We start from the raw sequence: 69,316 nt of genomic DNA on the forward strand, positions 1-69,316 counted from the left end.
CGCCTCGGCCTCCCAAAGTGCTGGGATTACAGGCTTGAGCCACAGCTTGACCATCTTCGCTTGATTCTGGGGGATGAATCAAGCTGATATGAAAAATGTTAACATTTGTTAATCTTGGATTGTGGGTGTAAGTTAGGAGGCTCTGATCTGTTCTGCATTTAACATTTGTTTTTATTTTGTTGAAGAAGAAAACAGAAGCTCCTCCTGTCTGCATGGATGGTAGGTGAGCTGGGGATGTTTTCCTGTTTTCTCAGACCTCTCAACTGGACTTAACTGGGTTTGACAGTCTCTTCTATTTATTTATTTACTTTTGAGATGGAGTCTTGCTCTGTAGCCCAGCCTAGAGCGTGATGGCACGCTTTCGGCTCGCTGCAACCTCTGCCCCCCAGGTTCAAGCAATTCTCCTGCCTCAGCCTCTCGAGTAGCTGAGATTACAGGTGCCTGCCACCATGCCTGGTTAATTTTTATATTTTTAGTAGAGACAGGACACATTGGCCAGGCTGGTCTCGAACTCCTGACCTCAAGTTATCTACCCGCCTCAGCCTCCCAAAGTGGTGGGATTACAGGCGTGAGCCATCGTGCCCAGCCTGACAGTCTCTTCTATTACTCAATACAGACAATCCATGATACTCCAAAATTGCCTTCACCTGCTTTGCTGGGGCATTTTTTTTCTCTCCTTAGGGACTGGTTTTCCCCAGGTTTCCAAGTTGCCTGACCTTGGTCTCTCTCTCCACCTTTGCACGGTGCATTCCAACAGTGGGAGATGGCCTGGGCTTGGATCCCTGCCAGCTGTGTGACCTTGGGCCTCAGATTAATGTGCTCTGAGCTTTACTTCACACACCTGACCACGAATATGCTAATGCCCTCATGTCATCCGCTTCACTTAAGGATTAAATCTGTTTTTAATTTTAATATTATTTTATTTTATTTTATTTTTATTTTTATTTTTTGAGATGGAGTCTCGCTCTGTCCCCCAGGCTGGAGTGCAGTGGTGTGATCTCGGCTCACTGCAAGCTCTGCCTCCCGGGTTCACACCATTCTCCTGCCTCAGCCTCCTGAGTAGCTGGGACTACAGGCGCCCGCCACCTGCCCGGCTGATTTTTTGTACTTTTAGTAGAGACGGAGTTTCACCGTGGTCTTGATCTCCTGACCTTGTGATCCGCCCGCCTCGGCCTCCCAAAGTGCTGGGATTACAGGCGTGAGCCACCGCACCCGGCCTATTATTTTATTTTTGTATGTGTGAGACAGAGTCTCCTTCTGTTGCCCAGGCTGCAGTGCAGTGGCACAATCACAGCTCACTGTGGTCTTGAGCTCCTGGGCTCAAATAATCCATCCACCTCACCCTCCACCTCACCCTACTGAGTAGCTGGAACTACAGGTGTGCAACACCACACCTAGTTAATTTTTTCTTTTTCTTTTCTTTTTATTATTACTATTTTTTGAGACGGAGTTTTGCTCTTGTTGCCCAGGCTGGAGTGCAATGGCATGATCTCAGCTCACCTCAACCTCCACCTCCCGGGTTCAAGCGATTCTCCTGCCTCAGCCTCCTCCTGAGTAGCTGGGATTACAGGCATGCGCCACCATGCCCAACTAATTTTGTATTTTTAGTAGGGGTTTCTCCATGTTGATCAGATTGGTCTTGAACTCCCGACCTCAGGTGATCCACCTGCCTCGGCCTCCCAAGGTGCTGGGATTACAGGCACGAGTCACTGTGCCTGGCTTTTCATCTTTGAAACTGAGTCTCACTCTGTCGCCCAGGGTGGAATGCAGTGGCGTGATCTTGGCTCACTGCAACCTCCACCTCCCAGGTTCAAGCGATTTTCCTGGCCCAGCTTCCAGAGTAGCTGGGATTACAGGCATGTGCCACCATGCCTGGCTAATTTTTTTTTTTTTTTGAGATGGGGTCTCACTCTGTTGCTTAGGCTGGAGTGCAAGGGTGCGATCTCGGCTCAGGGTAACCTCCGCCTACTGGGTTCAAGTGATTATCCTGCGTCAGCCTCCCGAGTAGCTGGGATTACAGGTGCCCGCAACCATGCCCAGCTAATTTTTTGTAGTTTTAGTAGAGACGGGGTTTCACTACATTGGCCATGCTGGTCTCTAACTCCTGACCTCAGGTGATCTGCCCACCTCGGCCTCTCAAAGTGCTGGGATTACAGGCATAAGTCACCGCGCTGGCCTTTGGTAGGAAAATTGAAGAGGGTGGCAAAAACTTAAGATACACAAAATGTTTGTACAATTTTTTTATCTTTTTATTTTTTATTTTTTGAGATAGGGTCTTGCTATGTTGCCCAAGGTGGTCTGGAATTCCTGGTCTCAAGCGATCTTTCTGCTTCAGCTTCCTGAGTAGCCCCAAATAGCCAATAGTTATTGTTGTTTTTTGTTTTGAGACGGAGTCTTGGCTCTGTCACCCAGGCAGGAGTGCAATGGCACAATCTCGGCTCACTGCAACCTCCACCTCCCGGGTTCAAGCATTTCTCCTGCCTCAGCCTCCCAAGTAGCTGGGATTACAGGTATGTGCCACCACGCCCAGCTACTTTTGCATTTTTAGTACAGACAGGGTTTCTCCATGTTGGTTAGGCTGGTCTCAAACTCCTGATCTCAAGTGAACCGCCCTCCTTGGTCTCCCAAAGTCCTGGGATTATAGGCGGGAGCCATAGTACCTGGCTGATCCTTTCTTTACTTGGCATTTCTTTTTTTTTTTTTTTTGAGACAGAGTGTTGCTCTGTCACCCAGGCTGGAGTGCAGTGGCGCGATCTCGGCTCACTGCAAGCTCCGCCTCCCAGGTTCATGCCATTCTCCTGCCTCAGCTTCCCAAGTAGCTGGGACTACAGGCGCCCGCCACCACGCCCGGCTAATTTTTGTGTTTTTAGTAGAGATGGGGTTTCACCATGTTGGCCAGGGTGGTCTTAAACTCCTGACCTCAGGTAATCCATCCACTTTGGCCCCACAAAGTGCTGCAATTACAGGTGTCAGCCACCACGCTCGGCCTGCAAAACCCTACCTTCACAAAGTTTTTAAAAATTAGCTGGGCATGATAGGTAACAAGAGTCACACCCTGAAGAAGGAAAGAAGAAAGTGGAGGGAGAGAGGGAGGAAGATAGGAAAATAAATCTGCCAGGGTCTAATGAAGCTCAGTGACGATGCCACCATGCTACTCCTAGGATCTAATGAAGCTCAGTGACGATGCCACCATGCTACTCCTAGGTATTTAAAAGAAATGAAAATTTATCTTCCCCAAAATACTCTTACAGTACAAGTTTATTAACAGTGGCCAAAGACCAGAAACAATCAATTAGCCAAGAACAGGTGGGTGAAACTATATTGGCTACATTACAGTATAGCCACACAATGAAATACCACTCAGCAATGAAAACGAGCTGTTGATATCCCCAGAACACAGACAACTCTCAAAAACACTTTGTTGGGCCCAGGCATAATGGCTGATGTAATCCTAGCACTTTGGGAGGCTGAGATGGGCAGATCACATGAGGCCAGGAGTTCGAGACCAGCCTGGCCAACATGGCGAAACCCCGTCTCTACTAAAAATATGAAAATTAGGTGGCGGGCGCCTGCAGTCCCAGCTACTCAGGAGGCTGAGGCAGGAGAATTGCTTGAACCCGAGAGGCGGAGGTTGCGGTGAGCACAGATCGCGCCACTGCACTCCAGCCTGGGTGACAGCCAGACTCCGTCTCAAAAAAAAAAAAAAAAGTTTTGTTGAGCAAAAGTCAGACACAAAAGACAACCTATTGCATGCTTCTACTTATGTTAAATTCAAGGAGACAAAACTATCATGGAGTGATAGAAATCCAAATACTGCAAAATGTTCTCTCCACTCGAATCATTCCAAGATCCCTATTCTTTTTCAGAGCCTCCACTGTGGAGGACCCCAGGCCGCAGATTGATGGCAACTGGGATAGTTCCGGTTTCAGCGCCCAGCGCAGAAGCCACGCTTCGAAAGGGTGGGGCACACGCCAAGGGGCAACCATCTGGTCTTCAGTTATCAGTACTAAACATGGCGGCTCCCACCGAGCACCACACCCAGATCACGAGACCACGCGCTGCCGGCCCCAGTCTGTCGGCTCACTGGGGCGCGCCTACTTTTAGATTGACCAATGAACGCGAGGCGTAAGGCACGCCCTCTTTCTTCCCGTCTCCGCCAATAATCTCCCGCTCCCTTCCACAGGACCCAATCACTGCTTCAGCCTCTCTTGAATGAAAAGGCAGCGGTCCATTGAGCAGCGCAGCAGCCCGACGCAAGAGGCAGGAAGCGCGGCAGCTCGTGTCTGAGCGCCCGGCGGAAAACCGAAGTCAGAAGGCTCTCTTAGCAGCACGCGGAGAAGAACGGGGAGCTCGGTGAGCCGCGGATCCCGGGCGCGGGGCAGCGGTGTGGGGACGTCTGACCTGAGAGCGAGAGGACTAGGGGAGACGTTGGGAGCTAAGGGGAGGAGGAGAAAGGGTCGCGAGACGAGGGGGGGCAGGGCGGTTGGTGTGGTAGAGCGCTGTGTGTTGGCCGTTGCGGACCGGGGCGCATGCGCTAGGGGTGGGCCGGCCGTTGGCGCGCGGGGCTCGGGGCCGGCTTCTGGGAGGGGCTGTCATGGCCGACGGCGCTCCGAGTCCCACTTGGAGTCCGTCAGTCCGTCCGAATAGACCCCACGGCGGCCTGGGGCCATTTGGAGAGGGACGAGGGGGTGACGCCGGGGTCTGGGGCCTGGGTGGGAGAAGTCGGAGCTTCCAGTTTTCAGGGGTTTTGGGTCCGAGGGACTTGACCCTTTTCCCAGTTTACTTTCTTCTTGGTCTACTTTTTACGGGATTCGGGGTTCTGAGATTTGGGGCACATAAGACTTTCTTTTGGAAGGCCGGGCGCGGTGGCTCTTGTAATCTCAGCACTTTGGGAGAGACCAAGGAGGGCAGATCCCTTGAGGTCAGGAGTTCGAGGCGAGCCTGGCCAACATGGTGAAACTCCGTCTCTACTAAAAAAAAAAAAAAAAAAGCCGAGCGTGGTGGCGGGCGCCTGTAGTCCTAGCTACGCGGGAGGCTGAGGCACGAGAATCGCTTGAACCCGGGAGGCAGAGGTTACAGTGAGCCGAGATGGCGACACTGCACTCCAGCCTGGGTGACAGAGCGAGATTCTGCCTCAAAAAAAGAAAAAAAGACTTTGTTTTGGAAATAGGAGTCCCCAGGTGGGAATAAACTCCGGGGTGGAAAGCCTGCCTGGGGACACTTGAGGGTAAATGGGTGTACGTGGCGTGTCTGGGTTGTGAGTTCCCTGCTGTCACCTTTCAAGTTCATCCGCTTCTGGCGCCTCGGCGGTCGTGGCCACCCACTTTGGGCGGGGAAAACCCCGCCGGATCCTGTTTTGAGTTTTCGATGCTGCCCAGCCCGGTTTCTCGAAAGTTTTGTGTGTTAACGGATTCAGGTTGCCCCCATTTATGTTTCTCTGTCTCTCTCTCTTTTTTTTTTTTTTTGAGACAGTCTCGCTCTGTCGCCCAGGCTGGAGTGCAGTGGCACTATCTCCGCTCACTGCAACCTCCCGGGTTCAAGCAAGCACATCCGGCTAATTTTTGTATTTGTAGTAGAGACGGGGTTTCACCATATTGGCCAGGCTTGTCTCTTAATTCCTGACCTCAAGTGATACGCCCGCTTCGCCTCCCAAAGTGCTGGGATTACAAGTGTGAGCCACCACGCCCGGCCCCAATTTCTTTTTTTACGATTATTTTTCTTGAGAAAGGGTCTCCCTCTGTCTCCCAGGCTGGAATGCCGTGGCGCCATCACTGGCAGCCTCGATCTCCTGGCTCAAGCGATCCTCCCCGGCACAGCCTTCCAAGTAGCTGGGACTACAGGCCCATGCCACCAGACCCAGCTAATTTTTTTAAAAAAATTGTTTTTGTATAGACGAGGTCTCAACTTATTGTCCAGGTTGGTCTCGAACTCCTGGGCTTAAGCCATCCGCCCACCCTGGCTTCTCAAAGTGCTGGGATTACAGAAGTGAGCACCATGCCCGGCCTGCCGCAAATTTCTTTCCCCACCAGCAAAACAACTTTGCTTTATTTCCTTAAAATACAGCATCTCTTGGCCACCTAGATGTGGAGCCCGGAATAGACTGTGGCTCTTCTCTACCCATGGATTGCTCAGGGGATGTTCCTGTCTTGTGGCATGTCCCACCCTTTCTTTCCTTACCTCATGCCCCTACCCTGGTTACTTCTCTTTCATTTGGTGACTGGTTTTCCCTGCTGCTGGTCTTAACCTCCCCCTTCATCTGTGGAGTAAATTACAGTACTCTTGGGCAGATCCTGATTGAGTGACTCAGCTCCAACCTAATTAGCAATTCCCTATTGCTTAGCAAGTACACATGCCCAGGCTGGGCTTGGTGGGTGGCTCATGCCTGTAATCCCAGCACTTTGGGAGGCAGAGGCAGGAGGTTTGCTTGAGTCCAGGAGTTCACGACCAGCCTGGGAAACATGGTGAAACCCTGTCTCTACTAAAAATACAAAAATTAGCCACGCGTGGTGGCATGCACCTGTAGTCCCAGCTACACAGGAAGCTGAGGTGGGAGACTCACTGGGTCTGGGAGGTGGAAGCTCCAGTGAGCTATGATTGCACCACTGCACTCCACCCTGGGTGACAGAGCGAGACCCTGTCTCCAAAAAAAAAAGGAAAAAAAAAAAAACATGCCCTGTGGCCGACCAGCTCTTCCAGCTTTCTCTTCTGCCCCGACGCCAGCCAGCTAGTCCTACTCTCCATACCCCAAAAGGCTCTGGTGGCTTTTGGACTGACCTTTCTTGGCTCATGTTTTCCCTGCTGCCTGGGAAGTGACCCCTTCAGATTGCCTGTTTGAAGGGTCAGATAAAGAAACCTGCTCAGCTCTGCCTGAACACCTTTATTCCAGTTCCATTTATTCAGCCTATGCTATGGAGTGCTCATTAGCTATTCTCACAGGGCAGGGCTGACTGGAAGCGGTGCTGTTTTATTTGGGGCTGTAAGGAAATGCCTTTCTGGAGCAAAGGAGGCCCGAAAGAAGTGGGGGATTTGTGACCCAGACAGCAGGAACAGCAAGTGCAAAGGTGCTGAGGTGTGTTTGAGACACAGTAGCAAGGCCGGTGAGTGAGGGGCAATGGGGGAGATGAGGTCTGAGTATAGAGGAGTCAGATCAGGAGGGGCCTGGTAGGCTGGCTATGTGGAAACTTGAGTTTTCTGAGCAGAGCAGTGATGTACTCAGGCTTTTTTTTTTTTTTTTAAATTTTTTTTTAAATTTTTTGAGATAGTCTTGCTCTGTCGCCCAGGCCGGAGGGCAGTGGTGTGATCTTGGCTCACTGCAACCTCTACCTCCTAGGTTCAAGTGATTCTCCTGCCTCAGCCTCCCAGGTAGCTGGAATTACAGGTGCCCGCCACCACACCTGGCAAATTTTTGGTATTTTTAGTAGAGACGGGGTTTCACCATGTTGGTCAGGCTGGTCCTGGACTCCTGACCTTAGGTGATCCGCCCGCCTCGGCCTCCCAAAGTGCTGGGATTACAAGCGTGAGCCACTGGGCCTGGCCGTGACTTAGTTTGATAGGATCTTTCTGGCTGCTCTGGGGAGGGGCTGGGGGATGGCAACAGGGAAACCAGGGAGGAGGCTGTTGGCTTAATTCAGCCAAGAGATGATGGCTTCTGCATGTCCAGCTGACAGTGGTTAAGCAAAATGTAGTATATTGATGAGAAGGAACATTAGGTGACCATGGAAAGAAACAAGGCCGGGTGTGGTGGCTCACACCTGTAATCCCAGCCCTTTGGAAGGCCAAGGGGGGTGGATCGCCTGAGCCCGGAAGTTGGAGATCAGCCTGGGCAACATGGTGAAACCCCATCTCTGTTACAAATACAAAAATTAGTGGTGGTGGGTGCCTGTAGCTTCTGCTACTAGGGAGGCTGAGGTGGAAAGATCGCTTGATTGAGCCTAGGAGGCAGAGGTTGAAGTGAGCTTTGATTGGGCCGCTGTACTCCAGTCTGGGCAACAGAGCAAGACCTTGTCTCAAAGAGGGGGAAAAAAAAAGGGAGTGCTGATGATGTGCTGGAGCACATTGTGCTGAGTGAAGAAGCCAGACACAGAATGTCACGAATTGTAAGATTTCATTTATGTGAAATATCCACAACAACAAGCAAATCCATAGAAACAGAAAGCAGATTAGTGGTTGCCCGGGGCTGGGGTGGGGTATTTAGGGTATGGATGGGTAAAGGGTACAGGAGCTTTTATTTCAAGGTGATGAAGTATTCTAAAATTGCACGTGTGGTAGTGGTTGCACATGTTGGTTCTACACTAAAAACCACTGAATTGTCTGCTTTAAGTGGTGAGTTGTATAGCGTGTAAATATCTCTGTGAAGTTTTTTTTTTTTTTTAGGCTGGAGTGAGGTGGCATGATTTTGGCTCATCACAACCTCCGCCTCCTGGGTTTAAGCGATTCTTGTGCAGCAGCTTCCCGAGTAGCTGGGATTATAGGCGCCTGCCACCACACCTGACTAAATTTTTGTATTTTTAGTAGAGATGGGGTTTCACCATGTTGGTCAGGCTGGTCTGGAACTCCTGACTTAAGGTGACCCACCCGCCTTGGTCTCTCAAAGTGCTGAGATTACAGGCGTGAGCCCCCGCGCCTGGCCTGTAAAGCTGTTCTAATTGAAAATAATAATAACAAGGCCAGGCGCAGTGGCTCACGCCTGTAATCCCAGCACTTTAGGAGGCCTAGGCGGGCGGATCACAAGGTCAGGAGTTCGAGACCAGCCTGACCAACATGGTGAAACCCTGTCTCTACTAAAAATACAAAAATTATCTGAGCGTGGTGGCAAGCACCTGTAATCCCAGCTACTCAGGAGGCTGAGGCAGGAGAATCTCTTGAACCCTGGAGGCGGAGGTTGCAGTGAGCCGAGGTGCCACTGCGCTGCAGCCTGAGTGACAGAGCAAGATTCCGTCTCAATAATAATAAAAAACAGGTGATAGCACATTGGGGCCAGCATGGTAGCATAGGTGAGAACTGGCCAGAGGGCCTTGATGGGATTCACTGCCTCATGGACAGGGATGTTGAGAGAGAGAAAACAGCCATTGAGAGAATGGAATTGCTGTTTCTGGGCTGGGATTGAGTGACAGCGGGGCCAGAAGTGGCTTAGGATCCTCAGCATCCAGCCTCAGGAAGAATTGTAGCAGCTGCAGCCCTCTGCTCCACCCCCCACTGGAGTCTGGGGTAGGGGAGGAGGATGAAAGACAATTGTCCTCATGTTTGGGTCCCTTGCACCCAGCAGGCACTTGGTATGCATTAGATTAATAAAGCAAAGAGGTAGGCAGACTTTGTATTAATTCCATTTTCCATCTTCTCAGCTTTATTTTTATTGGCCCAGGCCCAATAGGAGGCCTTTCATGAGAGCACTTAATTATTCCCCTGTGCAGACCACAGAGAGCGGGAGAAGCTGGGGCTGGGCAGATACTGCTTGCTCTCTTGCAAACTTAGTTCCCGCCAGCATCCTGGCAGCCCTACCCCTGGGGTCTTTGGGCTCCCGCCCCATGAAAGCCCAGTGGGTTCCTTGCGGAGTGATAGGGAGGGGGCTTCTCTGGGCTAGGTAGCCCGAGGAGGTTCACTGGAGCTGAGGCTTGCGTGTGGAGAAGAAGGCATTTGTGCAGAGACCTGGGGGCCGAGCATTGCTGGTGGTGACAACCGGGTTCAAAGGCTTGGGGCAGGAGCTCCAGGGGTCTGAGCAGCTGAACAAGGCTGGGGGTGGTGTGGGATGAGGTGGGCAGGGGTCAAACCAAGGGGATTGCCTGACCTGTGGTGAGAGTTGGGATTTTAACTCTGCAAGCCATGGGAAGCCCTTGGAGGTGGAGGGTGTTCTGTCTGTGGGTGTGGCAAGCGGGGCATGGGGGAGAGATAGGGTGGCTTGGGGGTGCGGAGGTGAAGACAGGGCGAAGCTACGAGATGCAGCCCAGGTGGAGCTGACAGGCTGGCTTATGGAAGGAGGTGGTAGAGAATGCTGTTTGAATGAAGCTTCATCATCCTTCTGTGCCCACTCGCGGGACCCTGCCTCTCTCTTTTCTCAGCATCATGGCAGAACAGGATGTGGAAAATGATCTTTTGGATTACGATGAAGAGGAAGAGCCCCAGGCTCCTCAAGAGAGCACACCGGCCCCCCCTAAGAAAGACATCAAGGGATCCTACGTTTCCATCCACAGCTCTGGCTTCCGGGACTTTCTGCTGAAGCCGGAGCTCCTGCGGGCCATCGTGGACTGTGGCTTTGAGCATCCGTCTGAGGGTACGCCTTCTGGGTGTCATCCTCTTGCCCAGGTCCTCACCAAGACAAGACCAGCCCTGCCCGCCCAGAGCGGTGCTGCCTCCAGTGTGCCATGGGTGAGGGAGGGGCCTGCCCGCCCCTTGGATCAGTTGTGCCCAGCAGGGCCTATGGCTGCTCTCAGCACCGGGGTGCTCTGCTTTGACCAGGCAGATACCCTAGCCCTGCAGGTGTCTATGGCCTTGTCCAGACTTGGTCTCTTCTGATTGCCCTCACTGTGGGCCCCCTGGTCAACTGGTGAGCAGCCTGCACGGGGGTGTGTCCAGGTTCTCGTCTCTCACGCTCTGCTTCTCCTGCAGTCCAGCACGAGTGCATTCCCCAGGCCATCCTGGGCATGGACGTCCTGTGCCAAGCCAAGTCCGGGATGGGCAAGACAGCGGTCTTCGTGCTGGCCACCCTACAGCAGATTGAGCCTGTTAACGGACAGGTGGGTGGGCTCCTCCCTTCCCAGCCCCACCCTACCCGTGGTGGCCGAAGTAGAGGGGCTGGATGAGGTGGCTCACACCTGTTAGCCCATCGCTTTGGGAAACCGAGGCTGGAGGATTGCTTGAGGCCAGGAAGTCGAGGCTGCAGTGTGCTATGATCCTACCACTGCACTCCAGCCTGGGTGACAGAGGGAGAGACTATCTCAAAATATAGAGTAATCAGTTATAACAAAAATCAGAAATTGCCAATAAGCCAAAATAACTGGAAAGTGCCCACAGTTTGCCCCTTGCCCCAGAGGTATTGCTGCTGTTTTACTGTGCCACCTACCTAGAGAGTGTCCATCTATGAAGGTTGGGTTGCCCCGAATACAGCTGTCACTGCTGTCCTTGCTGTTAGGCCCTGGCTGTCTTCTCCCTTTATCTTGTGTGCCACTATCTTGGGGAGACACTTCAGTGAATTCTGGTGTCTTGCTCCTGAGTCAGGTCGGGTGCACATCTTTGGGCCTCATATTGGCGCCCGTGCGCTTGTTATCTCAGAGCACATCCTGATGGATGAAGGTGCCGTGGAGAGCTGTGGTGTGGTCCAGTGTCTGGTGGCATGGGTGGGAAGACCGGGGCTGGGGCCGCCTGAGTGCCGAGATTCAGGAAATCCTTAAAGAGCTGGGTCCCACGTCACCTGGGCAGGCCAGGTCTAACCATTATGCGGGCCATTTTCTGTTTCTCGTTGCGGGTCCTGGTGTTGGGAGACAGGTTTCAGTAGCTGTGGGAGGGTATAGGGAGTGAGGGTTGGAGAAGGGCCGTGAGAAGGGGGAGGCATTTGGATCGGGTCTTCAAATGGCCTATGTTGGGTGCAGTATGTTGGGGGGACTGGGTTGGGTGGACTCTGGTGGGGGAGGGGTTTAGGATACTGCCTGAGGGCCCTTTTCTCGTGCGACTTCCCAGGTGACGGTCCTGGTCATGTGCCACACGAGGGAGCTGGCCTTCCAGATCAGCAAGGAATATGAGCGCTTCTCCAAGTACATGCCCAGCGTCAAGGTGAGCCCCTCAGGTTGGACTTGGTCAGGCGCCGCTTGGTTTCTGCAGCTTTGTTAGCCTCGGCTCTGGCCCAGCCAGCATTTACCAAGCTTGGCAGGGGCAGCTGCCTTTGAGGTTTGCGGTGGTTTTTGCTCCTTAAAAGCCTGATGAATTATGCATGGCTCCCAGGGGCCTGTGCAGGTCCCAGCCTGGGGCTTCCTTTGACTGGAGCCCCGGGAGGCTCTCGGGCCTGCCTTGGTCCCCTGAGGCCTCCTGTTCACAGGTGCTGGGGTTGGGTATTAGGTGCCCTCAGGGGCTGCTGGGGCCGAGCTGGTTGGGGCCTTGGGCCAGGTATCAGCATGGAGCAGCTTCCTCCTCCTCCTCCCCATAGGTGTCTGTGTTCTTCGGGGGTCTCTCCATCAAGAAGGATGAAGAAGTGTTGAAGAAGAACTGTCCCCATGTCGTGGTGGGGACCCCGGGCCGCATCCTGGCGCTCGTGCGGAACAGGAGCTTCAGCCTAAAGAATGTGAAGCACTTTGTGCTGGACGAGTGTGACAAGATGCTGGAGCAGCTGGGTGAGTCATCTGCCCTTGCAGCCTCAGCTGGAGAGTCAGTGACTAGGCGGGCCCCATAGCAGGCGGAAGACTCTTGAGTGGGTCACATGGGTGGCTGGCAGGCGGGGCTCCTGTGGTGATCTTAGGGAAAGCTCTGCTGCTGGCAGAGGGACGTGCTGTTTCTGAGCCCGAGCCGAATGGGACCACGGGACCCAAATAAGCCCCCGTCCCTCCTGGACGTAAAGGCACGCGCACATACCTCTAGGAGTGTGAGACTTCTGCCACCTGTTGGGTTGGTTCTAGGCCCCACCTGCCCTCAGGGAGCCTCGACAGGGCCGGTGGGAGATGGGCTTGTGTCCTGGGAGGCAGCTGCAGCTCTCACCCCAGCGGCTGTCTCTGCCTCAGGCTCCCCTCCCCGAAGCGTGTCTCGAGGCGCACGGGCACGGCTGCTCCGCGCCAGCGCGTAAGTGGATTGCAGCTCCTCCCGCGCCTGCGCTCGCTGGCCACCCCCCAGCCCCTCAGGCACCAGGACTGGCCACTCCCGCGGCTCACTCTGCCCTCGTCACGGTGCCACTGGCTCCCTGGCACAGGTTGGGAGGGGTCTGGGTCTGGTCTGGGGTGGGGGTCCTGCATGGCAGACGCTCATGCCCACGCATGTCTTGCCCTCCCCACCCAGACATGCGGCGGGATGTGCAGGAGATCTTCCGCCTGACACCACACGAGAAGCAGTGCATGATGTTCAGCGCCACCCTGAGCAAGGACATCCGGCCTGTGTGCAGGAAGTTCATGCAGGATGTGAGTAAGGCGAGAGTGGCAGCTTCGGCCTTCCCCAGGGGCCTGGAGCCTGGGGCCCCAGGACACCCGCACAGCCCACATGCCTCGGAGGATGCTGGGATGCTGGGAGCCGGCGGAGCCTCCTTTCCTCCCCTCGGTCTTGTCAAACTGGGAGTCAAGCTTGGTCCACACCTGAGCCGGGCCAGAGCTTACATCCAGGTTTTGAGCGATGTTTACTGAGGTCTGGTGCAGGAGGCCCTCTGGGAAGCGTCGCACAAAGGAGTCGCCCACTGGAAGGTTCTGGGCAGGCGAGATGCCCAGAGGTGATCCCTGCCCGCCCCTCCCACCTCCCTTCCCACACAGCCCATGGAGGTGTTTGTGGACGACGAGACCAAGCTCACGCTGCACGGCCTGCAGCAGTACTACGTCAAACTCAAAGACAGTGAGAAGAACCGCAAGCTCTTTGATCTCCTGGACGTGCTGGAGTTTAACCAGGTGACACTTCCATCAGCCCGTCCTGGGGCTCTGGACCATCTGGAGGTCGCTGGGCCGCTGGGCTGTGTGTCCCTGACCGCCACTCCTTCCTTCAGGTGATAATCTTCGTCAAGTCAGTGCAGCGCTGCATGGCCCTGGCCCAGCTCCTCGTGGAGCAGAACTTCCCGGCCATCGCCATCCACCGGGGCATGGCCCAGGAGGAGCGGTGAGTGCGAGCCACCCGCCAAGGCTGCAGGGAGCGCCACCCAGGAGCCCAGTGTCTGACGGCCTCCACTTGTTTCTCCTGCACCCCAGCCTGTCACGCTATCAGCAGTTCAAGGATTTCCAGCGGCGGATCCTGGTGGCCACCAATCTGTTTGGCCGGGGGATGGACATCGAGCGAGTCAACATCGTCTTTAACTATGACATGCCTGAGGACTCGGACACTTACTTGCACCGGGTGAGCGGCCTCACGGGCATGTCGCTTTCCCCTGGCGGTGGGGTGGGGCCCCAACCCTGCTTTTCCTCAAGTCCTGAGGTGTTATCTGTGGCCTGACCCTGATCCTGTCTGCCTGCAGGTGGCCCGGGCGGGTCGCTTTGGCACCAAAGGCCTAGCCATCACTTTTGTGTCTGACGAGAATGATGCCAAAATCCTCAATGACGTCCAGGACCGGTTTGAAGTTAATGTGGCAGAACTTCCAGAGGAAATTGACATATCCACATACAGTAAGTGCCTTGGGCAGGGCAGGGGGCTGAGGCAGAGGGTTCCTACCCCGGCCCTTCGGTTCACCGCTTCCTGTGTCTTACAGTTGAGCAGAGCCGGTAACCACCACGTGCCCCGGCAGTCCAGAGCCGCCCACCCGGAGCTGCCCACCCAGAGCCGCCCGCATGCAGCTTCACCTCCCCTTTCCAGGTGCCACTGTTGAGAAGTTAGAAATTGTGTGAGAATAAACTTGTTATTATGGAAACCTGGCTCCCACACCATCTGTTTCTTAGTCATCTTGGCCTTTGACAGACACCCTGGGCCTGGCGTCTGAATCACCACCAGCAGGCAAGGCCATCTTCTGTATGCATGTGTTTAATTTTAAGTGTCAACATTGAAAGTTTGAACAGATAAAAACACATTACACAACATCCACAACCTTTACAACAGTGAGAACCTCCTGCCTGGGCAGGCAGGGCAGGCCTCTGTACCGTGAGCCTCAGGCAGTGGCCCCAAGGGGCTCTGCCATGGGGCCTCTGACATCAGTCTTCGCTTAAGAAGGAAGCTGAGCCCCAGCACCTAGTCTTTTCAGTTCTGCAGCAGACGTGAGAGGAAAAGTCCAGGCCGGGACGAGCCCTCAGTCTGTCCTGAGTACTAGCCCCAGGTGCCAAGGCAACGTGCTGCAGCCCTGGGCCAGCCCCTGTACTTGCCCTGGGTCACAAGATGGAGGAGAGAGGCAGCCAGCAGTAGGACCAGTGGCTCCGGCTCCACCCCACTGGGTGTCCTGGGCTTTGATGCCAGACTATAGCTGCCACTCCCCCCTGGTGGCACACACGGGGCTTAGGGAGGGAGGGTGGAGGGAGCAGAGCGGTGGACGAAGGGAGGATGGATGGTCTTCGTGTACAAAGCTGCTGCGGCCACAGGAGCTGCTGGACCGTCCAGAACCATGTGCTTTCATATGCCAGACTCTGACGCCCGGAGGGCCTGGAGAGGAGAGCCCAGTGAGACCTGAGCCCTGCCAGCCCTGGTGCCTTCCTGCCCACACACCCGCCCCAGGCGCAGCCCCTTACCCGGGTCTGATTGTGGCCAGTGCCAGACGTGGTAGAGGTGAATTCTGAGTACTTGCTCCCGCTGGCAACTAGGCAGGCCCACTTCCGGTATTCCTCCCGAACCTGCCGGCCCAGATACCCAGTCAGGGCAGGAGCAGACCCTGGGACCGTGCATGCTCCTCCCCATGCTCTCTGCCTTTAAGCCCCACCTTGGTGTTTTTGTGTGTGTGTGTGTTTTTTTTTTTTTTTTTTTGAGATCGGGTCCCCCTGTCGCCCGGGCTGGAGTGCAGTGGCACTATCATAGTTTACTGCAACCTTGAACTCCTGGGCCCAGGTGATCCTCTTGTCCCAGCCTCCTGAGAAGCTGAGGTTATGGGTATTCACCACCACACCCGGCTATCTTTTTTTTTGAGATGAGTTTCACTGTCCCCCAGGCTGGAGTGCAATGGTGCCATCTTGGCCCACCGCAACTGCCGCCTCCCAGTTCAAGTGATTATCCTGCCTGAGCCTCCCAAGTAGCTGGGACTACAGGCATGTGCCACCGTGCCGGGCTAATTTTTGTATTTTTAGTAGAGATGGGGTTTCACCACGTTAGCCAAGGCTGGTCTTAAACTCCTGACCTCAGATGATCTGCTCACCTCGGCCTCCCAAAGTGTTGGGATTACCGGCGTGAGCCACCTCGTCTGGCCTCACCCTGGCTATCTTTGAATTTTTTGGTAAAGACAGCGTCTGGTTATGTTGCCCAGGCTGGTCTCGAACTTCTGGACTCAAGCAATCCTCCCCCCTCAGCCTCCCAAGTAGGTGGGAGGATGACAGGTGTGTGCCACCGTGCCCAGGCCCCCACCTTCTTGTTGAGCAGGCAGTGCAGCAGGTAGAGGAAGGCGCCCTGCAGGCAGTTGAGGATGGTGAACACATAGGTCAGCACCAAGCTCCGATCATCGAAGATGAACAGGCCAAAGACCCAGGTGCAGCCCAACAGGAAGAGCTGCGCGATGGCAGTGATGGTCAGCGCCCTGTGGGGAGGGGGGTTGCAGTGTGGGCCCCCACATCACCTCCAGCTTCATGCCCCTCACCCCGGCCCCGCCTCCAAGTCCTCCCAGCCCCTCCTCTCACCTCGCCTTCTTTAATTTCTTCATGTCTGGATTGATTTCAGAAAACTTCTGAGTGAGCTTCCAGACGGTAGTCACGAAAATGACAGCATTGCACTGGGCGGGGGAGCGGATTGTGGGTTAGAGGTCGAGAGCGATAGTCCAGGCGGGCCTGGGCCCATGGCGCTTGGGCTTTGGTGGAGGGGGAGTGGGCACTTACCAAAATGATAAAGGTCACAGGCCCCAGGAAGCTCCAGAGGAAGCCCTGCTCAAAGTCCAGCCAGCAGCTGTGAGGTAAGGGAGGGGTCCCATCAGTGTCCCAGGAAGCCAGAAGCAGAACCGAGGGCAGCTGGACATCGTGCGTGGCACTGCTTGTGAGCCCCGGGCCTAGCACCCCGCCCTCCCCCTGCCCCACCTCGTTGCACTCACTATCTGGGGCGGCCGTAGCCCTTGCTGTAGACGGCAGCCGAGACGCCCACGATGAGCAGGGGCACGCCATAGCCGATCAGGCAGAGCCAGCGCGTACTCAGGCCCTGGCCCTGGAACACGCGCACCACAAGAAAGTAGAGCTCCAGGCCCTCGAGGCTCATCCAGCAGAAGGCGGCCAGGAAGCAGTAGTGCAGCAGCCCGGCCACCAGGCGGCAGCGCAGCCCCACCTGCGGGGCGGGGACGGAGGGGCGGGGCGGGGACAGAGGGGCGGGGCGACGTCAGCGCGGGGCGGGGCATGCGGCGCCAGGACCCGAGAGTGGGCGGGACCACAGCCGAAGGGTGGGCGGGTCTGGAGCCGGGCCAGGCTCCCCTCCAGGGCCCATCCCCAACAACGCTCAGAAGCGAGCGGGGACTCGGGGCATGGCCAGACGGCTCCAAGGCCAGCGCCCTTTAAAGAGACAACCCGACCCCCCGGTGGGCGGGGCCTCATGCCTCCAGGGCCCGCCTACCCGACCGAGCCCCGGGAGTAGGGGGGGCTAACCCCTCCCAGGTCTCCCTGACCCCAGAGCTCAGGTGGGAGCCGGGCGGGACCTCACCTGGCCGCCTTCGTTCTCGATGCCGGCCAGGAAGATGGTGGAGCCCACGAAGAGGCAGATGCAGAGGTGCAGGTGTATGGTGGTGCGCGAGCCCTGGATGGGCCGCACCAGCAGGAAGGTGAGGATGCACAGCAGCAGGCAGAAGAGTGACAGCGCCAGTCCCACCCTGGTGATCAGGGTCAGCTTCCAGTCCTAGGAGTGGCACCGGGTGCTCAGGGTTCCTTCAGGGCCTGAGGCCTTTCTGCCCTCTTTGTGGTCCCTTTTCCGCCAATACTCTGACGGACCCACGTCTCTGACCTCCTCCCTTGTCCCTCCTAGATCTGGCCACACTTACCAGCTGGCAGGGGAGTCTACGGATTTCACATTTTTGTGCTTGCTGGGCCTATGGCCTGGACCACAGGCGCTCCCCTTCTCTGCCTAATTGCAGTTTTCGACAAGGCCCAGCTTAACTATGGATTCTACTGAAGTCACATACAGAAAGTGGTGCTCCAGGCTGAGTGCAGTGGCTTACGCCTGTAATCTTAGCACTTTGAGAGGCTGAGGTGGGCGGACCACCTGAAGTCAGGAGTTCGAGACCAGCCTGCCCAACATGGTGAAACCCTGCCTCTACTAAAAATACAAAAATTAGCTGGGCATGGTGGCGTGCACCTGTAATCCCAGCTACTTGGGAGGCTGAGGCAGGAGAATCGCTTGAACACGGGAGGCAGAGGTTGCAGTGAGCCAAGATCACACCACTGCACTCCAGCCTGGGCGACAGAGCAAGACTCTGTCTCAAAAAAAATAAAAATAAAAATGAAAATTTTAAAAGGCTGGCATGGTGGCTCACACCTGTAATCACAGCACTTAGGGAGGCCAAGGCGGGTGGATCACCTGAGGTCAGGAGTTCAAGACTAGCCCGGGCAACATGGTGAAACCCTGTCTCTATTAAAAATACAAACATTGGCCGGGCGCGGTGGCTCAAGCCTGTAATCCTAGCACTTTGGGAGGCCGAGACGGGCGGATCACAAGGTCAGGAGATCGAGACCATCCTGGCTAACACGGTGAAACCCCGTCTCTACTAAAAAATACAAAAAACTAGCTGGGCGAGGTGGCGGGCGCCTGTAGTCCCAGCTACTCGGGAGGCTGAGGCAGGAGAATGGCGTGAACCCGGGAGGCGGAGCTTGCAGTGAGCTGAGATCCGGCCACTGCACTCCAGCCTGGGTGACAGAGCGAGACTCCGTCTCAAAAAAAAAAAAAAAAAAAAATACAAACATTACTCAGGCATGGTGGTGCATGCCTGTAATCTCAGCTACTCAGGAGGCTAAGGCAGGAGAATCCCTTGAACCTCACTAGCTGAGATTGCGTCACTGCACTCCAGCCTGGACGACAGAGTGAGACTCCGTCTGAAATAAAAAAGGCAAGTGGTGCTCCCTTGGAATGCTCTACACGGGGGGTTTTTACTTGACATCTCACAATTGGTACAGGATGGACAGGCAGAGGAGCTACTGGCTGCACCCGATGTATAGTTTCTGGGTTGTAGAGAAGACGCCAAAGGAAGAGGATGCGAGGGGTGTGATGTGGGGACACCTGGGCTGTGCAACCATGCAGACATATCTGAGCAACCAGCAGGGCTCCATGGAGAACTAGCTGCCTATCTGGTTGCTGCTGGACCTTGTTACCTGTGGGCGCTTGAGGATGGCCCCAGCTGCTCACCTCCAGGTCATAATGAGCCATGAGGATCGCAAAGCTGCTCAGGTGGCTGCATTGGCAGGTGGTGCTACCGTTCTTGCTGCCCAGCACCCGGCAGCCCTCGGTGGCCCAGTGCCCTCCCCTGTTGCTGTCACTCTTCCAGAAGGCACAGATCAGCTCCTGCCGTGGCCCAGGCATCACGTCCTGTGGGCAGATGGGGGTGGTCAGAGAGGTTGGCCTGGAGCTCACTCTTAGGTCCTGGGCTTGCGCTGAGCCCAAGAGGGCTGCTTGTTTACTAGATGAGTATTGACTGAGCGCCTACTGAATGTAACAGTTTGGAGACACAGCAGTGAACGCCGCAGACACAAGCACCTACCCTTGTGAGGTTGACATAAGAGTGGGAGAGGAGGCCGGACACAGTGGCTCATGCCTGTAATCCCAGCACTTTGGGAGGCCGAGGCGGGCGGATCACCTGAGGTCAGGAGTTTGAGACCAGCCTGGCCAACATGGCAAAACCCCATCTCTTACTAAAAAATACAAAAATTAGCTGCACGTGGTGGCAAGCACCTGTAATCCCAGCTACTTGGGAGTCCCAGGCAGGAGAATCACTTGAACCTGGGAGGTAGAGTTTGCGGTGAGCCGAGATTGAGCAACTGCAGTCCAGCCTGGGTGGCAAGAGTGAAACTCCATTTCAAAAAAAAAAAAAAAAAAAAGTGGGAGAGGCAGATTATGTCATAAACCTAATGAATAAGTAACATACATAGTACATTAGAAGGTGGCCAGGCGTGGTGGCTCTCGCCTGTAAGTAATTCCAGCACTTTGGAAGGCCAAGGTGAGAGGATTGCTTGAGGCCAGGAGTTTGAGACCAGCTTTGGCAACATAGCAAGACCTCCATCTCCCATTAAAAAATGTTTGGCTTGAGGCCTTGGTGGCTCAAGCCTGTAATCCCAGCACTTTGGGAGGCCCGAGGCGAGGCCGGATCCGCGGAGTCAGGGTCCCGGGGCCATCCTGGCTAACATGGGTGAAACCCGTCTCCACTAAATACAAAACTAGCCGGTGGTGGGCTGAGCCTGTAGTCCCAGCTGCACCGGAGGCTGAGGCAGGAGGAATGGCCTGAACCTGGGAGGCCCGGAGCTTGCAGTGAGCCGAGATGTCCAGCATGCCACTCCAGCCTGGGTGACACAGCTGAACTCCGTGCAAAAAAATGTTTTTAATTAACTGGGCATAGTAGTGCACACTTAGAGTCCCAGCTACTTAGGAGGCTGAGGCGGGAGGATCACTGGAACCCAGGAATTCCTAAGACCATCCTGGGAAACATAGGTAGAGATCACACCTTCTCTATCAAGAATAAAAAGTTGGCGGTAGCGGTGGCTCAAGCCTGTAATCCCAGCACTTTGGGGGAGGCGGGCAGGTGAGATCCATGAGTCAGGAGATGAGACCATCCACCAAGCTAACACAGTGAAACCCGTCTCTACTAAAAAATACAAAAATAGCGAGAGGCGAGGTGGTGAGCCTATGAGTCAGCTATAGGGGAGGCTGAGGCAGGAGAATGGCGTAAACCTGAGGCCGGGCTGCAGTGAGCTGAGATCCAGCCACTGCACTCCAGCCTGAGGCTGACAGTGCAGAGACTCCCTCTCAAAAAAAAAAAGAGAATAAAAAGTTAACTGGGAGTGGTGAGTGCCTGCTTAGCCTCGGCTTCTCAAAACTCTGAGGCCAGAGGAATGGATGGGTCCAGGAGTTGAGGTTGCAGTGAGCTATAATCGCGCCACTGCACTCCAGCCTGGGCCACAGAGTGAGACCCTCCTGTCTAAAATGGAGAATGAAAGTAAGAAGAAAGGCGGGTGGCGGTGGCTCAAGCCTGTAATCCCAGCACTTTGGGAGGCCCGAGGCAGATTGGATCAGAGTCAGGAGATCCCGAGACCATCCTGGCTATGCGGTGAAACCCCTGTCTCTACCTAAGAAATAAAAACCCCAGCCGGAGGCTGAGGTGGGCGAGGCGCCTGTAGTCCCAGCTACTCGGGAGGCTGAGGCCGGAGAATGGCGTGAACCCGGGAGGCAGAGCTTGCAGTGAGCTGAGATCCGGCCACCGCACTCCAGCCTGGGCGACAGAGCGAGACTCCGTCTCACCAAAAAAAAAAAAAAAAAAAAATGGAGTCACATGGAGAAAGAGCTTTACAGGGAGGGGCCCAGCACATGCAAAGACCCTGGGTTATCTTTGAGGAAGGAGCAGAGTGAGCAGAGACCTTGGCAGGAGGGTCTCTTCCCTCCTTCCCACCGGAGGACTCAAGGTGGGAGAAGGCGAACAGGATGGGGAAGTTGAGTTCCTTGGTGTTGTTGTGGCTCAGAAAGACGGAGTTGACGGCCGACAGGCGTCTGAGTCGGACCCCGCGGATGTTGCTTTCATAGATCTCCTCCAGCTCAGCTTGCTTCTTGGAATGCAGGTTCAAGGAGGCATTGGCCAGCAATGTCGTCATGTTCTGGATGGAGAGGATGCCCGCCACGGCGGGGCCTGGGGAACAGACACGCTCGCTGCCTACTCCTATTGTCCTCCTCCCATGCTGTATCCTCCCTCCCAAGATGGCCCAACTCAGGCTCAGCCAGCCCACCACGATGACGCCAGGAGCCCCTCCCGATGAGTCAGTTTCTAGCTGTTCCTTTATTTATTTATTTTTGAGATGGAGTTTCGCTCTTTCGCCCAGGCTGGAGTGCAGTGACGCAATCTCAGCTCACTGCAACCTCCACTCCCCAGGTTCAAGCGATTCTTCTGCCTCAGCCTCCCGAGTAGCTGGGATGAAAGGCACCTGCCACCACACCCAGCTAATTTTTGTATTTTTAGTAGAGATGGGGTTTCACCATTTTGGCCAGGCTGGTCTCGAACTCCTGACCTCGGGTGATCCACCTGCCTCAGCCTCCCAAAGTGCTAGGACTACAGGCATGAGCCACTGCGCCTGGCTTTTTTTTTTTTTTTTTTTTTAAAGACAGGGTCTCACTATGTCGCCCAGGCTGAAGTGCTTTGGCGTGATTATAGCTCATAGCAGCCTTAACTTCCCGGTCTCAACTGATCCTCTCACTTCAGCCTCCCGAGTAATTGGTACTACAGGCACAGGCCACCACACCCAGCTAATTTTTGTAATTTTTGTAGAGACCAGGTTTCACCATGTTGCCCAGGCTGGTCTTGAACTTCTGAGCTCAAGCGATCTACCCACTTCTGCCTCCCAAAATGCTGGGATTGCAGGCATGCCCGGTCAGTTGTTCCATATTCTGAACCTCACCCTGGCCCCATCCCAGCTCCTCCATCTCTTTCCCACAGGCTCCCGTTTCAGACGGCCACTGCTACCTGGGTCCTTGGCTCCAGCTGCCACAGCCCAATTCAGCTTCATGCGTGCATTGCTCTGACCCATAGTGATGTTCTTGTCCGCCTGCTTCTGGATCATCAGGGTCAGCTCTGAGGGGAGAGGGGCAGTAGTGATTAAGGACCCCGGGTACCAGGTGGGGCCCAGGGTTAGGGCAGGGCAGGCCAAGGTCTCACCTGTGTTCGAAGGGGAAAGGTAGGTGAAGGGGCCTTCAGGCAGGGTCTTGGCCAGGATCCTCAGGATGTCTTCAAGGTTTGAGAGCAGCTGGGTGGCTATGAGGTGCCGGACAGATGGGGCCAGGGCCTCTATGTCCCCAGGAGCTTCCATCAGTTCGTCCACCAATTTGATGAGGTTCTACGGGGTGGCGGGTGACAGAATCGCTGGAGCATGGGACCACAGGGGTTGCCTGAAGGACCTGGATCTCACCCCCCCCGCCCCGCCCACCAGGGGACACCCTGGAGACCCACAGGCACAAGGGAATCACTGAGATCATGCATTAATCAGAAAACAAGTGGCGGATTGAGTATATGCCTCCATGTATGTATGAATCACAGTGCTTAACACTGGTTGGGCACAGCCTGCCTGCCAGGCTCTGTTTTGATTTTCTGTTCTTTTTTTTTCTTTTTCTGAGACAGGGTCTCGGTCTGTCTCCCAGGCTGGAGTGCAGTGGCATAATCATAGCTCACTGCAACCTCCGCCTCCCAGACTCAAGTGATCCTCCCACTTCAACTTTCTGAGTAGCTGGGACTACAGAAGCGTGCCACCACACCCGGCTAGTTTTTGTAATTTTTTTTTTTTTTTTTGGAGATGGAGTTTCACTCCTGTCGCCCAGGCTGGAGTGTAATGGCACGATCTTGGACCACTGCAACCTCCGCCTCCTGGGTTCAAGCAATTCTCCTGCCTCAGCCTCCTGAGTAGCTGGGATTACAAGTGTCCACTACCATGCCCAGCTAATTTTTTTATTTTTAATAGCGATGGGGTTTCACCATGTTGGCCAGGCTGGTCTCGAACTCCTGAACTCCTGACCCACCTCTGCCTCCCAAAGTGCTGGAAGTACAGGCATGAGCCACTGCGCCCGGCAATTTTTGTACTGTTTTGTAGAGATGGATTTCACAATGTTGTCCAGGCTGGTCTTGAACTCCTGGGGTCAAGAGATCTGCCCACGTTGGCCTCCCAAAGTGTTGGAATTACAGGCGTGAGCCACCGCACTCAACCTTTTATTTTATTTTTGAAGACGGGCTCTTGCTGTGTCACCCAGGCTGGAGTGCAGTGGGGCAATCCTAGCTCACTGGAGGCTCCCACTCCTGGGCTCAAGGAATCCTCCTGCCTCCCCAGTAGCTGGGATTACAGGTGGCCACCACCATCCCCGGCAGGCTCTGTTCTAACTCTGTCCGGCACTTTTAATGCATCTGAACCTGCTCTGAAGTGTAAAATACACAACAGATTTCAAAGACTTATTCTAAGAAAAAGAATACAAAATATCTCAGGGTTTAAAAAAAATAATTCCCGGCCAGGCTTGGTGGCTCACGCCTGTAATCCCAGCACTTTGGGAGGCCAAGGCGGGTGGATCACCTGAGCTCGGGAGTTCAAGACCAACCTGACCAACATGGAGAAATCCCGTCTCTCCTAAAAATACAAAATTAGCCGGGCATGGTAGTGCATGCCTGTAATTCCAGCTATTCAGGAGGCTGAGGCAGGAGACTTGCTTGAATCGGGAGGCGGAGGTTTCGGTGAGGTGAGATCATGCCATTGCACTCCAGCCTGGGCAACAAGAGCGAAACTCTGTCTCAAAACAAAACAAAGCAAAAAAAAACAATAACTTTGATCGGGCGCGGTGGCTCACACCTGTAATCCCAGCACTTGGGGAGGCTGAGGCGGGCAGATCACGAGGTCAGGAGATCGAGACCATCCTGGCTAACATGGTGAAACCCCGTCTCTACTAAAAATACAAAAAAGTAGCCAGGCATGGTGGGCGGCGCCTGTAGTCCCAGCTACTTGGAAGGCTGAGGCGGGAGAATGGCATGAACCTTGGAGGCGGAGCTTGCAGTGAGCCGAGATGGTGCCACTGCACTCCAGCCTGGGCAACAGAGCGAAACTCCGTCTCAAAAACAAAACAAAACAAAAAATCATTCCATGTTAAAGTGGTTAATACATTGGATCTATTGGGTTAAATGTAATCTTAACTTTATTTATTTATTTATCTGAGACTGAGTCTCACTCTGTCTCCCAGGTTGGAGTGCAGTGGCACAATCTTGGCTCATTTCAACCTCCAACTCCCGGGTTCAAGTGATTCTCCTGCCTCAGTCGCCCTAGTAGCTGGGATTACAGGTCCCTGCCACCATGCCCGGCTAATTTTTTTGTTATTTTAGAAATGGGGTTTCACCATGTTGGCCAGGCTGGTCTTGAACTCCTGACCTCAGGTGATCTGCCCACCTCAGCCTCCCAAAGTGCTGGGATTACAGACTTGAGCCACCATGCTTGGCCTGCAATCTTAACTTTAATTTAACTTCATTTTTACTTTATAAAGTGTAGTTATTGGACAACAGGCACAGTGGTGCACACCTGTACTTCCAGTACTTTCGGAGGCTGAGGTGGGAGGATCACTTGAATCCAGGAATTCAAGAACAGCTTGGGCAACATAGCAAGACCCTCATCTCTACAAAAAATAAAAAAATTAGGCACAGTGGCTCACACCTGTAGCCTCAGCTCTTAATACTTGGGAGACTGAGGCGGGAGGATCGCTTGAGCCCAGGAGGTTGAGAATGGAGTGAGCTGTCATTGTACCACTGCACTCCAGCCTGGGTGACAAAGCAAGACCGTATCTCTAAAACTAACTAACTAAATAAATAATCTAGCCACTGGAAAAGTTAAAATTATGTTAAGTGGCTCACATCATTTTTTTTTTTTTTTTTTTTTTTTGAGACGGAGTCTCGCTCTGTAGCCCAGGCTGGAGTGCAGTGGCGGGATCTCCAGCTCACTGCAAGCTCCGCCTCCGGTTTCCAGCCATTCTCCAGCCTCAGCCTCCCGAGTAGCTGGGACTACAGAAGCCGCCACCTACGCCCAGCTATTTTTGTATTTCTTGAAGCCCAGAGGCGGGGTTTCACTGTATTGCTTCAGGATGTCTGATCTCTGTTCTCATCATTCATATCTCGGCCTCCCAAAATCTTCAGGATGAGCTTGAGCTTTCCTGGCCTTCAGCTCCCATCATTTTTCTCGGTGCTAAACACATATGGGAGAAACTTTTTTTGAATAAAGTCGCCTCTCGTTGCCCTGACTGGAGTGCGGTGGGCAATCTCGGCTCTGCAACTTCCGTACTCAGGTTTAAGCGATTCTCCTGCCTCCGCCTCCTGAGTAGCTGGGATTACAGGTTACCTGCATGGCTAATTTTGTATTTTTGGTAAGAGATGGGGTTTTAAGCCATGTTGGCCATTCCAGATCTTTTTTTTTTTTGGTGAGGCCAGTCTAGCTTTATCCTGCCAGGTTGGAGTGCAGTGGCCCGGATCTCAGCTCACTGCAAGCTCTGCCTCGAGGGTTTGCACCATTCCTCCGGCCTCAGCCTCGGTGGCTACAGGTTTACAGGCCCGCCACCTCGCCCAATAGTTTTTTGTATTTTTAGTAGAGGCGGGTTTCACGTGTTGCTTAGGATGGTCTCGATCTCCTGACCTCGTGATCCAGCCCGTCTCGGCCTCCCCCAAAGTGCTGCAGGATTACAGGCTTGAGCCGCTGCAGCCCAGCCCGGCCAGGCTGGTCTTAAACTCTTGACCTTTGGTGATCCGCCTGCCTCAGCCTCCCAAAGTGCTGGGATTACAGGCGGGAGCCACAGTGCTTGGCCGGGAAAGCCTTTCTATAAGGCTGATCATGTGTCAGGCACTGTTCTCTGAGTCTTACCACTATTAGTTTATTTACCCTTCACACTGACTATATGAAGGAGGCATTATTTTAATGCCTGTGTTGTAGATGAGGCCACGCACAGTGGCTCACGCCTGTGATCCCAGCACATTGGGAGGCGGAAGCAGGAGGATCACTTAAGCCCAGGGTTGAGACCAGCCTAGGCAGCAGCAGGCCCATGGCGGAGTGCGGTGGCTCAAGCCTGTCCCAGCACTTTGGGAGGCGAGGCAGGCGGGATCACGAGGTCAGGAAATCGAGACCATCCTGGCTAACACGGTGAAACCCGTCTCTACTAAAAAACACAAAAACTAGCGGGCAAGGTGGCGCCTGTAGTCCCAGCCTCAGGAGGCTGAGGCAGGAGGCGTAAACCGGGGCCGGGCTTGCAGTGAGCGAGATCCGGCCACTGCACTCCAGCCTGGGCGACAGAGCAAGACTCTGTCTCAAAAAAAAAAAAAAAAAAGACCCCCATCTATAAATATATTAAATAAATAAATAATAAATAAATAAATTAGCCCAGGCATGGTGAGCAGTGCAGACACTTTTGGGGCTGGGGCGGGGCAGACCAGCGGTGGAGGTCAGGCTGCGATGAGGCAGGTCTGCAGACCTCTGAGGGCCAGCAACAAGGGGCCGGGCCTTGTCTCCAAAAAAAAAAAAAACACACACACAAACAAACAAAACCAAAAAAAAACCACCACAACCCCAAAAACAGATGAGGAAACCGTGGCCCAAAGAGGGCGGCTCACTTGCCTGAGATCACATAGCAAGAAGTGGCAATGGGGGGATTTGAACTCCTGTGGCCCATCTCCAGGTTCTTAAGTGCTGCAGTCTGTTGCCATTATACCTGGTGTATGTGTGTGTGCGTGCGTCTTCACGTGTCCGAGTGTACATATGTTTGTGTACATACTGTATGTGGTATGTGTATCTTATGCGCATGTACATCTCTGACTAGAGGCCCCTGCTTGGGTTGGGCACTCTCTCTGGCCACATGGAAGCCTCCCCCAGCTGATTCTACACTGTCCTAGGGTCCCCCAGCATCCTGCCCTTACCTGGATGGTGACATTGGCTGAGCTTGTCTTGAAGTCTCTGTCAGGTCTGGACTTTGTTGAAGAATTGGGAAGCGTCTGCAGAGAGGGAGATGTGGGGGTCAGAGAGCCTGGACGGTGGGTGGGAAGCTTAGGAAAAGGAGACAGATGCGGTGCTGTGTGGATGGAGCTCCTGCCACCTCGTCCCTTCGGGGGAACGCGGGGGCCACTCACCTGGCTGTGGACTCCAGGGGGCAGGGTCCAGGTGGGAAATTCATCTCTGCAGGGAACAAGACAAGCGGCTCATTAGGCGGGAGAGTGTCTGTGTGTGTTGGGGGTTGGGGAGCTTCTAGGGTCAGGTCGTACCTTTACAGACAGTGTCCCTTTGGTTATTCGGGATTCCGTGTTTGGGCTCCCAGCCTGGGCGGCAGCGGCAGGTGTACGAACCCACGGTGTTGAAGCAGACGGTGGAATTGTCACACTGATGCAGACCGGAGCTGCACTCGTCCACATCTGAGGACAGAAAGAAGGGAGTCAGGCCCTGTCCGAGCCCAGAGAAGGTCCTGTCTCCTGTCTGTGCCCCCAGCTCGTTCTTCCTGACATTAGTGCCCCCCTTGGAGTGGCGGACGCTGGGTTATGGAAGCGTGGAGAGGCCTGGGCACAGCAGGTGTGCCCCGTGCAGATGTGCAGGTTACGAAAATGGTGAAATGTCTTCCTCCCAGTGAGTCATCAGCTGTTGCCTGGGGTCCCCCTGAGCCTCCCCCCTCAGTACCCCAGCTCCTTCCCGGGGAGCCCTGCTCTTTTCTCATCTAGCCTCAGAAGAACGAGCGCCTGGCACAGCCGGGCGCCTCCAGCGTTCGTTCCGCTTGGTTCGTGGGGTGCCGTTGAACATGTGGTTAGATGTTTGTGGGTCTCTGGGAACGTGGGATCTGAGCTCTCGACCTTCACAGATGGTATTGTTTGGGCCATTGGGGGACCCCGGAATCGGTTGCCAGCCCGGGCGGCAGCGGCACTGATAGCTGCCCACGTTGTTGAGGCAGTGGGTGGAGCTGTGGCATGGGTTTTGTCCGGAGGTGCATTCATTCACATCTGAGGACAAAGCCAGAGGGTCAAACCCTGTCCCTGACCAGCCCAGGCCTGCCCTCCACTCACTGCACCCACTTCCCTGTCTTTTCATTGCCCCAGACTGAAGACCATTATTGCACGTGTCGCCACCTGGTGACCTTCAGCTTCACCTTCAAAGCATCTTATGATGGTCTTCCTACCAGAAGGGCACAGCAGGGACCATGGTCCCCAGTTTATAGGAGGTGAAAGCAAAAGGGAAACTGAGTCATGGGAGCTGGACTTCCATGACTAAAAACTAAAACCTCTCATCTGCTCCCTCCCTGGTCATGGTGGAGGTTCCCCTTCTCAGAACTGGAAGTGACACCTTCTTCCACTCACACGTGACAGACGAGGAAGGGGTGAGGTCTGGGGGCCCACAAGGGCACTCCAAGCCCCAGAGGCCCTGCCGCCTCCCTGCTGTGGCGGGACCTTCCTGGGAGGTGAATCCTTAGGCAGGGGCTTAGCAGGTCCTTGACCTTGTGGGAACCTGCGGATCTTCTCCCTCCTCCTCGGCTGCTTTGCAGGACCTGCCTCGGCTCCATCCCCAGCTCCCGTCCAGCCTCACAGCGTCTTCCCGGGGCCTCTACCTGTGCAGAGCTTCGGGTCCTCAGGTTTGAACTTGAAGCCAGGCAGACACTGGCAGGTGAAGCTGCCGGGGGTGTTGACACAGGTGCCGTAGCTTTTACAGAGCCTTGGGTTCTGCTGACATTCGTCCACGTCTGCAAGAGGAAGGAGAGGGTGAAGGATGCCCGTAGCTGTGAGCAGCTTTTGGGGCTGAGGGTCCGCCACGTTTCCCGGCACGGAAGCATCTGGAAGGCACCACTGTCTCCTCCCTTTTCCAATCCACACAGAGGCATCCTATGGTGAGGGTGGTGGCCCAGGCCCTCTGTTGTCCAGATGTGGCCGGACGCAGCCAAGTCCTCCCTTCTGCTCTGCCTTTCTGGGCAGCTCCAAGCTGGTGTGTCCCAGCCATCTGTGTCCCAGCCTGAGGATTCCGGGCAAAGGCCAGGGTGGGGCCTTCCTGAGAACCAAATGCAAGGGACATGCTGTGCGCCTGGGCAGGACGTGTCTTGGCTCTCAATGGTGGCCCTGGGCCTGACTCCCCCAGGATGGCAGCTCGCTGGCCACATTCTCAGAATCCTGGTGGCCCTGGCAGGACGGCGCTGTCCCATCCACACTAGCTCTGAGAGCCCAGCTTCATGGGCATGGGCCAAGACCCCTCCCTGAGCCAGGGCCCCCGTGATGCAGTGCAATGGCAGGGGTGGGGTGAGTGAGCGATGATGCGGGACAGGCTAGGGCTGCCTGGACAGTGGGCACCAGGCTGGGGTGGACAGTGGGGGCTGATGTCCAGCCAAGCAGCCCCGAGTCTACAAAGATGCTTTTTTCTGACCCCCAGGAAGGGATCTACGGGTATGGAAATAGCAGGATGTGGTGAGAATCCATATCTGAGCAGAGCTGGCCGTGAGCGGGGGCTTGTGGCTGGAGAGGGCACCGGTGCCGATGGGTGAGGGGTGGCAGATGTATCTGTCCTCTCATCCCTTGTCATTCCACCAGGGATGGAGACCTGTGGGCCCTGCTGAATGGGGTTCAAGCTTCCATCTCTGTCCCCAAGTGGTCCAGACCAGGAGTGGGCTTGGGAGAGGATCAGGCCTGGGGCGATGGTCCCCAGTGACACTCTCTCTTGCCATCTAGTCCAGGCTGGAGCCGCTTCCTTCATCCAATCCTCTGAGTGCCTTTTTTTTTTTTTTGAGGCAGTGTCTCTCTCTGTCGCCCAGGCTGGAGTGCAGTGATGTGATCTCAGCTCACTACAACCTCCGCCTCACGAGTTCAAGCAATTCCCCTGCCTCCGCCTCCCGAGTAGCTGGGATTACAGGTGCGCACCACTGCGCCCAGCTAATTTTTCTATTTTTAGTAGAGATAGGGTTGCACCATGTTGGTCAGGCTGCTCTCGAACTCCTGACCTCAAGTGATCCTTCCACTTTAGCCTCCCAAAGTACGGGGATTCCAGGCATGAGTCACAGCGCCTGGCCCTCTGAATCCATTTGTGGGGTTCATGTCACCCTGACCACCCCTGGCCACAGCATCCTCCCAAGCTTTGGTCCCTGGAGATGCGTTTAGGCCCAGGAATTATCAGAGTGGGTGAGGGTGGAGCCTTGAATGGGGAAATGGATGAGGGCTAAATGGCCAGGAAGACGGTCAGGAGGCATCTTCTCCAAGCAAGGTTGTTGGCTGAGATTCCCTCCTCCTGAGATTCTGGACAGGGTTTTGGGGTTCATTATGGTAGGAGTGGGTGTCAGAGGGGTTCCAGGTGTGGCTGAGCTCATGTGAGCCCCAGTGGCAGCAAGTCGCATCCTGGCAGTCCCCGGCGATGGCGGAAAGGATGGATACTGTACTGGAATGCGCCACCCCACGCCATGTCATGAGCCCATGAAATATCCTGAGTGCCAGCCTCCTTTTGTTTTATGCAAATAAGATGCCAGATGGGCAGGGGGATGTTCTGAGCTTCCGATGTGGCCCCCTGTGGAGGCTCCTGAGTCTCAGGGTTGGGACAAAGATGGAGTCAGGTGTCACCGGGGTGGCTGGGGCATGCCTGGAGTTTCCAGTGGGGTGAGGAGTAGGGGGCACTGGGGTCTCTGGCCCAGTGTCCAGGAGCCCCATGGAGGCTGAGCATTGGGTGCACGTGTCCTCAGGTGCAATAGTGAAGCCTGGAGTGCTGAGGTTAAAGGGAGGGGCCCAGGCCCCTCTGAGCTTCTCACCTCTGGTGACAGGTCCTGCTCCAAACCAGCAGGCTGCTGTCTCCATCACCTGCCTTGATCAAGGTGGAGGTTACCTCTATGCCTCAGGCTTTGATGTCCCGCGTCTCTTTAAGCTGCCTGACTGAGTGCATTCCTGCCAGGTGGGGCTGCTTTTTTGAGCCCAGTCTCGCTCTGTTATCGGGCTGGAGTGCAGTGGCGGATCTCAGCTCACTGCAAGCTCACGCCTCCCGGGTTTATGCCATTCTCCTGCCTCAACTCCCGAGTAGCTGGGACTGCAAGCCCAGCCACCCACCAGCCCAGCTAGTTTTTGTATTTTAGTAGGAGGCGGGGTTCACAGTGTTAGCCAGGATGATGCCGTCTGCGACCTCGTGATCCACCCGTCTAGGCCTCCCAAAGTGCTGGGATTACAGGCTTGAGCTGCAGCCCGGCCTACCCAGGCCTGTTTCTAACACAGCAGCACACCTCCTCCATAACCACAACCACCATCCCATGCAGGGGGCTCATAGCAGCGGGTGGGCAGCACTCCTAGCCGGGGCACCCTGGGAGGAAACCATGATTGCCAAGTACAGTTGTGCAGGTTGCTCACTGCACAAAAATATTGGGCCAGTGAGATGAGCAGGGGCTGAAAACCAGTCCACTCTTTGTTTGTCAAATGTGTCCACTGGGAGAGGGGGATCTTTTTCCAATTCATAGGAAGACTCTGTCCTCTGGCCAAGTCACATGCATGTGGGGCAACCGGAGGGGAGTCCACTTGCAAGGGCCCCTGGGGACTAGCAGCGTGGTGGACAGAAGTCTCCTGCTGGGCTCCATGCAGGTTCATGTCCCAGGTACATGCATCCCTGTCTTGTCCCCCACTTACCTCCCTCTTGGTCCCTCTGCACTCTGCCTGAATGCAGAGCAGGAGAGGTGGAGCTGGGATCTGGGCTGCAGGCCCTTTCTTCTCTCTGCAGTCTGAGTCTCATCACCTCCCACCTCCGCGCCACTCCTCTTCCTGATCTTGGTACCCTGCAGTAACTCCCTCTCTTTGAATGAGTCGCTCTCAGCTGCCCACTGCTGGCTCCCATCTGCCCCTGTGGATCCTGGAAGGCCCTCCCTGCCCAAACAGCTTCCCTGAAAAAGAGGCAAAGCGTGGAGTTCCAGTTTCTCCTGGCCTGAGCTATGGCCTCAAGCAAGACCATAGCAAAAGCTGTGGCCTCTGTGCAGGGTTAGAGCCTTGCAGCTGCTCTCTGATCTCGCTGCTACAGAGTTACCCATCCTGGGGTGCATCAAGATCCAAATTATGATAAAATCTAATAGCCGTTTGCCCCAGTAGAGGCACATTCTGCAAGCCAGGAGCTTTTAAGTGCTTTTTTTTTTTTTTTTCTTTTTCGAATGAGTCTCACTCTGTTGCCCAGGCTGGGCGCAGTGGCAAAATATCGCTCTGCAGCCTCCCGGCTCCCTGGGTTCCGCCATTCTCTCTTGACTCAGCCTCCCCGGTAGCTGGGACTACAGGCTACGCTACCTGCACGCCGGCTAATGTTTTGTATATTTATTTATTTGTTTATTTTATTTTATTTTATTTTATTTGGGGCCAGTGCTGCTCATGCGCCCAGGCTGCAGGTGCGGTGGCGGGATCTCAGCTCACTGCAAGCTCCGCCTCCCGTGTTCAGCCATTCCTCCTGCCTCAGCCTCAGTAGCTGGGACTGCAGAGGCGTGCCTCGCGGCGGCTAGTTTTTGCTGTATTTTTTAGTAGGGATGGGGTTTCACCATGTGTTAGCCAGGATGGTCTCGATCTCCTGACCTTGTGATCCACCCATCTCGACTCCCCAGTGCTGGGATTACGGAAAAGCGAGCCACCCGCATGACCTTGTATTTTTCAGTAAGCGGTTTAACAGTGTTATGGATGGTCTCAATCTCCTGACCTCGTGAATTACCAGCCTCTCCGGCCTCCCAAAGTGCTGGGTTACAGGCTTGAGCCACCATGTGCCCAGTCTTCTTTTTTTTTTTGAAATGGGTTTGGCTTTCCTGTCTCTCACCTAAGCTGGAGTGCAGTGCTGTGACCTCCAGCTCACTGCAACCTCTGCTTCTCAGGTGGGATCAAGCGACTCTCATGCGCCAGCCTCCTGAGTAGCTGGGACTACAGAGGCAGGCCACTGTCTGGCTGGTGGTTTTTTTGAAATTTTTTGTAGAGATGGGATTTCACCTGCTTGCCCATGCTGGTGCGGAACCTGGGCTCAAAACAATCTACCTGCCTTAGTCTCCCCTTTTTATAGGGATGGGATCTTGTTATGTTGCTATGGGCTGGTCTTGAACTCCACCGGCCTCAAGGGTCCTTCCGCCTCCAGCCTCCAAAAGCACTGGAATTACAAGCATGATAATGTTATCCACATCTCATGTGGATAGAAGTTTCTGAATAAGTATCTGGTCAATGTCATACACTTGGTTTCAGGGATTTGTCCCACAGGCAGCTAGTCCCAGAGTCAGCCCTTAATCCTCACATCAGCTCTGCCTCTACTGGGGTGTGGTGGGGGTAGGTACATCGCACTTGTCCCATCTCACTGACCCTATGGCAGGCCCTGCTCTCTGGATGCTGCCAGAATGGCTGGCTGGTGACCATTTAAATCCTTGGATGGAGAGTCAGGGCGTGGGGTGGTTTCTTACCTTACGACCGCGATGTTCTTCGCTCTCATTCTTGAATGTTTTGCCCCGAACGAACCGCGGTTGCACATGCAGTGGTAGCTCCCCTTTGTGTTCCTGCGAATGCGAGGGATTTTCCTTAAGACACTTTAGGTGGTGGCACACACTCATTGATGTCTGGAACACAACAGGACGGGGAGTCACCTCCCAAGATGTGAGTTCCATGGGGCAGAGACCCACCCGTCCCTGATTCCCAAGCATGGGGCCTGCTGTAGTATCTTTTGGAAAGAATCCTAGGTTGCTGCACGAGCTGTGCTGCAGCTGGAGCAAAGCCATTCCTAGAAGACCACACTTGATCTCAGTTCTGCGGCATCCTAGATTTGGACACAGTGAACAGGCTGAGGTGCCAAGGGGGATGAACAGGAGGCTCACATCCCACCATCCCAGTCTTTTGTAGAAATTTATTTGCATGGCATGGCCAGGTGCAGTGGCTCCGCATCCTATAATCTCCCAGCACTTTGGGAGGCTGACATGGGTGGTGGATCCCACAGGTCAGGGTTGAGACCAGCCTGGCCAACATGGTGAAACCCTGTCTCTACACCTAAAATACAAAATTAGCCAGGTGGTGGTGCATGCCTGTAATCCCCAGCTACTCAGGAGGCTGGAGCCAGGAGAATGCAGCTTGTGAACCTAGGAGGTGGAGGTTGCAGTGAGCCAAAGATGGTCCACTGCACTCAGCCCTAGGAACAGAGTGAGACTCTGTCAAAAAAAAGGCAGAAAAACTCTATAACCAGAATGTACCCCTCCCCCGGTCTTTAAGGAGTAAGCTGGGGCACAGACTCAGATTCCTGAGCACCCAGCCTCTCCCTGGGGGAAGCCATGCCTATTCACTTCTTACTTCTCCTCCTTCATATTTTCCTTGTTTTCCCCTTCATTCCTCCCTCCCTACTTTCTTTTCCCCTCCCTCCCTCCCTCTCTCTCTTTTTTTCTTTTCTTCTCTCTTTTTTTTTTTTTTTGAGACAGAGTTTAGTTCTTGTTGCTTTGAGCTGAGCACGTAAGCACGATCTTGGCTCACACGCGGACCTGCCTCGGGTTCAAGCTGACTCTCCTGCCTCAGCCCCGAGGGTAGTTGGGATTACAAGCATGAGCCATGTGCCACCATGCCTGGCTAATTTTGTATTTTTAGTAGAGACAGGGTTTCTCCATGTTGGTCGGCTTCTCCGTGTCCACCAACCTCCCTAAATTCCACCAGGCCCCTCCCTTCCTTCCTTCCTTCCACCACCTGCCTGCCTCCACTTTCCCTCTCCCTTCCCCTCCCTGTACCCCTCCCCCCCTTCCCCGCTCCCCTCTTCCTCATCCTCTCCTCCTTCCCCTTTCCTTTCCCTAAGACAGGATCTCCTCTGTTGCCCAATTTCAGTGCAGTGAATTTTCCAATCATAGCTCACTGTAGCCTCAAACCCCAGGCTCAAACAATCCCTCCGCCTCAGTCTTCCTAGTAGCTGGGGCTCAGATGTGTGCCACCATGCCCGGTTATTTTGTGTATTTTTTAGTAGGGAGACAAGGTCACAGCCATGTTGCCAGGCTGGTCTCCAGAGCTCCCTGACCTCAAGCAGTCTGCCCACCCTCCAGCCTCCCAAAGTGCTGGGATTACAGGTATGAGCCACCACACCTGCCCTCTTTGTCTTTTCTCTGTCCATGGTAGTAGTCTGGAAGGTGATGCTGTGGCCCCTAGCAACAACCTCATCCCCACTGGCACTGGACAAAGCCTCATAATCTCAGATGTACCCTCGCTGCCTCAAGCCTCTGTACCGTCCCTGGAAATGTCTCCATTAAGGGGAGGTGAGATCTCAGATGAAGTGCTGAACCCTGGATTGCAGCGACAGGCGGTGGCGTTGACACGAGGAGTTCTCAGGGGAGGCACCACGGGCACAGTCTCTGCAGGCAGGGAGCGGTGGTCAGAAGGTGAGGGGCAAGGAGTTACACAAAGAGGACACTGAGGGAAATGAGCCAGGCACTGAGTTTCCTGTGCAGGGCCTCTCTCTTTCCCTGGGCTGGGCAGAGGGGGCTGGAAGAGGCTGAGGAGGTCCAGAACCCTACAGACTGCAGCTGTGGACTGTGCTTTCTGCTTCCCAGGGCTCACCCTGAGTCCTGGGTTTTCAGCAGCTCCAAGCAGGGGCTACCGTGGGCACGGGAATGCTGCAACAGAGAGAAAGGAAAGGGTCAGAGGGAATCCCAGGGTGGGAAAGGGCGTAAAAGGTGATGCGTTTTGGGAGGAGGATGCTGACCTATCTCGAAAGATTCAGATCCTGCCGTCACGTTCAAAACAGAGTGGGCAGATGTCACGATCCCTCAGATGCTCAAAGAGGCAAAGAGTCTGTCACCCCTGTGCAGGAACGCTTATTTTGTTTTTGTTTTTGACACAGGGTCTCGCCCGGGGGTCACCCAGGCTGGAGTGCAGTGGTGCAATCATAGCTCGCAAGCCTCAATTCCTAGGCTCAAGCAATCCTCCTGCCTCAGCCTCCCAAGTAGGCTGGGACCCACAGAAGTGGCTACTTAAAATTTTTGGGGGCCGAGTGTCTTTGCTCTGTTACTTTGAGCTGAAGTGCAATAGTGTGATCTTGCCTCACTGCAATCTCTCACCTCCTGGGTTCCACGCCACATTCTCCTGCCTCAGCCTCCCAAGTAGCTGGGATTACGGGTGCCAGCCACCACACCCAGTAATTTTTTGTATTTTTAGTAGTGACAGGGTTTTGCTGTGTTGACTGGGCAGGTCTTGGGCTCCTGGCCTCAGGTGCCTCTCAAAGTGCTGGGATTGCAGGCATGAGCCACATTTCCTGACTCAAAAATTTAAAAATAATTTATCATCGCAGGTCAAAAAATTAAAAATACTTTTTTTTTTTTTTTTTTTTTTTTTGAGACAAGTCTCACTAATAAGCCCGGGCTGGGAGTGCAGTGGCATGACCTCGGCTCACTGCAAGCGGCCTCTGCTCCCAGGTTCACGCCATTCTCCCTGCCTCAGCTCCAGGTAGCTGGGACTACAGGCCTGCCACCAGGCCTGGCTAGGTTTTATATTTTTGAAGTAGGCGGGGGTTTCACCGTGTGTAGCCAGGATGGTCTCCCGATCTCCTGACCTCGTGATCCATGCAGCCCTGGCCTCCCAAAGTGCTGGGATTAGGCGTGAGCCACCGGCTGAAAATAAAGGTGGTTGGGTGATGGCACGAGGCGGGGGAGGCAGAAGCAGGATCTGGTTCAGGAGGATGAGACCATCACTGTTCAGAACAAGTAATCTCAAGCTCAGGCTGTTGGAGGGCGTGGTGGGCTCAGATCAAGACCAGGAGGCTGGAGCAGGAGAATAAGTAGAGCCAGTTGGGAGCCATGGTGAGGCGGGATCCTTGCAGCTCCAGCCTGAGAATGATAGAAACAAGACTCCATCTCAAAAATATGCCTGCTGAGACTTGGAATGCGCTCTGTTGCCCAGGCCTGATCTTGGGCTCACGGCTGGTGATGCTCTCACCTCAGCCTCAGAGTAGCTGGGACTCCTGTCGCCACACGCCTGGCCTAGCTTTTTGTATTTTCAGTAGAGACAAGGATTCTCACCATTGTGGCCGAGGTCGTTATAGGTCTGTGGCCTGTAATCTGCCACCTGCCTCAATACCTCTCAAGAGAGTGTTGGCACTTAAGCCACCCGCCCGGCCTGCATCTTCCATTTCTTTTTTTTTTTTTTGAGGTTGGGGTTCAAGATCAGCCAGCCTGCTTGTCCTCGGTGAGCCTCTACTAAAATACAAAATTAACTGAATTGACGGTAACAGTATTATCCCAAGCTAGCGGAGACACCGAACATGAGAATCCGCAGGCCGGGAAGGTTGCTGATAATGAGCCGAGATCATGCGCCACTGCACTCCGGCCTGTGTTGGGTAGGACATGCCAGGCGGTGGTACGTTCTTGAACTCTGGGTATGCGGACCTCGCGCTGCTCAGGACGCGGTTTTGCCAAACGCCTGCGGCCTGGCGGACAATGGACGGTGTACACTGCGCCTCGGGCACTCACGAGAACCGCTGCATGACGCGTTGGGGTTGCCAGGTAACCTCGAGGTTCAACCAGGACCCTCAGATCCGAGGGATTAGAGATAAAGGACCGGGATCACAGAGATCCGAAGTCACAAAGTGGGCTCCCGGAGTCCGAAAGAACGGGGAAAGACGAGAAAGATGCGAAAGACAGAAAGAAAAGTCAAAAGGCTCGAGAACAAAGGACAAAGAACTTATGCTGGATTCTATATAAAAGTGGATCTCCTAAGGTCAAGGAGTGTGAGACCATGCAGCCAACAGAGATACTGAAACCCATCTCTACTAAAATACAAAAATTATGGTGGTAGCATAAATCAGGAGTTGGAGACCGTTTCCCACAGAGGCAGAGGTTGCAGGCGAACTGCGAGGATCCACCGCCGCGCAGACGCAAAACCAGCAAGAAGAGACAGAGGGACAGAGGAACAGCAGAGACACGGAGGAATGCGTGGGATAGAGGAACAGGAAGATCGGGAAGAGGTCACGCCAGAGAGAGGACTATGGCGGGAGAACGGAGAAATCGGACAAGAACAAGAAAGGGACAGAAGGAAAGGTGGATAAACGGATCAAATGCGAACCGAACCGAACTGGAAGGACAATCAGATCGATCCGTCGGGGACAAGAGACAAAGAGGTGGATCGAGGACTCCGGTTTTCTTCGACATCGGGGAGAATCTCAGACGACTCACCACTCATTGCTAAATTTCAGCCCTGGAGGAGCTCCCAGGGGGAATTTTGCAGGGTCTTGTTGTCAAACACACAGCTTCCAGAGGGTATCTGGGGTGCAGGTCAGGTCCCCTGATGCACCTCAAGCCCCTGTGTTCAATTTCCTTACCACCCTCTGCTGGGAGTGGAGGTGGAAGCCAAGTCCTCCCCCACCTCCACACTCCTTCCAGCTGGGTTAAACCCTTTGAAGCCGCCGCCACCCCGCTTCTGTCAGGGATTCTCCTCTTTTCTCTCACCTCGGCCACCAGGGCTTGGCTAGTTCCTCCCTCGGTCAGGGCCCGGTTCCTGCAGGCAGACACCCAGGCTGGGCACCACCGGGGACAGGGATAAGGGCAGGGATTATGTCAGCTCCCAAAGCCCCAGGCCGCTGGCTCCTGCAGAGAGCCCGCCACAGGGAGGCAGGGGCTGTGTTGATGCCCATTCTACAGATAGAGAAACTGAGGCTTGGAGCCCAGAAAAGGATGAGGAAGAATCCAATGAACAGAAGAGGCTGGGGAAGGAGGAATTGAGAGATTGAGGTTCCCAGGGCCCTGGGAAGGGTTCCTTTGTGCCCCATCCCCTCTGCATGGGCTGGGTTCTCTACTCCCAACGTGAGGCTACAGGGCCTGGCTGCCTCCATCTGGGGCCTTGGAAGTTGCTTGAACAGAGCTGGGAGGCTGCTGTGCGGTTTTGGGACTATCTGGTTTGCATTCTGGGCTGAGAGCCCTAAAGCTTGAGAGTCAGTTTCCTGCACAGAGACCCTGGGGTGGGGGGCGGGGCAGTCACTCCTTCTTTAGGCTTCCTCCTAAGGACCCCCAGACAATTCCCCAGACCTACTAGCGTCTTACCAGAATTTAATAATCATCATAATTTATTATTTATTCATTTATTTTGAGATATGGTCTCACAGTCCTTGATCACAGGGTGGCACGGTGGCTGTCTGGCTCACTGCAACCTGCTCACACTCCAGTTCAGTGACTCCTGCCTGCCTCAGCCTCCACAGGCTGGTGCCGGTTGGGTACCTGCCACCATGCCCAGGTAATTTTTGTATTTTTAGTAAAGACAGAGTTTCACTATGTTGGCCAGGCTGGTCTTGAACTCCTGACCTCTGGTGATCTGCTGGCCTGGGCCTCCCAAAGTGCTGGGATTACGAAGGTGTGAGCAGCTGCACCGCCAGCCTTATTATTTATTTATTTATTTATTTTTCAGGATAGGATGCTTGCTCTGTCACTTGCAGGCTGGAGTGCAGTGGGTGCAAGCATAGCTCATGACTCGGCCTCCACCGGGCTCCGGCGGGTTTTGGTGCTCCCCTCAGCCTCCTAGTGAGCCACTAGGGCTCACTAGGACGACTTTTTGTGCCACCAAGCCGACTAATTAAAACATTTGGCTGGGCATGGTGGCTCACACTTCTGCTCCCGGCACTGAGGCCGGGTGGGTTGCATCACCTGAGGTCAGGAGTTTGGGGAACCAACCTAGCCAACATGGTGAAACCCCGTCTCTACTAAAAATACTACAACAGCAACAACAGCAACAGCAGCAACAACAAAGCAACTAGCCGGGCATGGTAGCGAGTCGCCTATAATCCAGCTACTCGGGGTAGGGGCGCGAGGCGGGAGAATCCCCTCGCTCAGGCCCAGGAGGCCCAGGGGTTGCAGTGGTGCCATTGCACTCCAGCCTGGGCGACAAAACAGACTTTGTCTCAAAAATTTTTTTGGGTAGAGACAACATCTCAATATGATATTTGCCCAGGCTGGTCTCAACCCTGGGCTCAAGAGATCCACCTACATAAACTCTCAGTATAGCTGGGATTGCAGGCATGAGCCACCGTGCTTAACTCAACTACTACAAATGCTGTTTACCTAATTCTTGCAGAATAGGGAATAGTTTGTGTCTAACTCACTCAGGCATAAAACAATCTACCAAGATGGAAGCCGGGTTGTGCTCCATTTTATAGATGAGAAAAGTGAGGCGCAGAGGCTCTCTGAGTTGGCCCCACTGACACAGACAACCAGGGCGTGGAACCACTGGGAAGCCAGGTCTTAGCAGCTGCCCCCAGCAGGTGTGCCCCCAAGAACCCCAAGGTGGGCTCTTGTCTCTCGCTTTCGAGCCCAGGGCAGGGTGCTGAGCTGACACCTGCCACCTGGGGCTGGCCCAGGGAAGCTGTGTCCCTGTGGTCCGGAAAGTTCTGGGTTTTGCCCCAAATGTCATTTCTTCATTCTCTTTGTTGTTCTGTTGCTTAGGCAACGAGTTACCCTGATAACCGTTACAGTCACCTTGGGTGGGGCGGGAAAGGGAGTCCCCGGGAAGTCACAACAAAAATCAAATTCAAACCCACAGTCAGCCAAAGTTCCTTTGATCCGCAGCTGAGCCCCAGCCAGGTCTGCGGGGAGCAAGAACTGGGGACTCTGGGGCTGCCCCTGCTGCTGAGACTGCGAGGGACAAATTGGGGGTCCCCCGCAGTGGAGAAGTCCTGGCCTCTAGCTTCCCCACCCCCGCCCATGTCCGTCTATGCGTTACATTAAGCACGGCGGCTCTCAGGGTCCCAGCACTCCCTTTTTGCCCCTTTCCTTCCTTGTGCCTCAGTTTCCCCTATCTTAGGGAGCAGATGCCAAATTGAGAAACCAGTGAAAGCAGGGATGCCTCCAGCCCAGGTAGCAGGCTCAAAGAGGCACCCTGGGAGTTCCTCCCGGGGTGTGGGGGTGTCAAGCACAACCAGCCCACCTCTCCCATGTGCCGAGGTGCCTGCTTGACAGTGAAACCACTCCATCCCGCAGGCCCCAGCCACACCAGCAGCGCCTCCCGTTTCTCAGACGCAGCCAAAGGTACCTCTGGAGCTTCCTCGCCCCTCCCAGGGGCCTGTGCCTGCCGAGAAGACGCGGCCTCCCATGGTTCGGCGGGCACCTTAGAAACTGAGAGCGGCAGGGGAAAGAGTGAGTGGGACAGGTCTGTCCTGTCTCCCCAGGCTGGGCAGCTCTGCGGGCTGCCCCGTCTCAGGCTGGGCAGCTGTGCGGACTGTCCCGAGGCCAGGACTTTATGAAGGAGGTGGGGACTGACAGCCGCTGGCCCAGGGCCCTCCCCGGAACTGGCGGTGCAGCTAGAAACCAGCAGGAAAGTGCAATAAAAACACAGACCCAGAGGCGCTGCAAACACACACACACACACACACACACACACACACACACACACACGCGTGCACTCCCTCAGCAAGAATGAAGTGCAACCTGCTTTCAAAATCCTCTGCTGGAGTTTCCACCATGTGGCTCTGACGAACCCTCTGGCCTCTGTGTTCGGGCTGGCTGCTCTGGAGGGGAAGGTGTGGCAGCCGGGTTGGGCGGCAGGCCCCAAGCCTGGGGCCATTTGGCTCTTCCCTGGGCAGGCGCAAAGGGGCCTGGTCAGAAATAGCTCTGGGTGCCCACGCTGGTGGGGCTCGCCCTGTGCCCAGAGCTTTGGCATGTCAGAGTTGGCAGAGCCAGTGTCTCAGCTGGCAGAACCTTCCCCTGCCATTTTCCAGATGAGAAAACAGGCCAGGTACAGAGGCTCACACCTGTGATCCCAGCACTCTGGGAGGCCGAGGCAGGAGGATCACTTGAGCTCAGGAGTTTGAGACCAGCCTGGGCAACATGGCGAAACTCTGTTTCTACAAAAAAAAAAAAAAAAAAAAAAAATTATTCAGGCTGGTGGCAGACATCTGTGGTCCCAGCTACTACTACTCAGGAGGCTGTGGCAGGGAGGATCACCCGAGCTGGGGAGTTTGAGCTATGATGGTGCCACTGCAATCCAGGTTGGGTGATAGAGTGAGATCCTGTGTCAAAAACAAAAAGAAAGAAAGAAAACTGAGGCATTACAGTGTCCACACAGGAGACCAGGAAGGAAGAAGGGGCCCCCTTCCGATGCCAGGCAGGCGCCAAGAAGAGAAGCTTCACTGCACGGAGCAGACCCCCCCGGATCTTTCTGGTCTTTCTAAGTCAGTTTCCCCCTGTGGGAAACTTATATTTCAGAGGCCCCTGGGCACTTCGTTAATCAACGGAGAATCATGTGATAGGAGGGTTCTTTCCTTTTTGGATAAATCACATGATTAGCTTGTCTCTTGAGCTACCTAATAATTTTTTAAAATGTTATTTTTTGGCTGGGTGCGGTGGCTCATGCCCGTAATCCCAGCACTTTGGGAGGCTGAGGTGGGCGGATCACCTGAGGTCAGGAGTTCGAGACCAGCCTGACCAACATGGAGAAACCCCGTCTCTATTAAAAATACAAAATTAGGGCCGGGCGCGGTGGCTCAAGCCTGTAATCCCAGCACTTTGGGAGGCCGAGACGGGCGGATCACGAGGTCAGGAGATCGAGACCATCCTGGCTAACACAGTGAAACCCCGTCTCTACTAAAAAAATACAAAAAAAAACTAGCCGGGCGAGGTGGCAGGCGCCTGTAGTCCCAGCTACTCGGGAGGCTGAGGCAGGAGAATGGCGTAGACCCGGGAGGCGGAGCTTGCAGTGAGCTGAGATCCGGCCACTGCACTCCAGCCTGGGCGACAGAGCGAGACTCCATCTCCAAAAAAGAAAAAAAAAAAAAATACAAAATTAGCCGGGTGTAGTGGCGCATGCCCGTAATCCCAGCTACTCGGGAGGCTGAGGCAGGAGGATTGATAGAACCCAGGAGGCGGAGGTTGCGGTGAGCCGAAATCGTGCCCTTGCACTCCAGCCTGGGCAACAAGAGCGAAAATGTCTAAAAACAAACAAACGCTATATATTTTTAAAGAGATCTTACTCTGTCACCCAGGCTGGAGTGCAGTGGGACTATCACAGCTCACTGCAACCTCAAACTCCAGGGCTCAAAGTATCCTCCTGCCTCAGCCTCCTGAGGAGCTGGGACTACAGCTATGCACCATCATGCCTGGCTAGTTTTTTTCTTAAGTTTTTTTTTTTTTTTTTTTTTTTAGATGAGGTCTAGCTATGCTGCCAAGAAAATGCTATTATTTACAGAGCACTTAGTCTGCACCAGGCCTGGTCATAAGCTTTGTTGTTTTTTTTTTTAATCTATTTTAACTCATTTACTCCTCAAAACATCTGCAATGATGTCATTCCCATTTGACAGAGGAGGAAACTGAGGCACAAATGACTGACCCAGCTGAGAAGATCCACAGGCGGGCAGCGCAGCCCTGGAGTCCCTGCGATGCGCCCAGGAGAGAGTCTCTATGGGCGCTAACATGTCTTTGCACCTCCAGCCCTTTGAAGGGCTTAGCAAATCTGTGTCCAATGGAATTCAGGACTTCGGTTTTCTGTTCCTTATATTCATGTATTTATTTTTAGGTTTCCTACTATTTGGGGCCAATGGAGGGATTTTCAATGAGATGCGAAATCAAGTCTTGTTACACGAATAGAATTCAAAGATGCAGGACAGGTGAATGCTAAGGAAAATAGAGTTCAATTGTTCAAAGAGGGAGATTGCAGCAATGGGGGAAAAAAAAAGTCACTAATGACTGAAGTCAGAGAACTATTGTCCTGGGAGTAACCAAACATCCCCAGTCCTAGAATTTACCCCTTCCTGTCCCGGGCTCCTGTGGGGGTGGCCACGGGCTGTGGGGGAGGGGAATGAACATCAGCAGAAGCCAGAAGGAGAGAGGCCAGACCAGCTCTGGAGGGAGTTTGCCTTTTTTACTCAGAAAGCCAGAAACTCCAGCTAGAACCCCAGGGCTCAACGTCCCTTCTCTGCAGATCAGACGGGGAGGTCAGACAGCTGGCGTCTGCAGAATCTCAGGGAGGCAGGAGGCGCTTCCCGATGCCGGGGGTTGTCCCTACACCCCTTCATAGAGATCATCGACATTATTTTATTTTATTTTATTTTATTGTACTTTATGTTAGACACAGAGTCTGCTGTTGCCCAGGCTGGAGTGCAATGGCACAATCATACAGCTCACTGCTCAAACTACTGGGCTGTGATCCCTCCACCTCAGCCTCGGTAGCTGGGATTACAGTTCCAGCACAACCAGGTCATCATTTTTTAAGTTTTTTATTTATTTTATTATTATTATTTTTTTTTTAAAACAGAGTCTGGCTCTGTAGCCCAGGCTGGAGTGCGGTGGCCGCGATCTTGTCCACCGCGGCCTCCGCCTTCCAGCTTCAAGCTGATTCTCCTGTACTCAGCCTCCCAGAAGTAGCTGGGGTTGCAGGCATGTGCCACCATGCCTGGATAGTTTGTGTATGTTATTTAGTAGAGGCGGGGTTTTCATCATGTTGGCCAGGCTGGTCTGACTCCTGACCTCCAAAATGAATCCTGCGCCTCAGCCTCCCAAAGCTGGGATTACAGGCGTGAGTCACCACGCCCTGAGGCTTTCTTGAGTCTCTCCTGTACTTCTCACCATCTCTCTTCTTCCCTTGCAACCACATCACCTTTTCCAGGCATTGGGCTCTCCCAGCCCCTGAGGTGACGTGGCATTTCTCTGCAGGCACAGGCACAGAGCCTGTACTGAGTGGAGCCCCATATGGTAAACCATGCAAATTAGTACTCCTGCCCCTCCACTGCCGCCCAGCTAAGGGAAGCCTCTTAAGCCTTGCTGATCCGGTCCCTGCCGGCGTGTCTGCCTATGTTTCTCCACTTTCTCTTTGTCCTGAAGTCTCAGTCCGGCTGACTTATTTTGCAGCCTCTGGACAACCTCATAACTTTTGTTCTGCAGTGATGGGGGATGGGAACATGGTCCTCATCTGTCAAAAGGGGAACTGGCACCTGGGGGTTTTGGGCCACTGGCCCCAGGTTGCTCAGCTCAGAAGTAACCCAAGATTACCCGTAATCCCAGCTGCTTGGGCGGGCGAGGCAGGAGAATTGCTTGAGCCCAGGAGACATAGATTGCAGTGAGCTGAGATCGTGAGATTGCGCCACTGCACTCCAGCCCGGGCAACAGAGCAAGACTCCATCTAAAAAAAAAAAAAAAAAAAAGTAACCCAAGATTATCCAACCAATAATAATAATATAATAATTATATTAGTATAATTTTTTTTTTTGAGACGGAGTTTCGCTCTTGTTGCCCAGGCTGGAGTCCAATGGTGCAATCTTGGCTCACCGCAACCTCCACCTCCTGGGTTCAAGCAATTCTTCTGCCTCAGCCTCCTGAGTAAGCTGGGATTACAGGCGCCTGCCACCGTATTGGGCTAATTTTTTTTTTTTTTTTTTTTGTATTTTTAGTAGAGATGGGATTTCTCCATGTTGATCAGGCTGGTCTCGAACTCCCGACCTCAGGTGATCCGACTGCCTCGGCCTCCCAAATTGTTGGGATTACAGGCGTGAGCCACCGTGCCCGGCCTAATTTATTATTATTATTTTAGAGACAGGGCCCCTGTTGCCCAGGCTGGAACGCAGTGGCACAATTACGGCTTGAGGCAGCCTGCACCTCCTGGGCTCATGCCACCCTCTCGCCTCAGCCTCCCAAGTAGCTGGGACTACAGACACATGCCGCCATGCCTGGCTAACTTTTTTTACTTTTTTTTTTGAGACGGGGTTTTGCTCTTGTTGCCTAGGCTGGAGTGCAGTGCTCCATCTTGGCTCACTGCAACCTCCGCCTCCCGGGTTCAAGCGATTCTCCTGCCACAGCCTCCTGGGTAAGCTAGGATTACAGGCGCCTGCCACCACACCAGGCTAATTTTTTTGTATTTTTAGTAGAGATGGGGTTTCACCATATTGGCCAGGCTGGTCTCAAACTCCTGACCTCAGGTGATGCAGCCTCCTCAGCCTCCCAAAGTGCTGGGATTACAGTCGTGAGCCACTACACCCGGAGCTCCCTTTTGGGTTGTGTGGTCTCAGGTAGGTGATGTGGCCTCTCTGGGCCTCAGTCTCCCATCTGTGAAATGGTCAGAACTTCTCCAGGTGCCTGTGAGGACCAGACTGGAGGGAACGAATTGCAGAAGTGCAGCTGGGTGTGGACCCTCAGTAAACAACAGGAGGGGTGGTTAGGATGATCTCCGAGCGGGGTGAACTCTTTGCTGTCCTCTGCAATGGGGAGGGAGACCAAGAGACCCCCAACGCCCCACTCCCCAGCTTCTTATGCCGCCAGCTCATGCCCAGCACCCGCACAAGCCTGGGCTGAGGCGGGGGGTCAGATGGGGTCTCCGGGTGGAGGGGGGCATAACAGGATGCCCCCTGGCTGGGAGACAATGGCAGAGGAAGGGGCCGGGCAGCCCCCACGCGGATGAACCCCGCAGCTGGCTCCAGGAGGGCGGCGCAGCTATTGTGAGACCAGACGGCTGTCCCTGCGCCAGGAAGCCCCAGAGAACAGGGGAGAGGGTGGGAAGCCCGCTGGCTAACCCTGGTCCCCGACCCGGGGCAGGTCCCACTACGGTCTCTCTGTCTCCTCCAGCAGGCTGAACACCTGGGTTCCCTGGAGCCTGGCCCATCAGTGTGCACCTGGCTCAGGGGGCCCTGACTGCAGACCCCATCTGACCCCACTGACATCTCCCTAACTCCTTGCTCCCTACCCATCCCAGCCTGACCTGGGGATTTTGGAGGCTGCACTGATCTGGGCTGTATTTATAGTTCCCTGGTGTTGCTGAGCCAGCTTCTAAATATAGAAGTCCAGCTATTTGGGGCCTCGGCCCTGGAGCAGAGTGGGGAGGAGCCAGTCCTGCACATGTGTGCCTCCCCCTGCCCCCGCCCTGCCGACCCAGAGACCACCCAGGCCTCTCAGTCTCCTGAGGTCCGGGCTGCAGGGGTCTCCGGTGCTGAAGGGAAGTCCAGGAGGAGCCCAAACATAATGAGGGCAGAAGCGAGAGGCTGTGATGGCTCAGAGGGACAAGGCAGCCAGGCCCCGTGCTCCGGGGCTGACGGGGAGTTCATGTGTTTGCACCTTGGGGTCTTAGCACCTGGTTCCTCTTCTTCCTCTTCGCCCCATGACCCGCTGCGGGAAGAAAGGGGGGTTGATCTGTCAGCTCAGTGTTCTCAGCTTCTAGGAAATGAAGCCCTTCAGGAAGCGGCAGAGGCACCCCCAAACCCCAAACAAACTCTAGCGCCTAGTAACCCACTTCCCCTTCCCCATGGGCACTGAGTTCACTGGTTGCCCTGGCAGGGGGCAGGTGACGTGGAGTGGGGGGGGGTGGGGTTATAAATAGACGGTATATAAGCAACTGCGGGGATAGCTGAGCAGAAGTGGCCGAAGCAGAAGTGGGGTCCTCATGGGCAGCTGGGCCCAAAAGTGTCCCCAGTCTTGGCCCCTCCCAGAGATCACCAAGATTTCGGGCAGTAAGGAGGAAGAGAGGTGTGAAATGTTTAAAAGGGCATCATTGGCCGGGCGCGGTTGCTCAAGCCTGTAATCCCAGCACTTTGGGAGGCCGAGACGGGTGGATCATAAGGTCAGGAGATCGAGACCATCCTGGCGAACACGGTGAAACCCTGCCTCTACTAAAAAGTACAAAAAAACTAGCCGGGCGAGGTGGCAGGCGCCAGTAGTCCCAGCTACTCGGGAGGCTGAGGCAGGAGAATGGCGTGAACCTGGGAGGCGGAGCTTGCAGTGAGCCGAGATCTGGCCACTGCACTCCAGCCTGGGCGACAGAGCGAGACTCTGTCTCAAAAAAAAAAAAAAAAAAATAAGGGCATCATTAATCCTTCAAAGCAATCTATGAACATGGTGGTCATTAAGTCATTAATAAAACCCTAGCACTTCCTCAGTGGTAACTTTATAAAGTACTTGGAATATTATACAGCTGTGAAAAAATAACTCCAGGGGTGTGCAATTTTTGGGGGGGGATGGAGTCTTGCTCTGTTGCCCAAACTAGAGTGCAGTGGCGCCATCTGGGCTCACTGCAACCTCCGCCTCCTGGGTTCAAGCAATTCTCCTGCCTCAACCTCCCTAGAAGCTGGGATTACAGGCATGTGCCACCACGTTCAGCTAATTTTTGTATTTTTAGTAGGGATGGGGTTTCACCATGTTGGCCAGGCTGGTCTCAATCTTCTGACCTTCAAGTGATCTGCCCACCTCAGCCTCCCAAAATGCTGGGATTACAGGTACACACCACCATGCCTAGCCACGCCCCTTTCTGAATGAAGTCGGGGGGAAGAAAAGTCTTAAATTGCAGTGTGACAGTTTCCATGGTAGAATCTTGAGCAGAAAAAGTCTCCAAAGTCCCACAGGAAAAAGCCACCTGGTGCAAAAGCTCAGACACAAAGATAATAAAATGGGATTTGGTTTCAGGATACAAACATATGCAAGAAGACTTTGAAAACTAAACAAGGCGGCTGGGCTCCGTGGCTCACTCCTGTAATCCCAGCACTTTGGGAGACTGAAGCGGGCGGATCACCTGAGGTCAGGAGTTCAAGACCAGCCTGGCCAACATGGTGAAACCCAGTCTCTACTAAAAGTACAAAAATCAGCCAGGTGTGGTGGCGGGCGCCTGTAATCCCAGCTACTTAGGAGGCTGAGGTGAGAAAATAACTTGAACCCGGGAGGCAGAGGTTGCAGTGAGCCGAGATCGTACCACTGCACTCCAGCCTGGATGACAGAGCAAGACTCCATCTCAAAAAAAAAAAAAAAATAGCCGAGTGTGGTGGCTTACGCGTGTAATCCCAGCATTTTGGGAGGCCAAGACGGGCGGATCACGAGGTCAGGAGATCGAGACCATCCTGGCTAACACGGTGAAACCCCATCTCTACTGAAAATACAAAAAAGTAGCCAGGCGTGGTGGTGGGCACCTGTAGTCCCAGCTACTCGGGAGGCTGAGGCAGGAGAATGGCGTGAATCCGGGAGGCGGAGCTTGCAGTGAGCTGAGATCGCGCCACTGCACTCCAGCCTGAGCGACAGAGCGAGACTCCATCTCAAAAATAAAAATAAATAAATAAATAAAAATAAACAAGGCTGGGCCAGGCGCAGTGGCTCATGCCTATAATCCCAACTACTTGGGGAGGCCAAGGTGGGAGGATCAATTGAACCCAGGAGTTCGAGACCATCCTGGGCAACATAGTGAGACCCCCATCTCTCCAAAAATACAAAAAAAAAATTTGCCAGGCGTGGTGACTTGCACCTGTAGTCCCAGCTACTCAGGAGGCTGAAGTGGGAGGATGGCTTGAGGCCAGGAATTCGAGGCAGCAGTGAGCTGTGATCATGCCACTGCACTCCAGCCTGGGTGACAGAGCAAGACTCTGTCTTAAAAAAAAAAAAAATTAAGTAACTGAGCAAAGGAATAAGGGGCAAAGAATATTTGGAGTGGTGGTAATCAGCAAGATAAACATGGGAGCATGGGGACAAGGTCATGTCTCAGTTCTTGGTGATGAGGGAGGCTTGTGCATGTGCCTTCCTTCCCCTGTATTTTTAAATTTACATACGTTTCGCAAAGTAAAATTCTTTTTTTTTTTTTTTTTTGAGACAGAGTCTTACTCTGTCGCCCAGGCTGGAGTGAGTGGCACGATCTCAGCTCACTGCAAGCTCCGCCTCCCGGGTTCATGCCATTCTCCTGCCTCAGCCTCCCGAGTAGCTGGGACTACAGGCGCCGCCACCTCGCCCAGCTAGTTTTTTTGTATTTTTTAGTAGAGACAGGGTTTCACCGTGTTAGCCAGGATGGTCTCGATCTCCTGACCTCGTGATCTGCCCGTCTCGGCCTCCCAAAGTGCTGGGATTACAGGCGTGAGCCACCGCTCCCGGCCCAAAGTAAAATTCTTTATCCCTACAAATTGTGAACAACACACATAGAAGTTTCCACATGTAAATGTTTCCTAAAATGATGGCTGGTTGTTTTTTTTTTTTTTTTTTTTTTTTGAGACAGGGTCTCTCGCTCTGTCAACAGACTGGAGTGCAGTGGTACAATCTCGGCTCACTGCAACCTCCGCCCTCCGGGTTCAAGCCATTCTCCTGCCTCAGCTTTCCAAATAGCTGGGATTACAGGCACGCACCACCATGTCCAGGTAATTTTTTTTGTATTTTTAGTAGAGACGGGCATGAATCACTGCGACCAGTCAAAATGACGGCTGTTTAACATAATGTCATGTAACGCAGGTATGTGGTGTTTTGTGGTTATATGCAGATGTGATTTTATCAGAGACCAAAGCAAAAACAAAGAGAATTCTGAAAAGAGTTTCTATCAAGGAAGATAAAATGGGCCAGGGAGAGTGGCTCATGCCTGCGATCTCAGCACTTTGGGAGGCCGAGGCGGGAGAATCCCTTGAGTCCAGGAGTTCGAGACCAGCCTAGACAACACGGTAAAACGCCATCTCTACAAAAAAAAATGCAAAAATTAGCCAGGAGCGGTGGCGTGTACCTGTAATTCCAGCTATTCAGGGGGCTGAGATGGGAGAATCTCCTGAGCCTGGGAGTTTGAGGTTGCAGTGAGCTATGATCTCACCACTGCACTCCAGCCTGGGCCACAGAGTGAGACTCTGTCTCAGTAAATAAGTAAGTAAAATAAAGCTGACCATGGATAGACCGATGGTCCCAGGAATTACATTGTTTCATGGATTCTATAAACCTGAGGCTCTGTACAAATATTTAAAAAAGAATTTTAAAATGTTTAAAGGTTTTAAGGAGAAGCGTTTAGAGAAAGCAAAGGAGAGAGTAGGGTGGGGGAGGGGAACAGCTCGGGGCGAGGGGGCGGGTGGCTGTGGGGGTGGGGAACTGGTGGGAGCCAACAAAAAGCCCCGAGCTAGGAATGCTGTGTGACACTTGGTGGCATTTTTGTCACTTTCTTGCAGCTCTCAGTGTCTTCCCCATTTTGCAAAGGCTTCTGAGCTGGGTGGTGCCGATGTCCCGATAAGGATGGGGTCAGGCTTCTAGGGGGCACTGGGAGGACAGAGGTCTCAGAATCCTTCCCTTGACTTTGGATGGGTGGGGAAGGGCAGGGGAGGAAGGGGGCTTATTTAGGCTGGGTGCCCACCCGGGTCAACCCCTCCTCATGCCCTGGGCCTCTTCTGTTGTGGGCTTGTGGGTTCCCGAGACATAGGGCCACGGATGGCACTGCCAGTCCCAGCCAGTCCCGGAAAGAAGCGATGGGAAAGCGTTGGTGAGAATTAGTCCATCCCCAGGGCTCTGTGCCTCGGCTGGAGCTCTCCCTTTCACTTCTTTCCAAGCATAGAAAGCAGTTTGCAGCTCCTCAAAAAGTTACAATGTAGAGTGACCCTGTGATCCAGGCATTCTGTTCCTGGGTATACACCTGAGAAAACTGAAGGCAGACACTCAAACGGATACTTACGTTTATTTTTATTTTTTGAGACAGAGTCTCACTTTTGTCCAGGCTGGAGTGCAGTGGCGTGAGCTCAGAGCTCATTGCAACCTCCACCTCCTGGGTTCAAGCGATTCTCCTGCCTTAGCCTCCCGAGTAGCTGGGATTACAGGCACCCACCACCATGCCCGGCTAATTTTTGTATTTAGTGGAGACAGGGTTGCACCATGTTGGTCAGACTGGTCTCAAACTACTGACCTCAAATGATCTGCCCGCCTCAGCCTCCCAAAGTGCTGGGATTCCAGGCATGAGCCACTGTGCCTGACCTCAAACAGATACTTGTACACCCATGTTCATAGCAGCAAGGTTCACAATTACCATAAAAAGTGATTTTTAATTCAACCATATAAAGGAATGAGGCTCTGATCCATGCTACAGTGTGGATGAACCTTGAAAACATGATACTGAGTGAGAGAAGCCAGACACGGAAGGTCACATAGGGCACAATTCCATTTATATGAAATGTCCAGAATAGGCAAATTCATAGCCAGAAAGCAGATTGGTAGTTGCCAGGGGCTGGGGAGGAGGAATGAGGAATGACTGGTAATGAGGACGGGGTTTCCTTTTGCGGTGTTGAAAACATTTTGGAACTAGATAGAGGCGATGGTTGCTCAATGCAGTGAATATACTAAATGGTGCTGAACCATGTACTTTAAAAGGATCTATTTTATGTCATGTCAACCTCACCTCCATAAAAAAAAAAAAAAAAAGAAACAGGCCGGGTGCAGTGGCTCATGCCTGTATTCCCAGCACTTTGGGAGACCGAGGCAGGCAGATTGCTTGAGTCCAGCAGTTCGAGACCAGCCTGGGCAACATATCGAGACCTCGTCTCTACAAAACCTCCAAAAATTAGCTGGGCATGGTAGTGTGCACCTGTAGTCTCAGCAACTTGGGAGGTAGAGGTGGAAGGATCGCTTGAGCCTGGGAGGCAGAGGTGGCAGTGAGCCGAAATCACACCACTACACTGCAGCCAGGGTGACAGTGAGACTCTGTCTCAAAAAAATAAAATAAAATAAATACATAAATAAAATAGACCAGGCATGGTGGCTTATGCTTGTAATCCCAGCACTTTGGGAGGCTGAGGTAGGTGGATTACTTGAGGTCAGGCGTTCGAGACCAGTCTGGCCAACATGGTGAAACCCTGTCTCTACTAAAAATACAAAAATTAGCCGGGCATGGTGGTGCATGCCTGTAATCCCAGCTACTCAAGAAGCTGAGGCAGGAGAATTGCTTGAACCTGGGAGGCAGAGAGGTTGCAGTGAGCCGAGACGGCGCAACTGCTCTCCAGCTTGGGCGACAGAGCGAAACTCTGTCTCAAAAAAAAAAAAAAAAAAAATTCTGAGTTTTTCACAGCTATATCTCTGACACCTCTAAACACTTCAGTCGTCGCTTTTGGTTTTTAATTTCCTTCCTCACTTTTTTTTTCTTTACTTTTTTATAGAGACGGGTCTCATTGTGTTGCCCAGGCTGGTCTTGGACTCCTGAGCTCTAGCAATCCTACCGCCTCTGCGTCTCAAACTGTTGGGATTACAGACGTGAGCCACTGCACCTAGCCTATTTCTTTCCCTTTTTGTCTCTTTTCAATTTTTTTTTAAACAAAAAGAGCAGTCTCTTTGATCCAGAGCTTCATGGGAGGGTGAGACTGTGGCTCCCAGGGTCCTGCGAGTAAGCGACTCATTACATTTTACACCTGGGCACCTCCCTCTCCCTACCCTAGTCCCAGCTCTGAGGCTTCAACCAGGCGACAGCAGGAAGCAAATTTAATTTCACCCCCACCCCTACCAATATAGGTCCTTTTGCTGTTGCTTTCTACTTATGGAAATGGCCCTGGTTTCCTTTTGTGGTGGTGGCATAAAAGTTCCTTCCCAAATAAATTTATTTAAGTTTTTTTTTTTTTTTTAAAGGAAAAGCAAGTTGATTGAAGGAAAAATCTGTGGTCCGGGGAGATGTTCCAAATCCTGGAGGTGGAGAGGAATGAATGACGTTTGTGGCTTGCAGATCAACTCCCCGCAGCGGGCGTGACGTCATTGCAGCCAAAATTGTCCTCCACGCACTGCTACGGTGAGTCAGGGGGAGAGGGGCCCCTCTGGGCAGATGGCAAAAGGCATTTTTGAGTGTACAAGGAAGCATTTTTCTGAGAGCATTTCCTGTTGGTACCCTCCTATGTAGGGGCCAAGGTGTCACTGGGGCTTTCTGGGGCCTTTGGTGTGGGTCTTAGTGACAAAGTTCAGTGGCAATCTGGCATTTCCCTAGTGGAGTTGTCACTCCCACGACAGCCTCTCATGCCCCGCTTCTGTCCAGCTGGAGGAGCCAGCTCTGGGCACCCCGAGGGCTTCCTGCCATCCACGAGGTCAGGCGGCCCTGACATTGGCAAGAAGATTGACACCCACGCTTTGTGCTTCCTTTGAAACAGAGTCGTTAAAATTCCAGGACAGACAAATGGCCAATAGGCCTATGAAAAGATGCTCAAAGTCACCAATCATTAGGGAAATGCAAATCAAAACCACAGGCCAGGTGCGGTGGTTCACACCTGTAATTCCAGCACTTTGGGAGGCCGAGGTAGGAGGATCACTTGAGGCCAGGAGTTTGAGACCAGCCTGGGCAACATAGCAAGACTCCATTTCTATAAATAAATGAATAAACAAATAAAAACCACAGTGAGATAGTACCTAACACCCATTAGGATGCCTACTATCAAAAAACAACAACAACAACAAAAAAAACAGAAAATAGGTTAGGAGTGGTGGCTAACAACTGTCATCCCAATGCTTTGGGAGGCCAAGGAGAGAGGATCACTTGGCCCAGGAGTTCAAGAGCAGCCTGGGCAACAAAGGAAGACTTCATTACTAAAAATATTTAAAAATTAGCTGAGCATGGTGGCCCGCACCTGTATTCCCAGCTACTTGGGAGGCCAAGGCAAGAGGATCGCTTGATCCCAGAAGGTCAAGGCCGCAGTGAGCTATGATCGTACCATTGCACTCCAGCCTGGGCAACAGAGAGAGACCCTGTCTCTAAAAGCAAAGCAATCCGGGCATGATGGCTCATTCCTGTAATCCCAGCATTTTGAGAGGCCGAGGCAGGAGGATCGCTTGAACTCAGGAATTCGAGACCTGCCTGGGCAACATGACAAACCCTGTCTCTATAAAAAGTACCGAAATTGGGCCCAGAGTGCAGGTGTCAGCCATCCCAGCACTTTGGGAGGCCGAGACGGTGGATCATGAGGTCAGAGATGGAGACTATCCTGGCTAACAGTGAAACCTTAAATCTCTACTAAAAATACAAAACACTAGCGGGTGAGGTGGCCGGGCGCCTGTAGTCCCAGCTACTGGGAGGCTGAGGCAGGAGAATGGCAAGCCAGGAGGCCGGAGCTTGCAGTGAGCTGAGATCCGACCACTGCACCTCCAACCGCAGGCGTGAGGTGAACTCGTCTCAAAAAAAAAAAAAAAAATTAGCCAGGCATAGTGGTAAATGCCTGTAGTTCCAGCTACTCGGGAGGCTGAGGCAGGAGAACTGCTTGAGCCCAGGAGGTCGAAGCTGCAGTGAGCTGTGATCTGTGATTGCACCACTGCACTCCAGCCTGGGCAACAGAGTGAAACCCCGTCAAAAAAAAAAAAAAAAAAAAGCAAAACAAGAAACAAACAAAACCCCTTAAGAAATTATATGAAACTGTTGTGGGCTGAAATTGGTGACAATGTAAAATGGTGCCACTGTGGAAAAACAGTATGGAGAGTCCTAAAATATTTAAACATAGAGGCTAGGCCTGGTGGCTCACACTTGTAATCCCAGCACTTTGAGAGGCTGAGGTGGGTGGATCATTTGAGGTCAGGAGTTCCAGACCAGCCTGGCCAACATGGTGAAACCCCATCTCCACTAAAAATACAAAAATTAGCCAGGCGTGGTGGCGGGTGCCTGTAGTCCCAGCTGTTCGGGAGGCCGAGGCAGGAGAATCACTTGAACCCGGGAGGTGGAGGTTGCAGTGAGTGGAGATCGCGCTACTGCACTCCAGCCTGGGTGACAGAGCCAGACTCCATCTCAAAAAAATAAAAAATAAAAAATAATTAAACATAGAATTGTCATATGATCCATCAATTCTACTTCTGCGTATACACCCGAATTGAAAGCAAGATTCAAAGAGACATCAGTACACCTATGTTTGCAGCAGCATTAGTTACAATAGCCAAAAGTTTAAAGCAACCAGTTTCCATGACAGATGAATGGGTAAACAAAATGGTCTATCTAGACAGTGGAGTATTACTCAGCCTTAAAGAAGAAGGAAATTCTAGTATATATAACATGAATGCACCTTGAGGTGCTAAGTGAAATAAGCCTGCCCCAAAAGAACAAATACCGTATGATCACATTTACAGGAAGTAACTAAACTCGTCAGATTCATGGAAACAGAAAGTAGAATTGTGGTTTCCAGGAACTGGAGGGAGGAGGAACAGGGAGTTGTTTTATGGATACACTTTTAGTTTTGAAAGATGAAAAAGTTCTGGAGATGGATGATGGTGTCGGTGGCAACTATGAGAATTTTTTTTTTCTGGTTTTTGTTTTGTTTTGAGACAGGGTCTCACTCTGTTGTCCAGGCTGCAGAGCAGTGGCACAATCTTGACTCACTGCAACCTCCGCCTCCTGGGTTCAAGTGATTCTCGTGCCTCAGCCTCCCAAGTAGCCGGGATTACAGGTGCACACAACCACTCCTGGCTAATTTCTGTATTTTTAGTAGAGACAGGGTTTTACCATGTTGACCAGGCTGGTCTCAAACTCCTAATCTCAGATGATCTTCCCACCTCGGCCTCCCAAAGTGCTGGGATTACAGGTATGAGCCACTGTGCCTGGCTGATAATTTTCTTTTCTTTTTTTTTTTTTGAGACGGAGTCTCGCTTTGTCACCCAGGCCGGAGTGCAGTGGCTCGATCTTGGCTCACTGCAACCTCTGTCTCCATGGTTTAAGTGATTCTCCTGTCTCAGCCTCCCGAGTAGCTGGGACTACAGGCGCACACCACCATGCCTGGCCAATTTTTGTATTTCTAGGTGAGACAGAGTTTCACCATATTGGTCAGGCTGGTCTTGAACTCTTGACCTCAAGTAATCTGCACACCGTGGCCTCCCAAAGTGCTGGGATTACAGGCATGAACCACCACGCCCGGCCTGAGAATTTTCTTAATGTAACTGAACTGTACACTTAAAATGGTTAAGACAGAACATTTCATGTCATGTGCATTTCACCACAACTTTTATCCAGGCTGAAGGACAGGCACAGTGGTTCACTTTGGCAGGCTGAGGCAGGAGGATCGCTTAAGGCCAGGAGTTCGAGACCAGCTAGGGCAACATAGCGAGACTGGCCCCCACCCCTGTCTCTACAAAAAATGTTTAAAAATTACCCAGGCCTGATGGCACATGCCTATGGTCTCAGCTACTCAGGAGGCTGAGGCAGGAGGATTGCTTGAGCCCAGGAGGTTGAGGCTGCAGTGAACTATATGGTTATACCACTGTACTTGAGATCTTGTCTCAAAAAAAAAAAAAAAAAAAAAAATTCCAGGGCCAGAGGGCTCAGAGGAGACTGGGGCAGGAATCCCATCCTGTGGGTCCTGGCAGGTGACCCCCATGTCTCCTCCACAGTAGGGGGTGATCAGGCCCTCCAAGAAGTCAATACCAATTATATCCCAAAGCCTCTTACACGTCTCCACCTGGACCTCCCTGTCTACCTCCAGACATCCACCTGCCTCTGGACCTCACCCAGGGACGCTGCTATGATCACTGAGTCATTCACCAATATTCCAGCCCTTTCTCCCTCCAGGTACAAGGTAGGAAGGCATTGCTCCACCCACTTGTGTGGCCACGTGACTTGCTCTGACCAATGGCATGTGAGCAGGTTTGACATGTGTCACTTCTGGGCAGAGGCTTGAAGAGCTGCTGCAGAGCATGCGATATGTTCTTTTCTTCTGCCTTGGCAACGGGCAGCATGCCAGATGCTGGTTGAGCGAAAAGTGAAACCTCTGATGTTTTAAGCTCTTGAGATCTGGGGCTTAAAGTAGCTGGGACTACAGGTGTGTGCCACCACGCCTGGCTCATTTTTCCCCCAGCTTGTTACTGCAGCAGAACTGAGCCTTTCTTGAGTCCAATGTGGCAGCAGAATCTGTAGATGTCACTCATCCAGTCCTCTCCTGTGCACGATGATGGTCTCATATCATTAAGCTCTAGGGCTGGAATGAGGCAAGGTGGATGCTTGACTTGGGAACAAAATTTCAGGGGGTGTCAAAGAACTCAAGAACTTTGTCCTGAACTCATAAATATTATTTTATTGTGATATTTTGTAAAAGTCAAGATTAATGCAAAACCATGATGAATAAAATAGTAACACACACACACACACACACACACACACACACACACACACACACATCGGCCAGGCGCAGTGGCTCATGCCTGTAATCCCAGCACTTTGGGAAGCCAATGCAGGTGGACTGCTTGAGGCTAGGAGTTCGAGACCAGCCTGGCCAACATGGTGAAACCCTGTCTGTACTAAAAGTACAAAAAATTAGCCAGTTGTGATGCTGCATGCCTGTAATTCCAGCTACTTGGGAGGCTGAGGCACAAGAATCACTTGAACCTGGGAGGCAGAGATTGGAGTGAGTTGAGATCACACCACTGCACTCTAGCCTGGGCAATAGAGTGAGACTCCATCTCAAAAAAAAATTATACATATATATAAAATATATATATATATGAATGTGTGTGTGTGTGTGTGTGTATATATATATATATATGAAAGAGACAAGGTCTCACTCTGTCACCCAGGCTGGAGTGCAGTGGCACAATCACAGCTCACTGCAGCCTTGACCTCCTGAGCACAAGCAACCTCCCACCTCAGCCTCCCGAGTAGCTGGAACTACAGGTGTGCACCACCATACCCGGCTAATGCTTTAATTTTTATAGAGATGGGATCTTGCTATGTTGGCCAAACTGGTCTCGACCTCCTGGGCTCATGTGATCCCTCTGTCTCAGCCTCCCAAAGTGCTGAGATTATGGGCATGAGTCACTGCTCCTGGCCTACACTGTCCTAGTCTATTGTTAGAAGCAAGTTATTGGGTCCAGCTCAGGAAATCACACAGCGTGCAGACATCAGGAGGTGGGAATCACGGAGGAGTCTTGGAGCCTGTTTGCCTCACCTTTTCTCCTCAATATTTCTAATTTTTCTTTCTTTCTTTTTTTTTTTTTGAGACGGAGTCTTGCTCTGTGCCCCAGGCTGGAGTGCAGTGGCGCGATCTCGGCTCACTGCAAGCTCCGCCCCCCCCGGGTTCACGCCATTCTCCTGCCTCAGCCTCCCAAGTAGCTGGGACTACAGGCGCCCACCACCTCGCCCGGCTAGTTTTTTGTATTTTTAGTAGAGATGGGGTTTCACCGTGTTAGCCAGGATGGTCTCGATCTCCTGACCTCGTGATCCGCCCGTCTCGGCCTCCCAAAGTGCTGGGATTACAGGCTTGAGCCACCGCGCCCGGCCTTTTTTTTTTTTTTTTTTGAGATGGAGTTTTGCTCTTGTTGCCGACTGGAGTGCAATGGCAGGATCTCGGCTCGCTGCAACCTCTGCCTCCCAGGTCCAGGTGATTCTCCTGTCTCAGCCTCCCGAGTAGCTGGGATTACAGGCGCCCCCTACCACACCTGGCTAATTTTTGTATTTTTAGTAGAGACGGGGCTTCACCATTTTGGTCAGGCTGGTCTCGAACTCCTGACCTCAAATGATCCGCCTGTCTGGGCCTCCCAAAGTGCTGGGGTTACAGGTGTGATTCACCACACCTGGCCCCTTTGCTGATTTTCATCTGTACTTTTCACTGTAATAAACCACAACTGGGAGTAACACCACTTTTCTGAGATCTGTCAATCTCAGCAAATCATTGACCCTGAGGGTGGTCTCAGGGACCCCCCACACAAGCCCCATTTTCCAGCCACCATCTTTTGCAATCCTCATTGCCCTAGTCACCGAATGGCATATTCTTATGCATTTGCTATTTCCTGCCTCTCTCTTCTGGATCAAAGGCTCCGGAAGGTCAAAAACTCATCTGTCTTTCCCATGAGAGGCTGAAGAACAAAATGGTCAGGGGTCAAGTCCTGGCTCTGTCACTTTTTTGTTACTGCTGAGTCCCAGGCTGGAGTGCAGCAGTGCAGTCACAGCTCACTGCAGCCTTGAACTCCTGGGCTCAATCAGTCCTCCCACCTCAGCCTCCCTTGTAGCTGGAACTACAGGCACATGCCACCACACCCAGCTAATTTTTATTTGTTGCCCAGACTGGAGTGCAGTGGGGCAATCTCAGCTCACTGCAATCTCCACCTCCCAGGTTCAAGCGATTCTCCTGCCTCAGCCTCCTCAGTAGCTGGGATTACAGGCACCTGCCACTACGCCCAGCTAATTGTTTGTATTTTCAGTAGAGACGAGCTTTCGCCTTGTTGACCAGGCTGGTCTTGAACTCCTGACCTCAAGTGATCCGTCCGTCTCAGCCTCCCAGAGTGCTGAAATTACCGGCGTGAGCCACTGCGCCCGGCCTGAAGGTTAACTTTTAAGTGTGTTGGTTAATTTATCTCCTCAGTAGCTAGAGCAGGGTCCAGGTGGCCAGGATTTAGTTAAAAGCAGTTGATTAAGGAGACTCCTCTCGGGACTTTGTGATGGAGAGGCAGGAGGGTCCACGAGCAGGGGTGGGGAAGAGGAGAGGGCACAGAGGCCAGCGGATGAGAGAGACACCAGCGAGCGTGGGATGCCTGCCCGAGGCTCTGGCCACGCCCATTCCCTGCCTGTCCCGCTAAGGTGAGCGGGTCCCTCTGGGATCTCCCGGGCAGGAGGCCTACAGGAGTTGCAGAGCTGAGTAGACAGGGAACGCGCCGGGGAGGCCAAGTCCCACGGGTCTGGGCTTCCAGGAGGAAACGTGTGGGAGGTTGCGGCGGGAGGCGTGGGGGCTGGTGGGGCGGGCAGGGCAGCTGGAGCCGGGGCTGTGGTCGGGCGCCGGCCAAGCCCCAAAGAAAGCGTGTGTTGGGCAGCGTCGGGTCTGGCCTCGCCTGGGAGGATGCCTCCCTGCTGCTGGGGCGCCCTGGAGATGCCGACTTTGCTCTGCACCCCCGGGAGGAATGTGACCCCCTCCCCACACAGAGCCTGGAGAGTTTTCCACATAAGGCTTCGGGGGTGCTCATGCCGCATGAGTTCAGGACAAAGGAATCAAAAGCACATGGAGTGGATTCTCTAGGGAGGAGAAATTCTGGAAATAAGACCAAGAGGAGGACAAAGGGGCCCGGGGGCGGGGTGAGGGGGTGGGGCGGGGATTGGGAGGGGGCGGGAGAAAGTGCCTGGCTCTGAGTGGCCTCAGACTGAGGACACATCTCCGCTGGGGATGAGGGCCACTGTCGCCCCGGACCGCCAGGGCAACTCCCTGGACCTCTCTGAGCCTTGTTTCCTTTCTATTGGCCCAGATGCTCGGGGCAAAATACTTGGGGTCCTCCATGTCTCTGTCTCTGTTTTCTTTCTTCTCTCTCTCTGTTTCCTTCCTTCTTTCTTGTCTTTCTTCTTTCTCTATCTCTCCTTCCTTCCTTCCTTCCTTTCTCTTTCTTTTCTTTCTTTGCCATCCTTCTTTCTTTCCTCTATCTCTCCTTCCTCCCTTCCCTCCCTCCCTCCTTTCTTTCTTCTCCATCCTTCTTTCTTTCCTTTATCTCTATCTCTCCTTCTTTTCTTTCTCCTTCTTCCCTTCCCTCCCTCTCTTCCTTTCTTTCTTCCTCTCTTTCTTCTCCTTCTCAGGTCTCACTTTGTTGCCCAGGCTGCTCTTCAACTCCCAGGCTTCAGTGACCCTCCTGCCTCTGCCCCGCAAAGTACTGGGATTACAGGAGCGAACCACCATGCCTGGCCTCTATCTCTGCCCCTGTCCCTTTCTCTCTCTCTTTCTCTCTCTCTCTCTCTCTCCCTCTCTCTCTCTCTCTCTCGTATCAGCAAATCCCAAGGGCTCTGTTTTCAAAATCTATCCAGCATCTACCCACTTTTTACCTCCTCCACGGCCCCTACCTGGTCCGGCCCCATCAACTCCCCCTTGGCCCAGTGCAGGCTCCTCTGCCCTGGTCTCCTGGCTCCTGCCCTTGCTCGCCCCCTCCATGCTTTTCTGTCAGGGCACGTCCCTCCTCTGCTCAAGGACGCTCCAGGGCTCCCACCTCACCCAGTGCAAAAGCCAAATTTCTCCTTGTGGCCCACAGGGTCCTGCAGGATCTGCTCAGCACTTATCTGCCCACACCTCCTCCTCTTCCCTTTGCTCATTCCCTTCAGCCATGCCAGCTTCCTTGCCCTTGGGCAAGCTCCTACCTTAGGGGTTTGCAGGGCAGTTCCCTCTCCACTTGTGGCACCACCTCCTCCTCCAGATCCCCGCATGGCTTTCTCTCGCCCCCTTCAGGTCTTTTTTTTTTTTTGAGACGGAGTCTCACTCTGTCACCCAGGCTGGAGTGCAGTGGCACAATCTCGGCTCACTGCAACCTCCGCCTCTCGGTTTCCAGTGATTCTCCTGCCTCAGCCTCCCAAGTAGATGGGATTACAGGCACACATCACCACGCCCAGGTAATTTTTGTATTTTTAGTGGAGACGAGGTTTTACCATGTTGGTCAGGCTGGTCTCGAACTCCTGACCTCAGGTGATCTGCACGCCTTGCCTCCCAAAGTCCTGGGATTACAGGTGTGAGCCACTGTGCTTGGCCCAAATCTTTTATTTGTTCGTTTGCTTTTAAGGAGATGTAGATATTAGTTCTTTATTTCTCTTTTCTCTTTTTATTTTGAAACAGGGTCTTGCTCTGTTACTCAGGCTGGGGTGCAGTGGTGCAATCTCAGCTCACTGCAGCCTCAACCTCCTGGGTTCAAGTGATCCTCCTGCCTCAGCCTCCTGAGTAGCTGGGACTACAAGTGCACACCACCACACTTGGCTAATTTTATTTTATTTTTTGTAGAGATAGAGGTCTTGCTATATTGCCCAGACTGGTCACAAACTCCTGATCTCAAGCGATCTTCCTGCCTCAGCTTCCCAAAGTGCTGAGATTATAGGCCTGAGTCACCATGCCTGACCACCCTGCTAGATTTTTTTTCTTTTTTTTTTTTTTTGAGATGGAGTCTCACTCTGTCACTAGACGAGTACAGTGGCGCAATCTTGGCTCACTGCAACCTCTGCCTTCTGGGTTCAAGCAATTCTCCTGCCTCAGCCTCCCAAGTAGCTGGGATTACAGGCATGAGCCACCACAATCAGCTAATTTTTGTATTTTTAGTAGAGACGGGGTTTCACCATGTTGGCCAGGCTGGTTATGAACTCCTGAGCTCAAGTGATCTGTCTGCCTCAGCCTCCCAAAGTGCTGCGATTACAGGCATGAGCACCGACCGCACTCAGCCCACCCTGCTAGATTTTAATTCTTGATCTTGCTCCCTGTCTGTCTCCCCGTGAGAATGTCAGCCCCATGCTTTTCGTCTGTTTTATTTCCTGCTGTGCCTCCAGGGCTCAGAAAAGGGTCAGGCACTGTAGGGACTTGTTGAGTCAATAGATTGGATGGTGACAAACCCAGAGCTGAATTTTTAGGGCAACATTTTTATAGCCTTATTGAGGGATAACTTATATAGCCTAAATTCACCCATTACAAACCTACAGTTAGATGACTTTTAGTAAACTCACCTAGTTGTGCAGGTGTTACTACAATCCAGTGTTTGAGAACACTTTGATTCCATTCGCAATCCATCCTCACTCCCAGCCTCAGCCCCAAGTAACCACTGATCTGCTTTCTGTCTCTAGAGCTCTGCCCTTTCTAGAGATTTCATATAAATGGAATTGTACAATATGTAACGTTTAGGGTCTGGCTTCTTTCACTCAGCATGATGTTTTTGAGGTTTATCCACGTTGCTGCGTTTATGAACAGTTTGTGGCTTTCTATTGCTAACTGGTGTTTCCTTGCATGGGAGGGACCATAGTTGTTTGTCCATTCATCTGTTGATGGACACTTGAATTTGTCAACATAAAAGGAAAAAGCTGGGCTGGGCGCGGTGGCTCACGCCTGTAATCCCAGCACTTTGGGAGGCTGAGGCAGGCGGATCACAAGGTCAGGAGATGGAGACCGTCCTGGCTAACATGGTGAAACCCTGGCTCTACTAAAAATACAAAAAATTAGCCGGGCGTGGTGGCGGGCGCCTGTAGTCCCAGCTACTCGGGAGGCTGAGGCAGGAGAATGGCATGAACCCAGGAGGCGGAGCTTGCAGTGAGCCGAGATAGCGCCACTGCACTCCAGCCTGGGCGACAGAGCGAGACTCCATCTCAAAAAAAAAAAAAAAAAAAACCCAGAAAAGGAAGAGGCTAAGCATAAAAGATGATTTAAAGTTTTACTTGGAGCCAGGTATGGTGGCTCATGCCTGTAATCCCAGTGCTCTGGGAGGCCGAGGCGGGAGGATAACCTGAGGTCGGAAGTTTGAGACCGGCCAGACCAACATGGAGAAATGCCTTCTCCACTAAAAATACAAAATTAGCCAGGCGTGGTGGCGCATGCCTGTAATCCCAGCTACTCAGGAGGCTGAGGCAGGAGAATCGCTTGAACCCAGGAGGCGGAGGTTGCAGTGAGCAGAGATCACGCCATTGCACTCCAGCTTGGGCAACAAGAGCGAAACTCCCTCTCAAAAAAAGAGTTCACTTGAGGCCAGGCACGGTGGCTCATGCCTGTAATCCCAGCACTTTGGGTGACTGAGGGAGGAGGATCACTTGAGCTCAGGAGTTCGAGACCAGCTTAGGCAACATGGCAAAACTCCATCTCTATAAAAAATCCAAAAAAATTCTCAGCACCTTGGGAGGCTGAGATGGGCGGATCACTTAAGGCCAGGAGTCCGCAACCAGCCTAGCCAACAGGGCAAAACCTAGTCTCTACTAAAAATAAAATAAAAAAAAAAAGCTGGGTGTGGTGGCACATGCCTATAATCCCAGCTACTCTGTAGGCTGAGGCAGGAGGATCACTTGAACCCAGGAGGCGGAGGTTACAGTGAGCTGAGATTGTGCCACTGCATTCCAGCTGGGCAACAGAATGAGACTCTGTCTCAAACAAACAAAAAATTAATTGGGCATACTGGCACATGCCTGTGGTTCCCAGCTACTTGGGAGGCTGAGGTGGAAGGACCACTTGATCCCAGGAATTCAAGGCTACAATGAGCTATGATTGCATCATCGCACTCCAGCCTGTGCGACAGAAATAGACCCTGTCTCAAAAAAAAGAAACCCCAATACCCAACTTAGCCAGGTGTGGTGGTGTCCACCTGTAGTCCTAGTGACTTGGGAGGCTAAGATGGAAGGATTGCTTGACCCAGGAGGTGGAGGCTGCAGTGAGCTATGATTGCGCCACTGCACTCCAGCCTGGGTGACAGAGTGAGACTCCATCTCAAAAATAAAAAATAAATCTTAGCTCTTCTAATAGATGTATGAAGTGGTATCTCCTTGTGGTTTTAATTTGCATTTCTGTAACAACTAATGATGTTGAGTGTCTTTTCATATGCATATTTGCCATCTAAATGTCCTCTTTGGTGAAGCATCTGTTCAAATCTTTTGCCCATTTTTAAACTGGGATTTTTTTTCCTTCTTATTGTTGAGTTCCGTATATATTCTTATATAAAGAGTTTTTATTTTAAGAGTTCTTTATATATTCTGGATACACATTCTTTCAGAAAAATGATTTGAAAATATTTCCTCCTAGTTGGCGGCTTGTCTTTTTATTTTCTTTATGTCTTTTGAAGAGCAAAAGTTTTCATTTTGATGAAGTCCAATTCGCTCATTATTTTTTTCTTTTATGGATTGTGGTTTTGATGACATAGGTAAGAAACCTTTGCCTAACCCATGGTCTCAAAGATTTCTTTTTCTGTTTTTACTCCTGAGACGGAATCTTGCTCTGTTGCCCAGACTGGAGTACAATGGTGTAATCTCGGCTCATTGCAACTTCTGCCTCCCTGGTTCAACTGATTCTCAGGTCTCAGCCTCCCGAGTAGCTGGGATCACAGGCATGAGCCACCACGCCTGGCTACTTTTAAAATATTTTTAGTAGAGACTGGGTTTTGCCATGTTGGCCAGGCTCGTCTCAAACTCTGGACCTCAGGTGATCCCCGCACCTGAGTCTCTCAAAGTGCTGGGATTACAGGCATGACCCACCGCGCCTGGCCTCATTTAGTTACTTTTTGTGTGTGATTATGAGGTAGGGTCTAAGTTCTTTTTTTTTTTTTTTTTTTTTTGAGATGGAGTCTCGCTCTTGTTGCCCAGGCTGGAGTGCAATGGCACGCAACCTTGGCTCACTGCAACCTCTGCCTCCTGGGTTCAAGTGATTCTCCCTCAGCCTCCCAAGTAGCTGGGATTATAGGTACCTGCCACCATGCCCAGCTAATTTTTTATTTTTTTTTTGAGATGGAGTCTTGCTCCCATCACGCAGGGTGGAGTGCAGTGGCTCAATCTTGGCTCACTGCAACCTCCGCCTCCCATGTTCAAGTGATTCTCCTTCCTCAGCCTTCCAAGTAGCTGGGATTACAGGCATGCGCCATCAAGCCTGGCTAATTTTTGTATTTTTAGTAGAGACAGGGTTTCACCGTGTTGGCCAGGCTGGTCTTGAACTCCTGACCTCAGGTGATCTACCCGCCTCAGTCTCCCAAAGTGCTAGGATTACAGGCGTGAGCCACCATGCCCAGCCTAATTTTTTGCATTTTTGGTAGAGATGGCGTTTCACCATGTTGGCCAGGCGGTCTCGAACTCCTGACCTCAGGTGATCCACCCACCTCAGCCTTGCAAAGTGCTGGGTTTATAGGCATAAGCCACCGTGCCTGGCCGGGTCTAAGTTCTTTAATTATTATTATTATTTTTACATGTGTATATCCTATTCTTGGGAAAATTTAAAGGGGATTATTTCTGTTTCTGGTAACGCGAGTATTCAACATGTGCTCCCCTGCCTGTAATTCTCCCACTAGGGTCAGGGCAGGGCTGGAGAAGCGAAAACCGTAACTAGAAGAGACTTCCCAAACAGGATGTTGCCCAACCCTGGCCGGGCTGACATTCAGCCTCGAGGGTCCTTATCGGCAGTGCAATCACAGCTGTGACCAAACCAAGCCATCCACAGCCTGTCGCCCCCACACTCTTGACTTTCTCCCTTTAGCTTCAGGCTTGAGCAGGGCTTTGATACTCAAATAGAGAAAGGAGACAGCAAGACCCCTGTGCCTTCTCAGAGGGGGCACCCCCTTCCCTGATGCCTTCACGTGGCTTGCCTCTCCAGGACCCGGCTTCCCTCCTGGCCACCCCACCACCTCCCCAGCCACACCCCATTTCCACCCATCTAGAGAGGGCGAAACACAACACTTCTGGGACATGGTGGGGGTGGGGGCTTCCTGACTCCTGGGACGGGGAACTCTAGGGTGGCCTGTCCTCCCAGCTCCTCGCCCCACTGGTGCCTCTCCCCATGAGTCGTGTGAAAAGGCAACAAAACCAACAGCAGGGAGATATAAAATCTCTTCCTGTATCTGTGACGAGCTGTTTTGTTGGTGTGGCCGTCTATTCTTCCTGTAAACACCTGCATCTGTTCAGACCCAGCTCTTCCTCTCCCCCAGAACCTTCTATGACTCCCACCTCCCCCAGTACAATCCAGTCTTCCCCAAGGCCCACAAGGCTTAGCTGTGTGATTTGCCCTGTCACCTCCAGCTCTCTTCCCCTCATTCACTTGGCTCCAGCCACACCAGCTTCCTCACTGTTACTCAAATAAATATACCAGGCCCAGTCCAGCCTCAGGGCCTTTGCATGCGCTGTTCCCTCTGCCTGGAACACCTTTCCCCAAGATTTTTTGTTTTGTTTTGTTTTTTTGATTTTTTTTGAGACAGAGTCTTGCTCTGTCACCCAGGCTGGAGTGCAGTGGCACAACCTCAGCTCACCACAGTCTCCACCTCCTGGGTTCAAGCCATTCTCCTGCCTCAGCCTCCCGAGAAGCTGGGACTACAAATGTGCATCACCACGCCCGGCTAATTTTTGTATTTTTAGTAGAGACGAGGTTTCACCATGTTGGCCAGGCTGGTCTCGAACTTCTGACCTCAACTGATCTGCCAGCCTCGGCCTCCCAAAGTGCTGGGATTACAGGTATGAGCCACTGCGCCTGGCGCCTCTCACTCTTTCATCTGCCTCACATATTTGCTCAGAGGTCACCTCCTCAGTGAGGCCTTCCCTGACGACCCCCGTATTTGAAATTTTAGCTTCCTTCCCCTAGTCCTTTCTAACCTTTCCCCTCTGTTTTATTTTTCTCTATAGCACATCACCTTCGAATATTTTAATTCATGAATTTACATAGAGTGTCAGTCACACGAGGGCAGGGGTTTTTCTGTCTTCTTCACCGCTGTATCCTCAGCCCTAAAACAGGGCCAGGCACACCACAGGTGCTCAATTAATGTTTCTTGGCCAGGTGAAGTGGCTCAGGCCTGTAATCCCAGCACTTTGGGAGGCCAAGGCAGGTGGATCACCTGAGGTCAGGAGTTCGAGACCATCCTGGCCAACATGGTGAAACCCCTTCCCTACTAAAAATACAAAAATTAGCCGGGTGTGGGCGTGGTGGCGGTGCCTGTAGTCCCAGCTACTGGGGAGGCTGAGGCAGGAGAATTGCGTGAACCTGGGAGACAGAGGTTGCAGTGAGCTGAGATTGTACCAGTGCACTCCAGCCTGGGCAACAGAGCGAGGCTCAGAAAAATAAAAACAAATAAATAAATGGTTTTTTTTTTTTTTATTTTTTGAGACGGAGTCTTGCTCTGTCGCCCCGGCTGGAGTGCAGTGGCGCCATCTCCGCTCACTGCAAGCTCCGCCTCCCGGATTCACGCCATTCTCCTGCCTCAGCCTCCCGAGTAGCTGGGACTACAGGCGCCGCCACCACGCCCGGCTAATTTTTTGTGTTTTCGGTAGAGACGGGGTTTCACCGTGTTAGCCAGGATGGTCTCGATCTCCTGACCTCGTGATCCGCCCACTTCGGCCTCCCAAAGTGCTGGGATTACAAGCGTGAGCCACCGCGCCCGGCCAATAAATGCTTTTTGAATAAATTGTCACTTTAGCTTTCATTCTTTGTCCACTGACGTCTGTAGGGCCAGCCCCACCCCCATCAACAGGAGTGGCTCATGGACTCAGTCTGTCCTTTCTAGCCACTGTGATTGGTTCCTAAATGACATGTGACCCCAGACTGTCCAATCAGAGGGAGCCTGGGAATTATTATTTTCTTTTTTTTGAAGCAGGGCTTCACTTTGTCCCCGAGGTGTGAGTGCAGTGGCATGATCATGTTCCCGGCCTCAGTTCCCAGGCTTGAGTGATCCTCCTTCCTTATTTTTTATTTATTATTTTTTTGAGATGGAGTTTCACTCTGTGAGGCTGCCAGTGGCGTCAAGGCTGGAGTCCAGTGGCTGCAATCTAGGCTCACTGCAACCTCTGCCACCTGAGTTCAAGCGATTCTCCTGCCTTAGCATCCCGAGTAGCTGGGACTACAGGCGCCCACCACCATGCCCCGCTAATGTTTTTTATTTTTTCAGTAGA

General features: G+C 53.0%; 2 protein-coding genes across 6 annotated transcripts; one reads left to right on the forward strand and one right to left on the reverse strand.

Annotated features, from left to right (window-relative positions):
* Positions 1 to 4,220: 4,220 nt before the first annotated feature.
* On the forward strand, positions 4,221 to 14,512 carry DDX39A (DExD-box helicase 39A). Of its 5 annotated transcripts, none has more exons than XM_009193704.2 (11): positions 4,221 to 4,353; positions 10,056 to 10,267; positions 10,603 to 10,730; positions 11,671 to 11,763; positions 12,134 to 12,317; positions 12,973 to 13,091; positions 13,434 to 13,565; positions 13,661 to 13,770; positions 13,860 to 14,004; positions 14,123 to 14,270; positions 14,354 to 14,512. In XM_009193704.2, the coding sequence occupies exons 2-11, from the start codon at positions 10,060 to 10,062 to the stop codon at positions 14,368 to 14,370; spliced, it is 1,284 nt and encodes a 427-aa protein (XP_009191968.1). In that variant the 5' UTR covers positions 4,221 to 4,353; positions 10,056 to 10,059; the 3' UTR covers positions 14,371 to 14,512. The 5 variants fall into 5 exon arrangements, with proteins under 5 accessions (XP_009191968.1, XP_009191970.1, XP_021786480.1 ...); XM_009193706.1 differs by lacking the exon at positions 4,221 to 4,353 and adding an exon at positions 4,546 to 4,688; XM_021930788.2 differs by lacking the exon at positions 4,221 to 4,353 and adding an exon at positions 5,948 to 7,097.
* Positions 14,513 to 14,606: 94 nt separating this feature from the next.
* On the reverse strand, positions 14,607 to 41,468 carry ADGRE5 (adhesion G protein-coupled receptor E5). Its single transcript, XM_031659052.1, is given in 23 exon segments — positions 14,607 to 15,231; positions 15,318 to 15,419; positions 16,141 to 16,309; positions 16,410 to 16,501; positions 16,605 to 16,671; positions 16,814 to 17,040; positions 17,410 to 17,601; positions 19,102 to 19,281; positions 21,321 to 21,586; positions 22,415 to 22,522; positions 22,607 to 22,784; positions 27,365 to 27,439; positions 27,575 to 27,618; positions 27,707 to 27,853; positions 28,283 to 28,429; positions 29,032 to 29,163; positions 33,849 to 33,893; positions 33,896 to 33,934; positions 33,937 to 33,993; positions 35,626 to 35,751; positions 35,997 to 36,012; positions 40,834 to 40,961; positions 41,408 to 41,468. Coding segments are annotated over 23 exon segments (2,628 nt in total). The 3' UTR covers positions 14,607 to 15,201.
* Positions 41,469 to 69,316: the final 27,848 nt, after the last annotated feature.

This window comes from Papio anubis, chromosome 20 (genome assembly GCF_008728515.1).
Source record: "Papio anubis isolate 15944 chromosome 20, Panubis1.0, whole genome shotgun sequence".
NCBI lineage: Eukaryota > Metazoa > Chordata > Mammalia > Primates > Cercopithecidae > Papio > Papio anubis.

What these genes read in the sequence shown, in the direction of transcription:
- DDX39A (XM_009193704.2), top strand. Translation starts at nt 10,060, where the DNA reads ATGGCAGAACAGGATGTGGAAAATGATCTTTTGGATTACGATGAAGAG. An exon ending in CTTTGAGCATCCGTCTGAGG is followed by an intron (nt 10,268 to 10,602) that starts GTACGCCTTCTG and finishes CTTCTCCTGCAG; the next exon opens with TCCAGCACGAGTGCATTCCC. An exon ending in GGCATGGCCCAGGAGGAGCG is followed by an intron (nt 13,771 to 13,859) that starts GTGAGTGCGAGC and finishes CCTGCACCCCAG; the next exon opens with CCTGTCACGCTATCAGCAGT.